A 72,089-nucleotide genomic window follows, 5' to 3' on the forward strand; every position below is an offset into this window, starting at 1 on the left:
GGTGACAGGCGAGTGTTGCACAATCATGGGGCCCTCTGTGGCTGCACAGGTTGCATGGCTGTGAAGCTATCTCTGACCCTCATGCTGTTTCCTGGAGGAAGAGCAGAGGGGCAGCCCGTATCCCCTACCCATACAGGTACAGCCTGTACTACTCTGGTGACCTCACCCCAAATGTTACATCACATTTAGAGCTGTTTTTTCCTTCCTTACTTTCCTTCTAGATTGAGACCATGGAAGACCTTTATGTGGCAAACACAATTTTTGCCCTCAATTTCTTCAAGCATCTGGCAATAACAAGCCCCACCCAGAACCTCTTCTTTTCTCCATGGAGCATCTCATCCACCATGGCCATGGTCTACCTGGGCTCCAGAGGCAACACAGAAGACCAGATGGCCAAGGTACATTTGTGGTAAAGCTCCATATCAGGGCTGTGTGATTCCCAAACTGAATTGTAGGATTGTTCTTGTTTATGCTCAGGTCATCTTGACTATAGCAAGGTCAGCAATCATCACATGCTCCTAAAGTGCTGGCCCTTACAACATGGATTCCTTAGACTCAGATGTACAAAACAGCCAAACCAGGAAAACCCTCAATTGTGGATAGCAGAAAATACATTGGCTTTTTTTAGCCTGAAAGACTGGAAATAGTGAATAGTGACAACATCTTACATTTTAATAATATAATGTGCAGACTTTTCAAAGTGAATGTTTTGCATGCATTATCTCAATTGGTTTTAAGACAAAATATCATTTTACAGAAGAGAACTCTGGCAGCGTGAGGACTCTGGCACTTCTTAACTCCTAACTCAGGCTCTCACCCATCACTCTGCCACCATGGTGTGTTTGTTCCCCATTTCTATACAGAACTCTTCTTAATGGAGTTAAGACAGTGTCATAAGAAAAAAAGATGTACCAGAGCTGTGGTTGTCACTACACTCACAGAGATGCATGGATTGTGATGAGCTCCAGAGGATCTCGTGATCCTGTCAGTCCTGCATGGTCACATCGACAATATGTGGCCTGGCATTAAGTACGGCCAGCCTTCAAAATCGAGGTCACGGGCATGGGACAGCATTGGGAGGGATTTCTGGATCAAAGCTGCTGCCTTTTTTCCTTGGTGAATGGACACAGACCCAGTCAGGGGACCCTTTCCACCACACCTGAGGCCTTAAAAGTCTGCTGAACTCTGTTGCTCACTGTAATCTTCCTAGGGATTCACTCAGCACATTTAAAAGTCACGTGATCCTGTTCTTACCTTGGTCAGTGACTTGGACGTGGTATCATATCATTAAAGTTCCTTTGCATTAATATACACACACAAACATTAAAATTGAATGCTCTGAGTACAAGCAGGCATTATGCTTTCAGTCACAACATAATACCACTGGCTGGTGTCTGGTTTCCCATAAGAACTGTACCTGAGTATACGAGGGGTCTTCAAGAAGTTCATGGAAGGCTTTGTATTATCTTTTAATTCTATTTTTCCATGAACTTTTTTAGTACCTTGTATATACTTCCTTCCCAGGGACATGATGACCCATGTAAGGTGGACCTCCTCTGAAGTTTGATGTTTCACAAAGAGAGCATTGGCCGATCTCACTGCAAAAAGACAAGGGATTAGATAGATCACTCTCTGTTTGTGGCAGTTTAGACATCAAGACTTACAACAAAACTCAATTGCTCAACTCACTGATACCAGCAGCATTTTGCAACACTCCTTCCCCTTTACTTTCTTACCTTGAAAAAACAAGGATAGAAAACTGCCTTGAAAACTTCAGAAAACATCTGGGTCTTAATACGTTAAGAGTAAAGAAATCAGAAGCAATGTATTTTGGGGCAAATGCTAAATGAAGTACTCTGGGATGTTAAAGTAAAAAAACCTTAATTTTGATACTAAGAAAAACTAACTTATTGGTCACTCTGGACACAAGACAGCTTTTCTGTGTCTAGAAAGTGCTTTAAGCACCTGGAACTATGCAGGGATTATATACAATCTATTTTCTCTCTGCTGCGTGTGCAGCTTTTAGCATTCAAAAGCCAGTTTGATTGCTTCCCAAGTAAGAAAAAAAGTTCCTTGGCTTAGAGGAAGAAGCACAGGCTTGGGGGACAGATTCACCTGTGTTTGAGTCATGGCTTTGCCACCTACTACCTGTGTGAGTGTGGGCATTGAAAGCCCTCTGAGTCTGTTCTTTCATCTATAAAATGAAAATGACAACAGCAAGACAGTTGTGAAAATTAGAGATAATAGGTAAAGCACCTAGTGGCATTCATTTTAATAATAACTAATACTTATTAGTGCCTTAGCCCAGGCACCTTTCTAAGAACTTTTTTTGAATTTCCTCACATAATACAAAACCCTGTGATGGAGGTGCTGTGATTACTGTACTCATCCTGCGGTTGAGGAGATGAGGATAAGAGGCCACCTAGCTGGGGGTTGGTGTAGCTGGTAGAGGTAGTACAGTTGTACTGAAAGAAAAGGATAAAGAGGCATAAACTCCTAGAGAGCACAGGTCTATATGAGATTAGTGTGCCAGCGCGAAATGTTTTGCCTGCTCTTATGTTCAGGGTGAGGCCACAGACCTGTGCAGGCGCAGCTGCCTCTTTGGACAGTGTGCCTGCTCTGCTATTTTCTCCATGGGCTCAGAGTGGACCAGGGTCACCTCTCATCCCCCCTCCTGCAAGGACATCTCCCCAAGTGACTTTTGAAGTGATTTGGGAAAGCTTTAGTGTAGCTAAGTGAACCCTGATGTAAAGGTCACTTTCCTAGGAAGGGAGGAAAACCAGAGAATCTGTTACAGGAAATACTCTTCCCTTGTGTGGGGCAGAGTGGGACAACTTCTTTTCAGTGTTTGGCAGGACTTAGGATGCGTGACTGGAGGAGCAGAGGAAGGCCCCACAAACCCTAACACCTCTTCCTCTAGTCCAGAAATTCACCAACTGGCTGGACGAGGCTGCCTTTCCTTCATTAGCAGAGCCCCGACTGTCCACCCACTTACCAGATCGGCTCTTCTGCACCATGGGCCATGCAGGGATGTTGGGGTCCAGTGGGTCCCAAGGATGTTGGGGATAGGGGGTTTGGTTGGTAGCAGGGTCAGCCTGTGGTGCTGAGACTGGCAGGGCCAGGCTGGGCGGGTGACAGTATTGTGGGGAGGGAATCTGAGGAAGCTTGATAGGGGCCAGCTTTCCTGTGTTATCTGAAATGACCCCCATACATACAAAGAGATTCATATTGTCATCTGACTGATCCCTGTAATTTGTCCTCCCACAGACGTTAATTCCTCTCTCTGTGTGAATGTGGTATGTGTTAATATTTTATATGATACCTGTTAATACTGAGTGACCCATTTTTATGCTTGAACTGACTTTGGCTTGTTTTTGACAGATTGGAAGTGTATTTTTTATATAAGGCCACTGAGAAGAGAGAGATACATGTTTCTGAGTTAACCTTGTTACTTTCTTCAAAATACCAGCATTTTTTTCAAGACAATTTATGGCTTGGATGATAATGTAGATAATTTAGGGAAGAAGTTATAAATCATCTCATAGTAACAAATTGTTTTTCAAAATGTCCAGTATATGTATGAATTAGTATAAAGTACCCCATGCTGCTTCTTGTAAGGGAAATTTAGGTTGGCTGACACTCTCATATTACAAAAAAGAGTATCTGTGCTTGTTCCCCATACACAAAGGCAGGGATCCAGACATAGGACCCCTTAGAGATAGCTGGTAGCTATTGGTTTTCAAAGTTAAGTAATTCAGCAGGAAAGTGTAACCGTCTCTCTAATTCTGATTTTAGGTGTTTCAGTTTGACAAAGTTGAAGTCAATGAAGTCACCTCAGTGACCCCAGACAACTTCACCGGTTGCCAATTCATGCAGCAGATCCAGAAGGGTACTTATCCTGATGCTATTTTGCAGGTATCTGACTCATTCATTCATATTTCTTTTGTATCTTATTTCAGGAATCTTCTTGTCTTACGGTCACAGTGTTAGACTGAGAAGAAACCTCATACAACTTCTCCCATTCACAGAAAGAAAACTAAGACTCAGAGTCATTAAGTAAATATCCTAAAGTCACACCGATAACAAAGGGCAGAGCCAGGGCAGAATCCAGACTTCATGACTTTAGGCCAAGCTATTTCTAAATTCTATCATGCCCCTCTGCCATTAGTTGGGTATGTGTAATTTATTCTAAAACCATGGTAGAGACTCCTAGAATACACATGGATGGATGAGAATTTTCAAAGTAGAGAGGATAGGGAGTGACAAATAATTGAGGAATAGGGAAGGTCAGGCCCAATGACTGCATGAGAGGCCACTGACTCTCAGATATCTCTCCCCCATCTATGTACCTATCTATCTATCCATCCGTCCATCCATTATCTATCTCATGTAGTAATACTTTTTTTCAATATTCCATTTCCTTAAATATCAACTTTTCAGCTAACTTATAGAAACTAGGTATAGATGTGCTCCTATTAGTAACCACCTTCTGTAATCATGCTGATGAGTTAGATTATAGGGAGATATTTCCCATAACTTCTTCCTGGGCACCCTGATGCTCCATGTACCCATCACCCAGGGAACTATGGGCTGAGGAGGTGGAGAGAGTCCCCATAATATGGAGATTCTGCCCGGTCTTCTGCAACACCCGGCAGTCCATCTGGAGGGCTCTGTCCTCTCCCCAGCCAGCCTATTGTTGTGACTGAGCCCAAAGTCTGTCACAGAGCTTATACATTTCAGGTTGTGGGTTAGAAATAGCATTCACTTTTGTGGTTTTCTAAAACCCAGATTTTTCACTGCATAGGGTACCCCATAAAATGAGTACCTATGGAAGCTATGTAAACTTTGTTAGATTATTACTAAGGTAACATTTCCCCCCAGTTTTATTGAGGTGTAATTGACAAATGATAATTGTATTTATTCGAAGTGTACAACGTGGTGATTTGAGAGCCCTGTACATTGTTGAATGATTAGCACAATGAAATTAATTAACACATCCACCACCACAATTAGTTACCACCTGTGTGTGTGTGGTGGTGGGGGGGGCGGTGAGGGCACTTAAAATACACTCTCTTTGTTAATTTTGTGTAAACAATACAGTATTATTAACTATAATCACCGTGCTGTACATTATATCTCCAGAATTTATTCATTTTATAAATATAAAAGTTCCTTAGAAACATAGAAGTTTGGGAAACTGAAAAACAGCCTAACTTTCTTCTATGTTGTTGGTTACTTCCTGGTTAAGTCCAATGCATAGACATAGCAAAATCTGAAGCAAATTAAAATTTATCTTATTAGTTTTAATGTACCACATCCTTATCGAAATTGCTTCCTCTAAGATTCCTCTAAAGTACCAGAAAAAAGTATGCATTAATATAGCATTTTATGGTTGTATTGAGAAAACATTATCATTGCTTAAGAAATATCTCCTTTAGTAGTCCTGTGTTATATACAGACAATTGCTTCTTTCTGTTTAAGGCACAAGCTGCAGATAAAATCCATTCATCCTTCCGCTCTCTCAGCTCTGCAATCAATGCATCCACAGGGGACTTTATATTGGAAAGTGCCAATAAGCTGTTTGGAGAGAAGTCTGTGGGATTCAAGGAAGTAAGTGAAATCTGTCATTGAAATGGCTGGGCCCCAAACCAGCAATTAGGTCACTTTCAAAGCAGTTCTCTACAGTTCATACAAGCAGGGTCAGAATTCCACATCTGGCCTCATATTGAAGCTGTCCCTTCTACTCTCTCTGTCTGTTGGGTTGTCCTTTTCCTGTTCCAAATGCTCCACTTGCAGAGTAATAAATCAGGAGAGGAACATAACTGCTTTCCAGAGCCATGCTTTCACGGGCCAAACCTCTTTCCTCTTATGCAGTGTCTACAAAGCAAAGAGTGTAAGAGGGCAGATAGACTTGGGGCTGGAGTGTGCAGAAGGGGGTCAATGTAGAACTTGTAATCTGCACTATTTCCTCTTTCAGCACCCCCCATCCCACTTAACCAAGCCCACCCCTAACAGCCACCTTCCCGCCATGGCCAACCTTCACCCCCACCCTTGCCCCAGGCCTCCCAAGTTTGATGGGGAAGCCCGTAATTTACAATTACACCATGGCTTGTTCTGTATATATTCTACGTAACCTTTGGCATTTTCTTGCTTTCAAGGAATACATGAAACTCTCTAAGAAATATTACTCTACAGAACCCCAGGCAGTAGACTTCCTAGAATGTGCAGAAGAAGCCAGAAAAAAGATTAATTCCTGGGTTAATACTCAAACCAAAGGTAAAAGCATGAAAATATTTTCTTTTCTTCTTTCCACTTAGAAACATCTAATGTATTTTTTAAAAACCATCCTTGAACTTAGCCCTCACCCCCTTAAAATTTGTCCGGTGTTAGTTACTTTGGTTAATGTAAATTTATTTCTGTTTGGCTGAGTGGTGTTTTAAGTAAGAAAAAATAATTGAGGCCTACTAATGGAAGACATATGTTAAGTACTTAAATATTATGATTTTGGACATTACCTTAGAACAGAACATGAGAGGAAGCAGAGGTTTTCGAACATAGGAAGTATATTTGAAATATATTTGTGTACTTTTCGTCCACAGTGAACAAAAACAAAGGCTTGACCCTGAGCTGACTAACTGGTGTGAGCTATAAAGAATCCTGGCAATGGAGGAGGGAAAGATCATAAAGTTACTTTAACTCTTTCTTCTCATTCACTATGCAGAGCCAATCCATTGTCAAATTCTTTTGGTCCCTGCTTCATCTCTCTTTGATTATCTAAGCCACCTCTATGATTTAAACTTGTGCTTTAATTCTTTCATGGGCTTCTACCTCCCTTTGTATTTTTACAATGACTCAAAGTTAAATCATTCATTCATTGTTATTGAATTCATTCATTCAGTCAACAAATATTTATCCACTGCATCTTATACACTGTGCTTGGAGATGAAGACAGAAATGGTAAACCCTGCCACCAGAGAACTTACAGTCTAGGAAGGCATTCAATCAAATTGGTGATTACTATAGAGTAATAGTATTTGTATGGAGAAGTACAGGGTGTTGTGAGAGAGCAGCACATAGTAGAAGCGGCTGACTGGAATAAGAAATGTTTCAGTGTGATTGAGAGGGTGTGCAGTGGCCAGGCAAAAGGCATGGTGACTGGGGAGAGTCCCAGACACAGCATACAGCATGTGCCAAGGCCAGAGTTGAGAGACCTTGACCCTTCGAGGAAATGAATGAATAGTCTGGTCTGGTATAGAGTGCTAAGGGAACAGGTGAAACTAAAGAGGTAGAGTAACACACTTATGCCATGCCCACGCTAAAAAAATTTCTGTAACCTCCTGCTGTCCTCAGGAGAAGGTCTCATTCTTTACCTTGACATTTGATTTCTCAGAAATCTAACAGACCGTGCTTGTCTTCTGCTGACTTCCTTAGCTTCCTCCCCGCCCCCACAGCATGTTCATTGATCCTTCCAAACTTTCTTTATATGGCTCCCTTAACTACAGGGTTCAATTTAAATGGCAAACAAAGCCCTACATCTTCCTGAAAGTGTTTCCCAACCACTTCCTGATCTTTCCTTTTTCTCAACCCCCTTATTGCTTTCTTAGCTTCATAACTCATGTTAACGTGTACCATACACAGCCTTGAACTGTTATAGAGCTGATTTTAGTTAAGTTTGCTTTGCCTTCCCACCCAGAGTATAATCATTTGAGGGTAGGGCCAGTGTGTCAGACTTCTCTTGTGTCCCCACAAAAATTAGTACAGTCCTTTGTTGACAATGGAAATCCTTCATTCTTCTGAATTTCCAGGTAACATTACAGGCCTTAAATAAATAACTGTTGAATAATAACATATAAATGGATTTCTAAGAGGAAAAAAGTAGAGATTATCATGGAAGCAGAATTGTTTAGCCATTTCACGGATTTATGAGCTGTTAGGATTGGAAATGTCATTGGAGAGTACCTATTCAAACTTACCACTTTGTGGGCGGTGGACTCGATGCCCTGAGGGGTTAGGCTAAGACGCCAAGGCCAGTTAGTGGTAAGGCCGTGCTCACCTCTTCTTCAGATCTCTAGTCTAATTCTTCAAATGGGTGGTTAAAGATTTGACAACTGAATGCAAACAATGAATTTTCATTTAACTCCTATATTAAAACATTGTTTCAAGAATAGTTTGGTGTCTTGATTTCTTAGCTACCACAATGGAAAACACACATGAATTAAGTTCTGTGGAATTTTAAAAATCTTTTATATTTATCTGAAGATCATTAATTTCCTTTAGTTCTTCATTTCCATTGTAGATTTTTAAATTACTGTTCTAAAATATTGAGAAACCACTGACACAAAGGAAGCAGGGAAGGTGAAGATTAACAGAAGTGAAAGTAAAAATGGACAGCAGAATTAAAGAAATGTGGAAGTTTTGCTTTCTTTAAAGAACAGCAAGACTTGTTTTGCTCTTTAAACATTGTGTTCGATGGTTGTAAATCAGTGTATTGCCAAAATGCCAAGCAGCCACTTGAGACCACTGTTTTATCAACTTTCATAATAATTTGAGAGAATTTTCCATTTTATCACATTATGATCAAATACTAGTTTTGCCTATGCATCACAAAGTTAGATACAATATTAGTAGACCCCAATACTAATCAAGAATTTTAGTTGCTTAGGGAATATATTGAATAAACATATTAAATGTATATATTGAAGCTGAGACCACAGTGATTTTTTTAATTAGAGACCAATATCTGTTAGCAATACTTGAAGGTGGTGTACTGTGAAGACAGAACACTTACTCACTCACCAGTGCTGTAACCTTCAGGAGAATGCTAACTTCTCTCACTATGGTGTTCTGTTGTGTAAAATGACATTAATAATACCCATCTAATAGCACAGTTGTGAGGATTAAATAATATATTTTAGAGGCTGGAATACTGCAGACAGGTACTCGCTGTAAATGAACTGTTTCTTAAATCAAAAATTTTTTTAAATGACCACATTCAGATGTCATCATTTCTGAGAATCTTCTCTGGCTCACTCCTTTACTCCCTTTCTCTGGTTTTTCATAGTGCATTACATTATTTAGCTTAATTGCAGAACTTATCACACATTGTTTCACAACTGATTTTGAATGCCTCTTCCTGTCTCCTAGGCTCATTCAGGATAATTCTTTCTTTCTCATCCCTGGTATCTGCACCTCACCTAGTTTAGGTCTAGCACAGCTTAAAAAAAAAAAAGTTTTTGAATGAATCAAATCAGATCCATAGACTGTCTAGACAAGATCTAGAAGGACTAAGTGAAATACTGTAAAAAGGCACTATTATGTTCCTTAAGAGACTTTCACTGACTTCTGAACTGAATAACTCTCATACATACAACTGCAAAACTTTGAGAAAAAATTTTAGAAAAGTGAAAATCTTTCCAAATTTGGTAGTAATTCTAAATTTCGAATGCATTATTTCCTCATTTTCTCTTGGATTTTGCAAACCTGAGAAATTTGTTTCAATTTTACTTATATTTTAAATAAATGTAGAGAAAAACTTCAGCTTGAAGATCAACATCTCTGCAGAGTTTGACAAACGTGGACACTGAGTTTGATGGCTATCTGAAAGATTCAAGAAATCATTTAACATCACAGTTCTTGATCACAAAACCTAAACATATGCTATTTTTTTTGTAGGCAAAATCTCAAACCTGTTACCTGAAGGTTCTGTAGATGGGGAGACCAGGATGGTCCTGGTGAATGCTGTCTACTTCAAGGGAAAGTGGAAAACTCCATTTGAAAAGAAACTGAATGGGCTTTATCCTTTCCGTGTGAACTTGGTATGACACAACAATATGCATTTTTCTAGCATTTATTTTAAGGCCTTAGACAAGACAAAGACAGAAAAATTAGGGACCATGCATTCATTCTCCTACATGACTTGCTAGTTACCAGTTATGCATTCTGGGCAGTTGATTGACTCTTTCTAGCTACTGAATATCATTCAGTGATTTCCTAAGAGGCAGTTATGAGTAGAGAAGAATGGCCCATAATAGGTACTGAAAAGTGTTTTAGTATTATTATCATCATTATTATTGTTGTCTATCTTAACTAAATAATGGATATAAACTTGAAAAATCTAATGAGATCAGTGTACCTACTCTAAGGGTATATAAATAATTTATCTTGTTGATTTTTAAAAACACATTGCTCCCACACTAAAGCAGAACACATTCTCTTTTATGCCTAATAGTAAATCTCTTAATGTCTTACAATTGACTTTCATCGTTTACTTTTTAATACTTGTAGACTAAGCGGACACCTGTACAGATGATGTACTTGCATGGAAGTCTGAACATTGGATACATAGAAGACCTAAAGGCTCAGATTCTAGAACTCCCTTATGCTGGAGATGTCAGCATGTTCCTGTTGCTTCCAGATGAAATTGCTGATGGCTTGAACTCCACTGGCTTGGAGTTGGTGAGGCATTTACTTTCAGTTATTTTAAACTTCTGGGGCTAAACCCACGTTTCACGATATGAAAGTCTACACCTTAGGTAACGGTGTGCTATTTCACACAAAAATATGTGAATCAGTTCATAGTAAACGTGGCATATCTCAAAATTTCATTTAATGCCTTAAGCATGTGTCTCACATGCAGCAGATATTTGACCAATCTGTTAAAATTTTATATCATTTACAATATACTAAAGTTAAAGTCACTGATTTTTTAACATTTGACTTAGAGTATTTTTCCTTCTTTTCTAACACTCATTGTCTTTTTGTTTGATTTGTTTGTTTTGTTTTTTTGTTTTGATTTGCAGCTGGAAAGTGAAATAACCTATGACAAACTCAGCAAGTGGATCAGCCAAGATGGGATGGCTGAAGATAACGTTGAAGTCTACATCCCCCAGTTCAAATTAGAAGAGCATTATGAACTCAAATCCATTCTGAGAAGCATGGGCATGGAAGATGCCTTCAACAAGGGCCAGGCCAATTTTCTAGGAATGTCAGAGAGGAATGACCTGTTCCTTTCTGAAGTCTTCCATCAAGCCACGGTGGATGTTAACGAGGAGGGCACCGAGGCAGCTGCTGGCACCGGGGGTGTTATGACGGGGAGGACTGGTCATGGAGGTCCACAGTTTGTGGCAGATCATCCTTTCCTCTTCCTTATCATGCACAAAATATCGAAGAGTATTTTATTTTTTGGCAGATTTTCCTCACCTTAAAATTGAAAGATTCTGTTTCTGCACAGGATTTTGCAACATGAGCTGTAAGCCTCAGAACTGCTATCTCAAGTGCCAAAAATTTATTCTTTTTTTTTTTTTTTACATATTTCTGTTCTTCTGAACAACTTTTGCTACCCACTAAATATAAACAGACATAACTAGACACCTGTCAGTCATAACATGACAACTCTATTATTTGTTCTCCTAAAATGGGATGATGCCCATTTAGTTGTTCCTTATGATTAGTTTATTTTATAGCATTAACTTTTACTGTGCTATTTATTATTTTATATAATGGTGTTTTTTAAATTATTTTTCATTGTCTATTTAATGTTAACTGATAAAGTTATTGAATCAGGTGATCGGTTAACTATCCAAAGAAATGGATTTACTTATTCTTATAATGAAGGATGAGTAGGTGTCCCTCCATGTTCTTCCATAATAAATACATAGAAGAAAGCATTGAACAGCAGGAAAAAATATATGTGCATTTCTAACATTATGTATCACATATATGTCTGTAACTTATGTAAAATTGCAAATATATAACAAATAAACATGCTTCCATGCAACCATTTGTTGTCATTCCATTAAATCTGCAGATCATAAGACCTGTTATACTTTAATTCCCAGAAGTTGAGTATCATGGCTCATTTGTGGGAACTCAGAAAAAGAATAGAAGGATAAAGCAGCCAAGGGCATAACTAGCCCTCTTGCAAGAAGACAAAACATTAAGGGTGAGTGGGATCATGGACTAAATTTGTTTTCTCACAGTAGCAGAAAGCATAGCAATTCAGGAGAAAAGTCTAGGTCAGAGATCTTTGGGGAAATCAGAGTCTAAACCTCAAGGGCACCAGAATTAAACATCAAGTCCAGTGGTCCAGACAAAAAATCAAGGTCACAATCATTGAAAACAGAGTTCAGAGCAGTGGAGATGGGCTGGATACAGGGGCAGGAGGGGAAACATAAGGTGGCTCCTTTTTAGGGTGTTTGTTTCAAACAGCACTGAATACTTTTGAGCGGGACAGAGGCAGAGAAGAACACAAGTTAAGATCTGAGAACTAAGGCAAGTCATAGGTTTGGGGGTCTGAACTGGCAGCAGAATCTGACTGCAGAAGTGTGGCTGGATCCTGGAAACGTATCCCAGACACTGCACTGTCTTTGATGAAAGGCAGGAATGGCTGATTCACTACAGTGTGGGGGTTAAAAAAGATATCTTAGGATCTTGACCATGTGTATCCAAATCCCAGTTCTAACTCTTTCAAGGGGTATAATCAAAGGCCAAATATGGTGCTTCCTTTTACTTGAGTTTTTTTTTTTTTTTAGCTGGAGAAAATACTGCTTTTATCATAATGTTGCTATGATGATTAAATTAGTTCATATACATCAAGCAATTTACAAGACTGGCATATATAACATTTAATAAATACTAGTGATTATGATCATTATTATCTGTGTAAGTAATAAAACCATCTCACTGTCAGCTAGTCAAACATATGCATAGAATCCCAGAAAGTTATTCAGTTCAATTTTCAAGGCTTGAATCATGGTGTATATGAGTATTTCCTCTAAACTGACATTGTTGAAAATAGGGGTTCATGCTTCTCGCATTTTCCTACATACTTTAAGATTCATTTTCTATTCCAAAAGGTGGTAGGTGGTAACTTTATGAATCATTGTACCTTAAAATATACATACTTCACCCTCAGTATTGAGTTAGAGTACATGTGTAGAATTCTAGGTTTAAAGCATTCTTCAGCACTTTGAGGATACAATTTTATTATCATTTGGCATCCAAAGCTTTTGATAGGAAAGTTGATTTCAAGAAAATTCTCACTCCTTGAAGTTATAATAATTTTTTTTTGTTCTTGATGTTCTTTGATATTTCATTGCATGACGGGGGTTTTTAAAATTGTGTTTTAAAAAATGTATCCTGTTCATTAGCAGATTCTTTCATCTGGAAACTTACACCTTGCTTCAGTTCTGGGAAACCTTCAGACATTACTATGGACTTAACGTTTGTATCCACCCAAAATTCATATGTTGAAACTCTAATCCTCAATTTTATAGTATTTAGAGCTGGGCCTTTGGGAGGTAATTAGTGTTAGATTAGGTCATGAGAGTAGAATCCCCATAATGTGATTAGCACCCTTAAGGAGCTGAGGACACCAGAGCTTTTTCTCTCTGCCTTGTGCAGATACAACAAGAAGGCAGCCGTCTGTGAACCAGCACGAGAGACCTCACTAGAACCTAACCACACTGGCACCCTGGTCTCAGACTTCCAGTCTCCAAAACTGTGAGAAATAAAGGTTTGTTGTTTAAGTCACTCAGTCTATGGTATTTTGTTATAGCAGCCTGAACTAAGACAGCTGTTATTACCTTAACTGCCTCTGCTACATTCCATATGTTCTCTTCTTCTGGATTCCTACTAGAATAATATTGATGTGCCTGGGGCGCTTTTCTCTTTTTCTAAAATTTTTAGAAACCTAATAAACTCCTATGGTCCAAACATTAAGTGTAATAAAAAAACTAGAGCAAAAATTCTTCCTTTCACTTCTTTTCCTCATTTGTTTAGTTCCTGTTCCTCCATCCTTACTAGTAATATATGTACATATCGCTATGTATACACAGGGCAGTAATAAATAATAACAACAAACAAATTATGCTACTAATACTGCATTGTTAATCTTTGATATAATTACCTCTATCTCTTTTCCAGCTTCTCGACAGGCAGTAAAAGAATGCACAGCCATGATTTTATTGACGTAGGCAGAATATTTATACACAGGGGCTTTAATAAAGAAGTAAGTGGGAAGGGAATCTAGAGAAGGTTTGGAGGGAAAAATGAGTGAAACTTAGTCTGTGACTTTAAAGAAGATGAAACAATTTCTTGGCTGATAAAGCAGAATCTACACAGATACATTTAATGTAGCAGAAACACCAAGAGCAAAGTCTTCATGCTGTGCAGCCATGCAGCCCAAGTCACTCTCTGGTGAACTGCTGTCAGTTAAGGTAAGCAGTCCCTCCATCTGGAGCCCTCATAGGACACTTTCAGCTAATAACAGTCCTGGGGGCATCCATGGGTAATAATATCTGCTCAGTGCAAGTCAACAGGCATCAGGCAATTTCACATCACAGGTCTCATTTCCTAGTGAAATCCAGGGTAACACTCTGCTGTGGGTACCAAACCAACATTCACATATTCAACTCTGAGCCAGCTTGCAAGAAGATAATGTGTGCCCCTGATAGGAGAAAAATGGAAACTGCATGAAGAAAAATACAGCAAATATGTTATAAATAGCAAGGCTCCTCCTTTCTTTTAATTTCTTCTGGATTTTCTCTTCCGTCCTCATCCCTCTGCCCTCACCGTTCCTCCATGCACATACAAATGGAACAATTAACCTGTTGTTTTTATGTGCAACAAATAAGGAGGCATAAAGAAACATTAATAGGGAAAAACAAAAGAGAAACAGAAAATGATAAAACAGCATTCCACTAAGTAATTGTGTCTAAAACATTGAGCCAAACCGTTTGGCCCTGCTGGTGAAGAGAACTGACATCCCACTCATGGGAGTTATGCTCTGGGTTTCACATCAACACTCCAAACTAGAGCAGATGGATTTTCTGGGTGCCTCTCTCATAGGACTATGAGAGCAACTTTAACAAGTAAATCATTCAGCAACAATAGTCTCCATTTTACTGCCCATTATTATTTCACTGATTTGATGCTTTCTGTTTTCGTTTAAAAAAAACCCAAAAACAAAAAAAACGTACCGGAGAAAACTATGCTAACTGTTGTCAGTTGGCAGACTAGAAAAGGGGTTAAGCAAGGCAAGTGTGAGTTATGGTTTGTCAGAATTCAGGTCTCTACATGCAGATAGACATGGAAGATGTGGGTAGTTAAGTAATTCAGGCAAAACCTCAACTGTCTATCTCTGTGACTTTTTTTTTTTTTAAGCTTTTAGCCAAGCTAAGCCTGAAAGCATTTATAGGCTTGTGAAAGAGAATCAAAGGGTGGGGTTAAGAAAGAGGGAGGAGCTAAGAGTTTTTAAAGTTTCAAAAGTTGAAAGTTACTTAACTCTTCAGCCACAATCTCTTACCAAGGGAACACATTGCCAATTCTGCCCCAGTGGAAGAAAACAAGGTATGTAAATTTTTTTTTTGTTAAACATGTTTATTTATGTTTTTCTTATTTGTTGGAGTGCTTAGCTAAATAAGAAATGAAAAAAAGAAAAAGAAAAAAAAAAGAAAGCAGAAATAATAAATAAGGCTCCATCCCCTAAGAATTTTTTAATACAAGTCAGAGACTTAACCGTGAACTGATTCAAAGTTTGTACTGGAAAGAAGGCTAAGTAGGAGAGAGCATTCACTTCCAAACAAGTCTGAGAAATTGTTTTATCAGAAATTGTAAAACCACGAGTGAATTTTCCTCCAGTCACATTTCTGGATTTGCTACCTCTGTATCTGTCAACATAGACAGAGAGAAATAGAATATTCCCAGAATAATTGAGCCAAAACCCTTCTAACCTTTCAGAACAGTGGGCTTGGCATCATGAATTTCTATTCTAGTCATTGAAACATGGAATTAATGATTTGATGCTCTAACTGGTCCCTCCCACCCAACACCCCACTCTTCTCCTGGCCCCCATTCCAAAGGCCATTAGCTTTCTTCTCTTCCATGGAGTGATCTAAGTCCCTAACCCCCACTCACACCAGGCGCTCTTCATAAAACGTGCCAAACTCCTATCTTCCTCAGAAGGGCTTTCAGTGAATAGAGACGTGCTAGGGCTGGGGAGAGGTGTTATCTTCTGTCATGCACACTCCAGGAAGAAAGTAACATCAGCAGTATCATCAGCAAGGCAAGAGGTCTTGGATTGTCTCTCATGGGAAAGGGACAGGAATCCTTCCTGCTCCCTGCTGCTCAACATTATTTCTCTTCTGATCTTCTTTCTCCTCCTGTCAATCCTCCTTCATCACACAATCTCTCTCTCTCACCATTAAAATCTTAAAGACAGTGAAATACAATGACAAAAGCAACTGTATTCAGAGTTAAGAGAACGGGGTTGCAGTTTGGACTCTTGTTAGATAGCTGTGCATCCTTCGTCAGCTCATTCAACCTCTCTGGGCCTTAGTTTCTTAGACAAAGTGGGGGAGTTGGATTAGGGAGACGCCAAGGTTTTTTTTTTTAACTCTGATATGCTAGGATCATGTGTATCTATGATGAGACATTTTAATGGATGATGCTATCCTTTACTTACTTGCCTGCTTCTCTTCACCTTTTCCCCTAAGCTTGGTTATACATTAAACTTATATATATATATGTAAATAACCATTGTATAACTCCCGAAAACTGCAAAAGAGCAATCCGTTTTGAAAATAACAGTAATTTTCCGATCTAGACGTTTATGGTCTTCTCTGAAATTGTTCAACACTTGTATGGATGAATTATTTTTTATAAGATATCATCCCCAAATTCTATGCCCTTCAGAAAGCACTTTTCACTGTTGTTAAATATTACTAATGGCTGACTTAGTACTCCATTAAATTTCTTAAAAACAAACAAACAAAAACCCCAGAAATTGTTCCTTTTATACATTCTGGGCTATACCAGGTATATTAATGATTATATTAATGAGGGAATTAGTGATTCTGAAGATAACTGGATATTAACTTTTCACAATAAATTGGCTCTTTCCTTAGAAAATTATTTCCTTAGATAATTATTGTTTTCAGGAATTTGTTACAAGTAAATAAACTCTAGAATAACCATAAACTGCAGATAAAAGTAAGATGTTACTTTCTCCTTGCTTCATGGAGAGTATGATACAGCCACAAAGCCGAACATTTCCACGTGAATGTAATTCATGAGTTTTATAAAGTTAAAGCTTAACATACAGGCAGTAAGCAAAATGTCATTTGAATAAATATAACCTTAACGGAAGTAGAGAAGTTATTTTCAAGATAGTGTTTGATTTGTCAAGAAAAAAATACAAGCAAATTTCTAACATTTTATGAGGGTGTAAAATTACTACAAAATTATCTTTAAAAAAAAAATCAAATAATGTTAACCTGGGATTACTATCAGCTTTTGGAGTAGGTGGGAGCCATTCCTAGGCATGACTTAGAGGCTGCGAAGCCGTTTGGTTAAGTGTAAACCTATGGCTAGGAAGATTTCAACAGCATCTCTGTTAACTCCAAGTCACGGTGAAACCAAAACTTTGTCAACACATGCCTTTCCGTTGGTACAACCATTTGCCTACAGAGAACTCCTAACATTTCCAAAGCTCTCATTCTAGATTTCTCAGAGGGCCATGAAATGTCAATTCTAGACCAAAGTCTATATGACATTGTCACTAATGGTAGGTACTAAAGCCAAAGATTTGATTTACTTTTAATTATTTAACCAATTTGAAAAATTATTTTGCCATAAAATGACAGTAGACTAAACTAGCTATTTCTTTGATAGAAACCCAGTTTTAAAAGACTTTTAAATTAAAATATCAGGGTAATTAGAGGTAAAAATTTAGAAGTTGAATAGAATATCAAAAAAGATGAGGAAACCTGAGTTCTCTAGTACAAGAAGACCAGTTTCCCTATGAGCATTTCCCACTTAAATGTACATGATTACAAGTTCATGTTGAGTGAAATAAGCAAAGCACAGAGGGATAAATATTGCATGTGCTCACTCACATGTGGGAGCTAAGAGAGAAAGGAAGGAAGGAAAGACCACTGTAGTGCCCTGGTCTTACAGAGGGAGGGAACACTCCTAGGGCTACAAAGCAGAGTGGGGGGGAAAGGGGGAGGGGGAGGGAGGTTGGGGGATAATTGGGTGGGGGACACAGGGTACAAAAGTAATTTCTGGAAATGGGTAAGCTCCCAGTAGGAATCTGACCCTCATATTATGGGCACGAGGGGTGACAATTAGCTTTGTATCTCATGAATATTCATAAAAAAATTGAGGGCTAGAGCCCAAACAATAAACATCATAAAGAAGTAATAAACAAGTGTTTATAAGTATCCATTTTGTGCAAAGTCCTGAGCTAGGTTCTGTTAGATGTACAACGCAGTATAAAAAGAAAATTTTGCTCTCAAGGAGCTTATCCTGGAGTTGGAAATACTAGATATAAACATATAAAAACAAAACTAGTGGTGTGATAAATGTCAGGTGAGTGGAAAAAACTATGTTTTAGAATGCAGCTACTAACTGACCAGAATCCATCTGTTCTCTGATGCACATTAGCACTAAAATTTGAGGCAATTTTCTTAAATTATCTGGAATTTAGTGCTCTGATATATAAAATAATAATGCTGGACTAGAATTTTGCTCAAGTCCATTCAGCTCTTATAAATATATATATACACACACATGGATATGCATACATATATGGATAGATACTTTTATGAAAGTAAAATAAATGGAAAAGATTATTAACATGTTCTCTATCTTTTGCTTTGTTTTTCTTAGATTTTCCCAATGGACTTTCTAGCAACATCAATCAACCAGTTTGCCCTGGAGTTTAGCAAAATGCTAGCTGAATCTGCTGAGGGTAAAAATATTTTCTTTTCTCCCTGGGGTATCTCAACTTCCTTAGCCATGGTGTATTTGGGCAGCAAAGGTCCCACTGCAGCACAGATGGCCCAGGTGAGTAGAAAAGGTTAACCATCCTCTGTTGCCTTAAAGCTATATGCCTCCTTTGTCTTTTAACTTCTGTTTTGTCCTGAAAACCTAAAAGCCCCCATTTTACAGCAATAGCCTCCAAAACAAAAGACACACTTAAAAAAAATTCTAGACCATAAAATTAAGCCTGGTAAAGGGAATTAATTTGAAAACTGCTGCTAGAAAAATGATTTAAGAACCTATGTTCTCTAGCAAAGTAAAATGGAGAAATGGTGAGGTAATCAATTTTGGTTCAACACCAGAAACAATTCTGTTTTGATAATAAAAATATTTCAAGAGTAATGGATCAAACTTTAAGTAGCAGAATTATTCAGCATCTTTTTAATATCAGAAGGATTTTCTTGAGGACACAAACAAGAAAAAATAAAAGAATTCTGTTTTTCATGCTATGTTTCACTGTTTCTTTCTTCAATCCCTGGTTGTCTAGATGAATCTAAAAAGCCTGCTAAGGCCTTAAAATGGCAAAACACTAATATTGTGTAAAGAACTATTAATTTGTTGTAAGCATCTTCAAAGAACTGTATGTGTAAAAACACACACACACACATATATATATCGCCATAGATAGCAAAATACATAACAAAATAGCCATATATGTGTACTTAAAAATACACCTATATATAAATAACATATATAAATACGTATACATATATGCACCTATATGTATATATAAATGTGTGTTTTCAAAATAAAAATAAAATCAGTAAAGTGTAAATTTAGCTCTAAATCATGCAACAATTGAAAGGCTGAGCGACTACATTTCAAGGGGGTGCTCTCTTTGCTCAGCATGGAAAAGGGCACAGCCCATAATTCTGAATGATGCAGGAAAAATATACATTCTGTCAGTTTGTGGCTAGGATATCACCTTTATTCTTGTAGTTCACACGATATTGTGTGGTTTAATAACAATAACAAGGACAAAGGTCTAGGTTCACAACTAGTTAATGATTGATTAATTCATTAAAAAGACTTAACCATTAAAGTGCTAGCCATAATCTTAAGTGGATTACAATTTGGGTTTCCATTTCATATAAATATATTGCTGGATGTTGCTTGTCCTTGTTTTACCTATTAACAGCTTCGGTTGCAAGTGAGCTTAACGAACCGGCTATGCACCCATTTTTGTAGGGCATGTGGTCTTTGTTCTGTTATCATGGGTCAGCGAACGCCTTGATAAAATATAGCTTAATCCTTATTGTGAGTGGGGTCTAGGATGTTGGGTATGGAATCATCATTTTCTCTTCCACTGTGGTACAATTCAGGGGAAACAGGGATGTCCATGTCCTTCCTGTTAACTTTCAGATGAGAAGTTGGAGTGAACACAAACATTACGTCTATACACGTCAAGGGGTGGTAGACAATGAGAACTACAGCACCTAACAGAAAAAAAACAACCAAAATTCCTAAATTTTCCTGACAATTGTGGCAGTGGTGGCTTTTGTTTACATTGTCTATGTGATGGTCTCAGTTGAACATCTAGCCTTCTTTTTAGGCACAGATAAAAGTGAAATATGGAAAATAAGAGAATTTTACCTCTGGGTATTCCCGACATTGTCCTATATTTTCTATAAGAATATATTAAAATAAAGAGATTAGCAACTTAAATTAGGCTTTAAAAAATTATTTAAAAGCAGCTCTTGGCTTATTCTATTAGTTTAATGAACACATCATTGAAGTCAAATCAAAGCCATCTTGTTTAATTAATTATATGTTCTGCAGTTATAGGAATGACTGACTTGTGTATTTACAGATGTGTATTTCATGTGATTACTTCTCTGCAGAGTGTATTCACTTGCCTTTGTATTCAATTTACAGGTGCTTCAATTTAACAGAGACCAGGATGTCAAATCTCATCCTGAAAGTGAAAAGAAAAAGGAAGGGGTATATTTTATCTCTTAATATCCACTTAATGATTAAGGAGAAAACATTTTTAGCACATGTGCTTTTGTGATTAATTTAAACAACTTTTATTCGGTAACTTTTCTTAGAAACATATATTAAAATTATAGAAATGTTTTTGAGAATACAAAATATCTACACTTTTTGGAAAAGTACTATTCTTTCCCTTTATCTCTACCCCCTTTCTATCCCTCCCAAAACTTCTCTGCTTTAAAACTTGTTCTTGCCAACTTTTGTAAACTAAGTGCAAAGAAAACTGTTATTAACATTAAAATTTTTGCATTGATAACATTAAAGAAAATATTTTTGTCTACCTTAGAATCATTTTCAGTTTTTGTTTGCAGTACACCAAATAATTGTATTTATAACGCTCAGATATATGTAGCTGTTGTTCAACATTTTATTTTCTTTTAAAGGAGTTCAACTTGGGCAAGGTTGAAGAAATACATTCTGATTTCCAAACTCTTATCTCAGAAATCCTCAAGCCCAGCAATGCCTACATACTCAAAACAGCCAACCGGATATATGTGGAGAAAACGTATCCATTTCACAATGTGAGTGCAAATGTCTTATTTTAAGCTAATGGGAAAGAAAGAGCTACATGAGACCAATCAGTACACTCTTTGTGCATTTCTCTAGTGATTCCAGGGACAATCTTAATATGGTCAGTACTTCCCAGCAAATGTTTAGACCAACCAGTAAGTGTCTAGTTGTAGAAGAAACTAATAATGTGTCTCAAACCAGATCTAGGGATCAAATCTTTATGTCCAGAATAAAGGGGTACCCACAGGAAAGACTCGTGAAAACACATAAAAACGTGATCCATATAATACCTGGGCAAAAACATTTGTTTCATAAGAAACAGAGAGCAAAATACATAGAGTAATTAAATAGGGTTAAGTCTGAAGTAGCAGAGCACGGTGTTGTTCGTAGGACTCTGGCTAGAGACTGAGTACTGACCGTGGGAGGAGAGAGGTGGGCAGTTTTCACATCAGGACTTCAGAGACTTTGGGAACATGGCACATGAAATAGTATCAACTTCTCTCCTTCATTAATGGTTAAACCCACCAGTGCAGACCATGGCGACTTTGTCCTGTTAAGACTCAAGTGCTGCTCAGAGTGCTACACCCTGAACCAGGTCAATCATACAGGTTTGTCCATCACATCCTTTGGCACATATCAAAAGAGCACAGGAGGGCCCAGGTGTCTGGTAAGCAAAGAGTAAGAAAATTAGATAGGGCAGAAGGATAGCAATAAGATAAAATAAAGCTACCTTGGGATTTCAAGCAGTGCTATCTCTGCCATAAGCAGTGAATTCTGGGGAGTTCAGGACTTGGGCTTTGCTTTTAGTGAAGATATAAAACCAACCAATGGAGTCTTCCAGGAGGTTTTATTACTGAGAATCTCATGGACTTCTGCTTGATTCAGAAGTAGGAGAGATGATTGCGCTTAGAGGGCACTTGGAAATGAGAGGGGCACACACATTTTTTTTTACATGCCCACAGGTCCTGAGTTAAGATGGAGAGTGGTGCCTCATGAATGTCTGAGTTTTCTTTTTACTATATTATAAATTCCACACAACTTAGACTTCATAATCTTCAAACCACTTTCTGGAAGCAGAATTAACTCACCGCTTTTTACTGCCTACAAGCCCTCCATAAAGTAAGCAAACTAAAGAATACCACACAGTCCTAAAGAATAAGTTATATCCCCCCCACCATCCCAAGGCAGGTGCCCCCATAACAGCCACCTCAGTGACAGCCCAGTTATGGTGACTGTCTTGGGGATGATCATCTAAGGGCTGGAAGGAGGGGGCGTAGCTTTTTCCCTCTGAATGCCTGATGAAACCTTTGACTATACTTAGAAATCAGTTTTCATGGCACAGTGTAGTTTTCCTCAGGGTCCGTTCGCAGGTTCTTGGGTGTTTACAGTCCACAGAGGGCAGCTGCCAGGCCCGCGGGCCTCACTTTGGTTCCATCCCTGCTATAGGTAGCCAAGAACAACTTCCAACACCTCCTGGCCACTAAGATAACTCCTATGATTTGTGGAGTCCTCATTTGTGAATTTGTGGAGTCCTTCTCATTCGAGCCTCATTTACAGGCATGAATAAAAATGGAAAAGAGGAGAATGTGAAAACCCCAGAACTGTGGGAGGCAGGCCTTCCTTCTATACCTGGAGCTTTCCATGGCTTGTTGGTGCCCTGCTCAGTTTGAAGAGAGGAGTGTTTAGTTTTTGACCAAAGCTGGGCATGAGGAAAGAGAGAAGGGAGTTTGCAATTGTCCGTCTACCTGGATCTTTTGATAATCTACATAAACTTGATTTCTTGATTTTGGACAAACTCTACAAAAGGAGATTTTACCTATTTCTTTCAGAAATACTTAGAAGATATAAAAACATATTTTGGTGCAGACCCACAGTCTGTTAACTTTTTGGAAGCTTCTGACCATATCAGAAAGGAGATCAACAGTTGGGTTGAAAGCCAGACTGAGGGTAAGTTTTCACCAAGGACTTGGAAGAGTGCTCTCTCCCAGCATCGTTTTATTTATTTGAGTATGTGTCATGTGCAAGAATGTGTATTTCTTAAATAGAAGTGCAGACACATTCTAAATATTTATAACATTTATTTCTATTCATGCCCATAATTTTTAGATTCACAATAAATTTTATCTAAAACATGCAAGTCAAGCCACCACTTTACTAAGAAGACAAGAAAATTATCACATTCCACTAATTCCAAAGAGAAGTCCAGGGATAAAAAGCAAGAAAATGAGAAAGGAAACTTGGAATACTGCTGCATATGTGGGTTTTAATTAATATCATAAATGTGGCATTACGTGTACTCTATGGTCTTTGTTACTTTTCAAAATAAGGTCTATATGTGTTATAATATAAGCTAAGCTCCTGTAAAAAAGAGATCCCAAATACAGTGGCTTAATAATAAGATAAAAGTTTTCCTCACATAATAGCCCAAAGGTAGATAAGTATCCTAGGACAGATGGAACATTGTGTTGCACAAAACCATTCAGAGACCAGGTCGCCACCCTCAATACAGGGTGGCTTCCATCTCTAGGTCCAAGATTGTTTCTGCAATTGTCAGTTTTACTGTCAGCAGAAGATGGGGAAAAGACAATCCAGGGAATGCTGCCTTGACTTTAAGGGGATTCCCCGGAAGGTTCACACATCAATTCCACTCACATCCCACTGACCCAAACTTAGTCATATGGCACACTTACTGCGAGAGTGGCCAACTTAACCTGATTCACCTAGAACTTTCCTGGTTTTAGCATCAAAAGGCTTCTCAGCTCCAAGCAACCCAGAATGATTGGTCACCCCTACTTGCTATAAGAAAAGGCTGGAAAATGTAATTCTTTCAGCTAGGTAGCCACATGTTCACCTAAAATTTGAGGGTTCTGTTTCCAAAAGGAAATAGTAGAAATATTCTCAGAGGAAATTTGGAAATCTACTATTATTATCCTTTTTTTAGAAATAAGGAAACGAGGCTTTAGAGAAATTAAACTATCCAAGATCATGCAGTTTAAAGTCCTCAAGTGATTCTAAATTGCAGTTAAGGTTAAGAGCCATTGTTATAAATGGAATTGTTCCATTAGTCTCACTGATGTCCCTCACCCCCAACAAGCTTCATGAATGCATGATCCTTGAGCTTCTAACATCCTGGGCAACACTCCAACCTCCCCAGAAGTTGACTTTGGTGCTTTTTTTTTTTTTTTTTTTTTTTTTTTTTTTTTTTTTTTGCAGTAGTTTCCTGTGTTGGTCTTTAGGGATTCTTCAAATTTTCCAGTCCCTTAATGGCATCTTGGTTTACAGCACTGTTTCATATATACAATTTTTAAAAAAGATTTGTTCTAGAACTAATTAAGTAACTTTGGAACAAGCATCTTGACTATAAACTCTAAGGCTAAAACAACATATGTAACAGTACTTTGACAATGTATTCTAAGGCTGAGAAAACTATATGCACATATTGTACACTACTTATTAAATTTGCTTTTCATAGGAAAATGTTTTAGCAAATCTGAACCTACTTTGTCTGCATTCTAGGATTGAGGAAATAAGTAAATATATTGGGAATAATGAAAGCCAGATTTCTTGTGGATAGACAAAGGAATTACAAAGAAGGAAAAGAAAAAGTCTGGAAAGAACCCTGTGTTCATTCTAGAAACAACCTCTTGTTGTCTACGAATCAAAAGTGTCAATATGACTTCTTACTCTTTAATATATACATGGAGGAAGATAATTAGATATGGAAATAGATAGGGATATGTACATAATACATACATCTCCTAGCTCTGTATGTTGAGAGGACCTAGAAGCAATGAATCCTCAGTAGTAATCAGTGCATCTAACACCCAGATCTTGATTTCTAAATGCCATCTTTCAAAAAAAGAAAACAGGTCTTCCAGACAAAATACTAATTCCAGTGCTGGGACTGGGAAAGTAAATGATAAGGGCATCTTGTGGTGCCAGAAGGTGAGGAAATACTCAAAATATTTGTGAATATATCAGAAGAACACAGGAGCCAATAAAGGATCCTGTGACAAAATCCTGAACAATTCAAACAACAAAATAATGATAATAATGAATCATAACCCACAGAGCAAAACAAAGACCCATGACTCTATATTAACAATAATAAATAATTGAATACCTAAATAAATAAAAAAAATGGGAAAACTCTTCCTCATGGTGAAATTCCAGTTAATAAATATAGAAAGAATGATAGAAATAGAAAATCAGGCATTTGTAATAGTAATCATAGTAATAATTGTTTTAGGCAAGAATTATAAATAGTTTCTAAAATTAGTGGGCAAATGTTTGATGAGAAACAGAATATTTATATGGTTACAAAGGACACTTATTAATTAAGAAGGAGAAAAAAAGGAGTAATTTTACACTGGAGAAATCAAATGATCAATATCACCAGTAATGGGAAATATGGAAATCATGTACCTCCTGATGTGATTCATTGAGAAGGACACAGAGTGATCTTCTCAAGTCACTCTGTGTGCTTCTGTGCTTGTGTTAGTTTCCCAGGGCTGCCATCACAAATCACCACAAACTGGGCATTTTAAAACAACAGAAATATTTTCTCTCATAGTTCTGGAGGATAGGTGTCAAAATAAAGCTGTTAGCAGGCCATGCTCTCTCTGGTGACGTTAGGGAAGGAATCCTCCCAGCTTCTAGTGGTTGCTGTCAATCCTTGGCTTGTAGATGCGTCACTCCGATCTTTGACTCTGCTGGCACATGACCTTCTTTCTTATGTCTGTGTCTCTTCTGTGTCTCTGTGTTCTCACATGCCATTCTCCTTATGGTGTGTCTGTGTTCAAATTTCCCTCTTCTTACAAGGACACTAGTCATTGGATTAGGGATTACCTTAATCCAATATGACATCATCTTAATTTGATTACATCTGCAAAGACTCTATTTCCAAATAAGTTCACGTTAGCAGGTACTGGGAGTTAGAATTTGAACATGTCTTTCTGGAAGACAAAACTTAACCCACCACAGTAACATTCTCACAAAATGCATAATCTAAATATTATTTTGAGTTAACATCAGACAAACCCAAATAGAGAATTCAGGGACATTCTACAAAACAAATGGCAAGTCTTTTTCAAAAGTGTCAACCACTGGAGTGCATTGACACAAGGAGAGTCACCAGCATAGATAAAGAAAAGAAGAGGATGTCTCTCTCCACAAAGCCCATTTCAAAATTACGGAGGAAGCATCTGCTCTATGATAATATTGGGGGACCTGATCACACCTCTCAGCATTGGACAGATCATCTAGGCAACAAATCAACATAGTAACCATTATTCTTTCCGGAGAGAAGAAATCTAGGGCAATTAGAGGGGGAGGGAGCGGGGATGGGGAGAGACTGGACAGGGGGCATAAAGAATAATTATGATTTGTAGCAATATATATGCTAGTAATATTGATTTGATCAACATATCTCAATGTTGAACCCTCAAAATATGTATAATCAATTTTGATTCAATAAATAAAATAAATTTTTAAAAAAGTGTCAAGGGCATGAAAGACAATGAATGAATGATGAAATATCCAAGATTAAAGGGACTAAATAGAAATTACAACTAAATGCAATGGTATTGGAACAATTGGTGAAATTTGAATAGGGCCCGTTCATAGTATTCTGTCAATGTTAACTTCCTAGTTTGGATCACTGGCAGATGAAGGATGTTATCATTTAACAATATTTTATAGTCATCATTTGTAAAAATGTGGCATATGGCCAGGATGCAACTATACCATTTTGTAATGGCTTATTGTTAGATCATAAGAAAATAATTTATTTTCGTGTGATAGTGTGACTCAACACCTAGAACTTTCTAATTAGTTTAAATTGTTTTTAAGTTGATTCTCCTTGCTTTCTCTATCATCTGCGAATAATAACTTTGTCTCTTCCTTTTATATAATGACAGCTCACTTAGTTTTCTTGTTTTATTATATTAATTAGCATTTTGAGAAAAATGTTAAGTAATCTTCCTTAAAACAGACCATGAACACCACTAATACTTCTTTGTTAGCATAATTATGGAAGTTTGTTGGAGAAAAATATTCTTTTTTCTATTGAAGAAGTACTCTATTATTTCAGTTTACAAAAATGTAATTTTAAACTTAGAAATGGATGTTAAAATAGATCCAAGATATTTTTTGTCTCCATCAAGATGATATGATTTTTTTTCTTTCACTCATTGAAGCAATTGTCACAATCCCTTAGGGCTGTTAGAACAAAATGCCTTAGATTGGGTAATTTATACATAGTAGAAATTTATTGGTCACAGTTCTTGAATCTGGGAATTCCAAAATCAAGTTGCCAGCAGATTCAACATCTGGTGAGAACTTGCTCTTTACTTCCAAGATAGTGCCTTCTTGTTGTGTCCTCACGTGGTGAGAGGGTCATGCAGAATCTCTCAATCCCTATTAAAAGGGCACTAATCCCACTCATGAGGGAAATGCCATTATAACCTAATCATTTCACAAAGGATTCACCTCTTAAAACTATCACATTGAATATTAGGTTCCAACCAATGAATTTTTGAGGGATATAAATATTCAGACCATAGCAGCAATGCATTATATTAATAGATTTCATAGATTTATTATTTATTTGAAGGTTTAAAATAATTCACCTGTCTAAATGTCTGGGGTTGATTCTTTTTTCACAGGAGGTAGTCACTTGACAGTTTTTAAATTTCAATCATGTTTGATATTTTTTTCAGGTTTCCTACAAATTCTTGAGTTTCTATTAATATTTACCTGGAAAATTATCCGTATCATTTTCAAAATTAAGTGTTGCAGGCTTTGTCTTATAAGTTTTACATTTCTTTTTTCCATGTCTGTATTGTGGAAGTTTGAAAGATCAGCCCTTTATTTCAAGTAGTCTGTCTTTCAGGGTAAAGCTGTGTTGGCTGGGAGGTTTTTCTTAATTCAATTTTATCTACCTCAGTTATCAAACATGTTACCTTTACAACAAACCTCTAATTCCTGATTTGATATATTTTAATAAGTTTTTCAAGGTATTTTGGTGGGGAGTTTGGAGGGAATGTATCGGGGATGCCAGTCAAATATCAGTTTAAAGAGTGACTAGAAACAATCTGATATAAGCAATTGAACAGAGCAGTATTTTGGAGGATGGGAAACTTAGTACAATCTTTCAGATAGATGTTAATTAGAGCAGCTTACAGTTTGGAGCTACAAACAGAAGTAAAACAGAAGAAAGCATTTCAGTCCCTTCAAAATAGGTGTACAAATTTACTCATATTAGAGGGAAGTTTTTATAATTAAAATATAAATTGATACTTAATGTGAAAAAATGCTTATTGACATTCAGCATATTATTTCTCTAGTGTTTTCCTCTTTACTCATAGCTATTCTGAACAGAATATACTCATCCATAAGTTGTTCAGTTTCTGAAAAATCTGAAACCAGAACTTCAGAACTTTAAAAAAAAAACAAAACTTTTTATGGTTCCAGAATAATGGGATTCAGATTGTCTTTAATTAAAAATTACATATTTCTACTAGCCATTTGAAACTTGTCCTTTTGCTCTTGTAGGTAAGATCCCTAATCTCCTACCTAATGATTCTGTGGATTCTATGACCAGGATGGTTCTGGTGAATGCTCTTTACTTTAAAGGAATCTGGGAACATCAATTCTTAGTGCAAAATACCACAGAAAAGCCTTTCAGAATAAACAAGGTAGGAACCTGTTAAAGATCAGTTTGGATTTTCACATGGCATTGTAAATGGGATTCTATTTTAAATTCACTCTACTTTGTGATTATATATGCCTGTAAACAAAGGCTCTTACTAGGGGAGGCATGGTTGGGCTAAAAGCCCCCTGGAAATTCCACGTTCATTGTTTTTTCTTCAAATATAGACTACTCACACATTTTATCACTCAGTCCTTGCTACAACTATGTGAGTTGATTAGAGTAGTTTTTATATTGATTTTCGTGATGGGAAGTGCAGTGTAGCTGAGTGACTGGGGGCATTTGTGAGTTAGAAGCAGTCCAGAACCAGAGTATAAGACTCCTCACTGCAAGTTCTCTTCATATTCTTCTAAACAAATACTATCTTCTGCCAAATTCTTATTTTTCTGAAAATAGAAGCAATACAAAAGCTAAATCTCACTTTATTTTTTTTTTAATTTTAATTTTTTTTTATTGGAACATAGCTGACTATACATGTCTGTGGGGTATGGCATTGAATATCAATACCTGTGTGCAGTATGTGATGTTCAAATCAGGATAATTAGTATATTCAACATTATACAGTGTAATTGGTTTTCATGGCCCTTTACCAGTTCCTTCTTTGCCCCCTTCCCCTCTTCCTTTCTCACTTCTAGTTCTGTTCTCTTCTTTTGAAAGTTCAATGTATTACTATGATTGTTGTATCCTTCTTTTTTTATTTTTTTGTTTTTTATTTTAGCTTCCACTTATAAGTGAGGACATGTAATATTTCTCTTTCTGTGCCTGTCTTATTTCACATAACATAATTTTCTCTAAGTTCATCCATGTTGCTGCAAGTGGCAGTATTTCATTCTTTTTTATGGCAGAGTAGTATTCCATTGTGTAAATATACCACGTTTTCCTTATCCAGTCATCAGACAATTGGAAGCACAAGCCAGAACAATTAGGAAAGAGAAAGAAATAAAGGACATTCAGATTGGAAAAGATAAAGTCAAACTGTCCCTGTTTGCAGGTGATGTGTCCCTGTTTGCAGGTGACATGACAAAGCCTAAACACTTTACAAAAAAACTCTTAGAGTTGATGAATGATTTCAGTAAAGTTTCAGGATACAAAATCAACGTGCAAAAATCAGTAGCACATTTATACTACAACAACAAACTAGCAGAAAAAGAAATCAAGAAAGCTAGCTCATATACAAAAGTCATCAAAAAAATAAAATACCTAGGAATACAGTGAACCAAGGAGATAAAAGATCCCTACAATGAGAACTATAAATCACTGGTGAAAGAAATGGTAAAGGACACAAAAAAGATGGAAAGACATTCCATGCTCTTGGATTAGAAGAATTAACATTGTGAAAATGTGCATAGAACCCAAAGCCACCTACAGATTAAATGAGATCCCCATCAAAATACCAATGACATTATTCACAGAAATAGAAAAAACAATCCTAACATCCATATGGAACAACTAAAGACCCTGAATAGCCAAAGCAATCCTGAGCAAAATAAATAAATAAAATAAACTGGAGGCATAACACTACTTAACTTCAAATTATACTACAAAGCTATAGTAACCCAAACAGTATGGTTCTGACATAAAAACAGACACACGGACCAATGGAACAGAATAGAGAACTCAGAAATCAACCCACATACTTACAACCAACTTATCTTTAACAAAGGCACCATGAACATACACTGGAGAAAAGACTACTTCTTCAATAACTGGTGATGGGAAACTGGGTAGGTATATGTAGAAGAATGAAACTAGACTTGTACCTCTCATCATATACCTAAATCAACTCAAAATAGATTAAAGAGTTAAATATATATCCTGAAACTATAAAACTCCTAAAATAAAACATAGGAGAAACACTTCAGGAAGTAGGATTGGGCAAAGACTTTTAAACCCACTTAGTTTATTAAGGTTTCTCTATCAGGACACAAAGGTTTCTCTATCAGGACACAACATACTTGTTCCTGTAACAAGTAACAGAAACTCACTACAGCAAAAAGGAAGACTAATATGCAGTTAAAGATATAGCTCATAGCTTACAAGGGCTGTGATATAGCTGAGTCTTGGGACCCAAGTGAAAAAAACCCCTCAAATTTGTCAGGAAATTTTCTCTATCTTTTCAACTCTGTTTCTCCCATCATTTTTCTCTCAGGCTGAAATCCAACTTGCTCTGCTTCCCTGGCCACAATGGCAAAACCTGACTACCCATACACCTCCATTCTAGATAAAGATCAGAATGATAAATCCCATTCCAAATTACTAGGAAAGAAACTGGCTGGCCAAGGTTTGTTATAGTAGTTGAGCCCAGTGGTGGGTCATATTGCACAAACAGCGCTGCTGAGGACCTGTTGCTATAGTTGTGTGGTTGCGTGCAATGGGCATTTCTCAGTCAGTGGGGTGAGAATGGGGAAGGAATTGAACACGTAATCCAACAGGCAAATGAGACATGAGCTGGACAGTTACCAGGATTACTACATTCACCAGGAATTTTCAGTTGCAAGTGACAGAAAAAGATTCCAAACTAGCTCCAGCAAAATGTGAATTATATGAGGGTGCTTCAAAAAGTTTATGGAAAAATACAATTAAAAGATAATATGAATCTTTCCATGAGCTTTTTTTTTTTTTTTTTTTTTTTTTTAATCTTTTTGTGACCGGCCGCACCGCGGGCTCACCGGCCATCCTTATATGGGATCCGAACCCACGGTGGGAGCACTGCTGCGCTCCCAGCGCCGCACTCTCCCAAGTGCGCCACGGGGTTGGCCCTTTCCATGAGCTTTTTGAAGTACCCTCATATTAACATTAGCTTATGTAACTAAAAGGAACCGGAAAGTCTAGGAGTGGGATCTCTAGAGTCTCAAAACATCATCTCTCTCTCTCTCTCCCCCCCCTTCTCTGATTGTTTACTTCATCTTCTAATACCGAAGATGGAATTTATCTACATGATCAGAAATGTGATCACCCCATATTCAGTCTTCTAGCTTACAACCACGGTATACAGAGAAAGTCTTTGCTGTCACCTCTAACAGAATGAACCCCAGGAAGAGTCTGGTTGGTGCTGTTCATGTGCTCACCCCAGAAATAATCCTGCAGTACTCCAAATCAACAGCCCTGGTCATAAGGCCACAATCTTAGCATAAGAGTGGGGCTTTGTGATTGACGCTCAACCCCACATAGAATGGATAAATAAGTCCAAAACATCTGAATTGCAGGACATTTTGTTTTGTTTTTGTTTGGCAATTGGCTTAATTTAAAAAAACTTTTTTTTAAAAGAGAAGTTCTAAGTTTACAGAAAAATCATGCAGAAAGTGCAGAGTCCCCATATATCTCCAATTCAACACATACACAGTTTCCCCTGTTACTAACATCTTGTGTTAGTGTGCTTCATTTATTATCACTGATGAGCTAATACTGATACATTATTATTAACTAAAATCCACAGTTTATTATGTTCAGGTTCACTCTTTGTGTTGAAGAGTTCTATGGGTTTTGACAAATACATAATGCCATGTATTCACCATTGCAGTATCATTCAGAACGGTTTCACTGCCCTAGAAATGCACTGTGCTCCACCTATTCATACGTCACTCTAAATCCCTAGCAACCACTGATCTTTTTATTGTCTCCACAGTTGCGGCTTTTCTAGGATATCATATAGTTGGAATCATACAGTATGTAGCCTTTCGGAATGGCTTCTTTCACTTAGCAATGTACACTTAAGGTTCATTCTTTCATGGCTCGGTAGATCTTTTTGTTTTATTGCTGAATAATATTTCATGACATGGATGTACCACAATTTGTTTGTCCATCCATCTACTGAAGCACTTTTTGGTTCCTTTCAGTTTTGGGCAATCATGAATAAAGCTTCTATAAACACTGTGTACAAGTTCTTGTGTGAACACAAGTTTTAACACATTTGGGTAAATAAATACCTAGGAGCACAATTGCTGGATTGCATGATAAGACTATATTTAGCTTGAAATGAAACTGCCAAACTGTCTTCCAAAGTGGCTGCACCAATTTGCATTCCCACTGGCAACAAATGTCAGTTTCTGTTGCTCCACATCCTTGTCAGCATTTGATGTTGTCAGTGTTTTGAATTTTAGCCACTCTCATAAGTATGTTTAATTTGCAATCCCCTGACAACAAATGATTGAACATATTTCATATGCTGTATGTCTTTCTTGATGAGGTGTCTGTTCAGAGATTTTAGCATTTTAAAAATTGAATTGTTTGTCTTATTGTGGCTGAGTTTTAAGAATTCTTTGCATATTTTGAATACCATTCCTTTATCAGATATATGTTTTTCAAATATTTCCTACTCTATTACTTGTCTTTTAATTCTCTTAACAAATTGTAGTTTTTATAATACTAAAATAGTTTCTCAAATGTTTGCATGTGAAATAACCTTACTTAATTTCTGCACTATTGGTATTTACATAGTTTGCATAAGACTATACTGTATGTTCTTTTCACTGTTTGGTACAATCCACTTTGCTATGATTTATAGAGGTTGCCACAATAGTGTTAGAAACAGAAACTCTCATATCCCCTATTGTTCATATTGTACAATAGAATACATGTTTCCAGAAAACAAGGTTAGGATAACTTTATTTAGCATTTAGCAGAGAATCACCAATGTCCCAGGCAACTGGGAATCAATGATGATAAAGAAATAAGGATTTGGTGGAACACCTCTTCAATGACTTTGTACTTTTTATTTATTTATTTATTTATTTATTTTTAAATTTTATTTTGTCGATATACATTGTGGTTGATTATTGTTGCCCCTTACCAAAACCTCCCTCCCTCCTCCCTTTCCTCCCTCCCACCCAGCAATGTCCCTTCTGTTTGCTTGTCGTATCAACTTCAAGTAATTGTAGTTGTTATATCTTCTCCCCCCTCCCCCGGTTTTTTTTTTGTGTGTGTGTGTGTGTGTGTGTGTGTGTGTGAATTTATATATTAATTTTTAGCTTCCACCAATAAGTGAGAACATGTGGTATTTCTCTTTCTGTGCCTGACTCGTTTCACTTAATATAATTCTCTCAAGGTCCATCCATGTTGTTGCAAATGGCAGTATTTCATTCGTTTTTATAGCTGAGTAGTATTCCATTGTGTAGATATACCACATTTTCTGTATGCACTCATCCGATGATGGACATTTGGGCTGGTTCCAACTCTTGGCTATTGTAAAGAGTGCTGCGATGAACATTGGGGAACAGGTATACCTTCGACTTGATGATTTCCATTCCTCTGGGTATATTCCCAGCAGTGGGATAGCTGGGTCATATGGCAGATCTATCTGCAATTGTTTGAGGAAACTCCATACCAATTTCCAAAGAGGCTGCACCATTTTGCAGTCCCACCAACAATGTATGAGAGTTCCTTTTTCTCTGCAACCTCGCCAGCATTTATCATTCAGAGTCTTTTGGATTTTAGCCATCCTAACTGGGGTTAGATGGTATCTCAGTGTGGTTTTGATTTGCATTTCCCAGATGCTGAGTGATGTTGAGCATTTTTTCATATGTCTGTTGGCCATTTGTATATCTTCCTTAGAGAAATGCCTACTTAGCTCTTTTGCCCATTTTTTAATTGGGTTGCTTGTTTTCTTCTTGTAAAGTTGTTTGAGTTCCTTATATATTCTGGATATTAATCCTTTGTCAGATATATATTTTGCAAATATTTTCTCCCACTCTGTTGGTTGTCTTTTAATTCTGTTAATTATTTCTTTTGCTGTGCAGAAGCTTTTTAGTTTGATATAATCCCATTTGTTTATTTTTCCTTTGGTTGCCCATGCTTTTGGGGTCGTATTCATGAAGTCTGTGTCCAGTCCTACTTCCTGAAGTGTTTCTCCTACGTTTTCTTTAAGAAGTTTTATTGTTTCAGGGTGTATATTTAAATCCTTAATCCATTTTGAGTTGATTTTAGTATATGGTGAGATGTATGGGTCTAGTTTCATTCCCTTGCATATGGATATCCAGTTATCCCAGCACCTTTTGCTGAAGAGGCCGTCCCTTCCCCAGTGAATAAGCTTGGTGCCTTTGTCAAAGATCAGATGGAAGTAAGTGTGTGGGTTGATTTCTGGATTCTCTATTCCATTCCATTGATCAGTGTGTCTGTTTTTATGCCAGTACCATACTGTTTTGGTTATTATAGTTTTGTAGTATAGCTTAAAGTCAGGTAGTGTTATGCCTCCAGCTTTATTTTTTTTTGCTCAGCATTGCTTTGGCTGTGCGTTGTCTTTTATTATTCCATATAAATGTCTGGATAGTTCTTTCCATTTCTGAGAAAAATGTCTTTGTAATTTTGATGGGGATTGCATTGAATTGACTTTGTACTTTTTATAGACTACAAGCAAACCCGTGCAAATGATGTCTATGAAAGAAAAACTTGAAGTTTTTCATATAGAAAAGCCTCAAGCCATGGGCCTTGAACTCTGCTATGAGAGCGGTGACCTCAGCCTGCTTATACTACTGCCAGAAGACATTGGTGGACTGGAAGAGGTAAATATGTCAGCCTGATATGAAGATGGTCCCATGTTTAGCCTTTATGTTTTAGCAGGAAAACATGAGGACATGGTTTTCCAGTTCTTTAGTTCCTATACAGGAAGGTAACCAATATACCTTGAGCTCTACCAATTAAACTTTCTCAAACCCTGTAAAGTTGATATTACTATTCCTCAGAAAAGGTAAGTAATCTATAGACATCTCTAGCCTGGAGTGGTCACACAAACAGCCACATCTACAATAGGTATGGATACTCTGTCAGTCACAAAGCTGTGTGAATTGATCATAACAATCTTTAAGTCAGTCTAGGTCTTCTCCCTCTGATAGGACCTAGGAAATTTAAAATTAATTTTTAAGTCACCTGCATTAATACACACACACATGCACACACACACTAACACACACTAAGCTCTCTTCCAAAACCTTTAAAAAACATTTTTATCAAGTAAATGACTTTCAGGAGAAAAAGTTTGTATCAGTACCATATTCAAGTATTTAAGCCATTTATCAGTCAGATATATATTAAGTCTGACATAACTTTGGTGAGACCATGTTTCTGAGCAATTTGCCTAAACTAAAAATCAGCTTTTCGTGCAATAGGTGGCCTGTCTTTCTTTGCACAATGCTTAATTTTTTATATGTCAGACTCTTAATACCTGTAAATTTCCATAGTCCTACTGGTATGTAGAAAAGATTTCCAAATTGTATCACAAAATTTGTGAAACCTAAGAGTAGGGAAAAAATAAGGCCAGTGTGAACGAATAATCATCAGAGGTATGCCCTTCTAAGATAAGGCCTTCTTCCAAGGAGTCCAGGTTCCTGTGCTGAATATATTGTCACATTATTAATATATATCATTTACAAGTGTGCCATTGACAGCCAATTCTTGGATCTAGAAAACTCTTGAAGTAGCAAAAGCATGTGCTTTGAAACAAATGTGTCATTAAAAAAATTAAACTTATATACATATACATATATACACACATATTTATTATTTAAAACTTTTTAAATATAAAGAGGAGAAAGAACACCCTCAAATTCACTATGAAAAATCATTATATTTAAGATGAAGAAGTTTCTTTTCTTTCCTTTTTTTGCCATAGTCTATAGTTATTAATTTTATATTGTGATTGTATAGACATTTTAATTTATCCTGGACTTTATTTTCAAAGAACTGTCCTCTATGTTGATAAGACTAATTTTCTGGTCCCTGGCATACAACTTGCACTAGAGTATATGCTTTTCTGTGGACTTCTAAATGTATATTTATATTAAAAAATTTGAATGTATAGTTCATGTCTTGCATAATGTCACAAAAGTACTTCCATTTTGAATCAAAATCTAATTCTTCTATATCCTGAGAGCTATTAATCTGCAAAACAGAGATTCTAAAGGTCAACAGTGTGAAGGATCTCAGTACACAACCAAAGGATTTCACATGTGGTGTTTTGTTGCCCTAGGTAATGGGAGTGATCATAATTCATCTATGTAATTCTTAGGGGTCTCACTCAACCACTATTTCTCACTCCACTCTGCAATTACTCTTTCTTCCTTGGTCCCAAACCTGCAGCTGGAAAAGGCCATCACCTATGAGAACCTGAGTGAGTGGACCAGTGCAGACATGATGGAGTTGTGCAATGTGCAGCTGCATCTCCCCAAGTTCAAGCTGGATGAGAGTTATGATCTCAAGTCAACCCTGATCAGAATGGGGATGAGTGATGCTTTTAGCCAGAGCAGAGCTGATTTATCCGGAATGTCTTCGGAGAGAAACCTATATCTGTCCAATGTTTTCCACAAGGCTTTTGTGGAAATAAATGAAGAAGGCACAGAGGCCACAGCTAGCACTGGGGTTGAGGTGGATTTTCGAATTAGACTCCGCTCCATTGAATTCAATGCAGATCACCCATTCCTCTTCCTCATCAGGCACAACAAAACCAACAGCATTCTTTTTTATGGAAGATTCTGCTCCCCCTAACCCTTCATCTCTCTCATCAAACAAGACCATTTGACAGCATGAAAAACGCACTATAAGATGGAAAGGCACAATTATCCCCCAAATAAGTTTGTAATCTGGACCCTTTCACATTTGAAATTAGTAAATAAATCTTGAAATAATTCATCCTGGTAATCCTGTCATATCTGTATTGCTAGAGAGAATGACAATTTTTATTTTTTTTTTTACCACAGACAGAAACAACATTTTGTTTGAATGTGAATTTTATTTACATTGCAGAAATACTGTTATTTAATTGAATGCCTCACAATTCTTGAGCTACTTGACTGCTGTATTATCATTGTCACTTATCATGTTTCACATACATTATTTAGTGTAGAAAAATCTTTATAAGGGTGATATAATATTGATAAATAAGATGTTTCTCAAGAATATCATTTTGATGGTTCACAAATTACCACTGTAAAATAGATCATCCTTTTGTGCTGTCTATTTAAAAATTACTTATATTGTCATTGATGGAAATATATCTGTAGTTTAATTAACAGCAATGTGCCAATGTTGGTGCCTTAGTTTTGACAAATATACCATGATAATGTAAGATGCTAGCATTAGGGGAAACTGTGTCAGGGTCATATGGGAATTCTCTGTATTATCTTTGCTACTTTTCTGTAAATCCCAAATTATTTTAAATAAGAACTTTATTAAAAATAATTATTATATGTAAAAGTTTAGCCACAATAACATCCCTCCTTTAAAAAAAATCTTACGAGCTACAACAGCAAATTTTTCATTTATACAAGTACGTATTCTGTTACTTTAAGAAGCTATGTTTTTATAATTTTTTTATACCCTATTATACCCTAACACGTAATTAATTGCTTACTGGTGGTCAACTGTTATTCTACTTTTAGAGACCAATTTTATCATTCTAGGCTTTTTTTTTTTCCATACTCATTTAATAAAATGAAAGATTGGATCTGACAGGGACAGTGTATAAATTAGCACAAGAAAATCTCTTTTCTGAATCAAATCTTAGCTCTGAATTAAGGGATAAAAACAATGATCTATGCCTCAGCACCAAAGATAGAAAACTGTAATAGATATGACCTCATATCATATCTTTATGAAATATTTTGCTTCTATTTATAATATTCCAAAGTAAGTGGCAATGAAAGAAATCCCTTGTGTTTGTGTTTTAGTAAATTAATGTTATGTGTAACTGTGAACTCAAAAAATGAGTAGGTAACAAGTTAATCACAAGCTTGGAAATCAAGCCAGAATAAAGACAGACCAGTATAACCTTGTCCCAAAGTCTGACAATCAACAAATATTGAACATAACATATTTCAAACAAATAAGAAAGGGAAAAGACTTCAGATCTTTTCTTCAGATCAGTAAGGTTTACTCAGGTAGTCATTCCTTTAAGAACTGTTCATAGAGAACCTTCTGAACAAAAACAGACACCCTGGTTCCCTGGTCTCCTGGAGTCATGGAGCTTACAAACTAATGAGGGAAGATTCAAAATGAGAGTTGATGCAAAGAATGATTGCAAAATAAATCGTAATCATCTTGGTGATGTGTGTGTGTGTGTGTGTGTGTGTGTGTGTGTTTGTGTGTGTGTGCATCAGGCTTTTTAAATAAAGAGGCTTTACATGGGGACTTTGCTGATGTCACATGTTCTCCCCACTCAGTGCAAATCTACAAAGCCTGTCTTTTTAGAAGGGTCACAGACTTTAGGAACAGCAGATAATAATCATCTGTTAGCCTCATTTCTTCCCACGTGAAAATAAAACTATTTTATGGCAATGTTAGAAAGGGGATTTCAGTTTCTGTAGGGGATTATTTATTTATTTATTATTTACTTATTTATTTATTTATTTATCTATCTATCTATCTTGAAGGAGTCCTCTTACAAATAGTATAATTCCACCTACATAAAATATAGATATTTCCATATATACTCATTTTAATGTTCTCAAAGTTGTCTAGTGGAGAAAGGAGTGTATTTTACTCCTTACTTTCTATAACTCTGCATTGCTTGGTTTTGCTACAAGGACATGTATTGCTTTTGCAACATTTCTATAATAATGTATGAGAATTTTCCTTTGGGTTGAGCTTGGAATGGAATTGGAGAGGTGCATTTGCAGAATTAAAGACAATGTGGAAGCATCCTATTGCAAGATGGCAAACTAAGCTTATGTGATGTCTTCCCATCCAAATCCCTAGAAATAACAGAAAAAAATTAAAACATAAATAAACCCTTAATCCCACTGGAAAACAAGAAGAAAACCTTTGGTAGACCAGAAAAACTCTTGGTGAGGACTAAAAACCAGAAAGCTGGAATCAGCTCAAAGAAAGACACCACTGATCAAAACATCCACAAGGAAGTGCTGTAAAAGTTGGGAAGAGCTCCAGGAAAGACTTGGACCGGCCCCTGGATCAGGGATACAAGAACACAGGTATAGGAGCTGGACCCTCTGCAGCCCAACACAAGGTGATTAATTAGGGATCACAGAAGAGGGAGACAGAACACCAGCCCTTGACCGTGAGCACCGCCTCCTTCAAAGTGAATAGCAAAACTTTGTTAAATTTATTTGGACTAATTTGAGATTGGTGTCCTAAAACAAGTGATAAGTAAAACTCTCATTTTTTAGTTTAGGTTTTCCAGTAAATCCAAAACAATTTCCTAACTTTCTAGTATTTTACTAGCTGTTTCTGATTGTCATTATTCAGGAGGCAAATGACATGTTAAACTCTGTCCTTACAACACCATCCTCCTTCCAGTTCACCTCCACTTCTAGAAAGCGCTGCTCTCTTGTTCTGCACAGCTGAGTTTCTTGAAAAAGTAGTATAATATGGCTGTCTCCATACCTCCTTTTTATGCCTCAATCCAATTGTTTGGCTTTCATCCCACTTACTCTCAGTAAAATAACTAATGATGTGAGATCGAGAAGTGGCCTCTCTCTTTATCCCTAACACTCCTTTTCCTCTCAGCATCAGCTGCTGGTGACCTCCTTCTCCTCTGTCCAGTTTCTTCTTTGTCTTCTCCTTTGTAGTCCTTTTAAGTCATTTTTAAAATGTTGACATCACCTTTCATCAGACAGATTTCTTCTTGATATATAAGCTCTGCTGGACCAATGTGTGTCTCCCGAAGCTTTACTTAGCACCTATGTACCATCCCTCAGACTTTATTTGTAACTGTCTTCTGGATATCTTTACCTAAATGTTTCCCAAGAACCTGAAACCTCTTTGGCTCAAACCAATTTGTTTTTGACTCTCAAACCTGATACTCCTTTTCCTATATTCTCTCTCTTTTTCAGCTAATAAGTGCCATCATGCATCCAAATATGTGAGTTAAAAAAATATAAGTCATGGAACTCTGCATTTTTCCTTGTCCCCTCTCCAAAAATTTGCTTGGTCATTAGATCCTATGATTTCTGCCTTCTAATTAGCTTTTGGCATTACCATTTCCACAGCCTGGGCTTAGGCCCAAATTACCTGTGTTCTGGTCTCCTCCTGAATCCAATCTATCCTAAGCATTAACACTTGAGCAATAAGGAAAGAAAAACACACTCACAGACACACACACACAGACACACAGACACACAGACACACACACACACACACACACACACACACACACACACACACACACACACACACACACACACACACACACACAGAGAGAGACAAATAAATCATGCTATCATTCTACTCCTCTGGTCTAAATCCTGTGATGATTGCTCATTGCTCAAAGGATAAAATACAAATTCCTTAGAATGGCATAAAGTTTCTTTCCCAGTGCAGCCTTAACCTACCCATTGAATTCAACCCCATTCAGCGTCATCGTGGGCCACTCCCCAGTACACACCTTCCACTCCACCCTCGTCGTACACCCATCTTTTGCTCACGACAAGCCTCCGCACAACCACATCTTTGCACACACACTCCCTCGGCCTGTGATACCCTTTCTCCACACTCTACCTGTAAAATCACTCTTCCAAGACCCAGCTCAACTGAGACTACCACGAATCCTTTCCGACTCCCACAGAGCTGCTCCTTCCATCCTTCTGTTCTCATCGCTCCGTGTCCATGCTCTGTGAGAGATGCCTCCACTATATTGCAAATACAATCTGTCCTTCCTGTTCATCTGAGCTACTAGAGTAGGGAAGGACCGTGTTTTATTCAGTTTTGTTTTTCAACATCCCTATGGCCTGGGATAGTGCTCAGTACAATAAAAGTCTAATGAATCAAGTTGTGGGGAACTAGTAACTAGTTTTGTATGGTTTTCCAGCCCTGTTATCTAGTGAGGGAGGGATTTCAAGGGTATATGTAAATTTGATGTGGGAAGGGTTTAGAAAATATGCAAGCATCTAAATGTGAAAAGTGGTCTGTGGCTTTTAAAAAAAAATTAAAATAGCTTTTTCTCATTTTAAAAAATGGCACATAGAAAACTAAGTAAAGCAGGAGAGCATAGTCTAGTTGTATCTCTGAGTCTTTTCCCCTCGTGAATAAATTATTCTGAGTGTTAAGTGTGAGAATGAGAGAGGTAAATTACGCTATTTTCCTGAAAATTCCTGTAAGGGGAAGAAAAAAAAAATGTTGGATCTATACTGAAGGGCTGTGGGTTTACTTCAATTCTAGGCTTATAACTTCAGTTTCGGAAAGGGAAGCTGCTAGGGATAAGGAATCTTCTCCAGCACTTGGTTCCTACCCCTCCAGAAGCACAGATGGGTGCTGGTGAGCACCAAAGACATATGTTCCAGCCTTGGTGACAAACCCTCCACCAAAATATTTGAGAATATAAGTCAGGTTCTTTGCCCTAGCCCCAGAATACACGGGAAAGAAGCCTGGGTCTTTGCAATAAGTTCAGGATTGCAGTGTGAGAGCTAGAGGGACTGTCTTCACAAGTATAGAAAGAAGGCAGCTGGGGCTTAGAGATTAGGGCCCTAGCCAAACAGTCCTTGAAGAAATCTAGAGAAGTCTAGGGTCCACATTCTAGCTATGCATGCATGGCTGGCGAGGAGCAGAGAACAGCCTGTCAGCAGCTGTATTAGTCCATTTCTGTCGCTTACAACAAAATACATGGAACTGGGTATTTTATAAAGAAAATGAAATTTATTGCTTATGGTTTCAGATGCTATGAAGTGCAAAGTCCAGGGAACACTTATGGTGAGGGTCTTTCTTTGGTGGTGACTTCAGGGACATCAGGGTATCACACTGTGAAAATGGCAGAGCAGAGAGAGAGAGAGAGAGAGAGAGAGAGAGTCTCTCCTCTCTCTTTTTTTACAGCCCCCAGAACCACAACCCTGACCACCATTTTTCATCCACTCACTATGGCATGGTCCTACAATCTAATGACCTCTTCAACGCTCTACCTTTCAATTACCATAATAGTATTTCCCACCCTCTTAACAGTCACAGTGAGGGCCAAGTTTCTAATACATTAAACTGAGGGGACACAATTCAAGGTTCAGTGAGTTTTGGGGGGACATATTTCAACCCAGTACAGCAGTCCTAAATATTGTTTCTGGAGGTTTTCTGTGATAGAAAAAATTGAGACCTCAATCTTCCAGATACTTTTCTCCTGGGAAAGAGGGTCACCACCTCCCAGAGGAAGGGAATGTAAGTCCTTTATTTGCTCACTGTTTACAGTCTTGCCAGATCTCTGCTTCTTACATTTTGACCACTTTTGGATTGTCTTACTCTAAATTCGCCTTTTTGACCCATACAGTTTTCTTAAGTGAGTCACTATGAGTGTCTGTTACCATTTCTTTGGAACAAATGTTAAGATATTAGATGTGAAGAGTTAGAAAGTATTATAACATTACTAATTGGGTATTGAGGTCATTCAATCATGTTTCTCTTGTTCACTGGAAACATTGCAATGTTAACTACCTATAAGGAATTCCAAATAGGTGTAGGTGGTTGCCTGGGAATTTGTTTTATGTTCCCTCTTGGAGGGCAGGTGCTGTAGCTCTACACCAATCTCAAAGTTTTGCACTATATGTGTGTGGCTAATATTTGCTTAACTAAGTTGTGTTAAGCAATTGATCTAATTATGGATGGTTTAATCCACTTGGGTTCATTTTTTATTTATTTAAGGTCACAGTTTACTATATAGACACTTAGCCTTACTTAGCTCAATTCACATTATCGGGTTGTAAAAAAGTGTAGCTAAGTCTATTCAAATATCCCTCTATCACTGACATGAAGGTAGAAAAGGTAGAAATGCTCTTCAAGTTTTGTGAGTCAAAGATCCATGCAATTCTGAAAAAATTGCATGGAGAATAATAGTATTATATAACACAAATATCTCAGAAAAATGTTCACAGTTATTGTGAAAAACAGCCTTTCTTCTCCTTTTGTATTAGAGCTGAAATGTCAGCAAAGCAGAACACACTTATTGAGATTAATTTTTGATTTCTGTTCTTAAATCTGATTATGGGTGAGTTAGAATTCTATGTTCAGAATGTCAAAAACAGTTTTTGCAAAATAAGCTGGACACGGCTGCAACATTCTTTTTGAATATGTTTTTGTCAATCTATTACTTCCAACAATTTAAAGGGGACTTATTTTTAAAAATAAAACAGAGAAAAACAAAATGTTTGCTTGTACCAATCCCAAATTTATAAGTAAAATTAGTTGTCTTTAGAATCTCTGAAAGTTAATTCTAGGTGTCAACTTGGTTAGATGATGAAATGCTGAGAAACCTGGTAAAGCTATCTTTTTAGGTGTGTCCACGAGGGTGTTGCCAGCAGAGATTAATATGAGAGTCTGTGTGGACTGGGTGGGAAAGACCTACCCTCAGTGTGGGTGGGAACCATCCAACCTGCTGGGGGTCCTGAGAGAACAACAGACAGAGGAAAAAGGTGAATCTCTCCCTCTATACACTGGAGCTGTGATACACTCTTCTCTCCTGTCCGTGGACATCAGAGCTCCAGACCCTTCAGCTTTCGGGTTCTAGGACTTCCACCAAAGACACCAACAGCTTCCCTGGTTTTGAGGCCTTCAGACTTGGACTGAGCCATGCTACCGGCATCCAGTTTACAGACAGCCTATCATCAGAATTTTCTTCACAATTCTGTGAGCTAATTCTCCTAATAAATCCCTCTCATATATTTATAACATAACCTATTGACTCTGTCTCTCTGGAGAACCCTGACTAATACAGTATCCATTACCAAGATCCCTGGTACATCTTTGTTTACAATTTATTGATTATAAATTCAGACTGCTTTTAAATACCTAAGGGGCTCTTCCTATTTGTATTTTACATGGAACATTGAAGTCATTTATAACTGAAACTGAACCAGTTATCTATCCATGGAAATTTGAGAAAGAAAATGCCATATTACTGTAGAATGCAAGCCCTCTGACTGCTAAGGCTTGTTCATTTTAAATATCTGTTCTGCAATGTACTTCTGTGCTCACTGAAGTCATAATTTACAGTTTTATAGAAAGACACATAAACTTGGGGTAGGGGTGGGGGGTTATTATAACTTCCTAATGGAAAACTCCCCACAGCGTAGGGTCTGTGTTCCCTCCAGATGTGTGCTCTCCAATATGGTAGCCACTAGCCATCTATGACTTTATAAATTTTAATTAATTAAAATTAAATACAATTTTAAAAATTCAGGTCATCTCTTGCACTGTCCATATTTTGAGTGCTTAATAGCCACATTTGGCCAGTGGCTACCATATTGGACAGGATGGTTGTAGAATGTTAACATCAGAGCAGAAAGTACTTTTGGACAACACTGCTCTAGATCTTAAAATTTTCAACTCTCTTCTAGGTTGACAAAGAAGTTTCTTATGAGAAATTCATAGAATGGACAAGCCCAGACAAGATGTTTATAGAAGAAGTGAAAGTTTTCCTTCCTAGATTTAAACTAGAGGAAAGTTACAACATGGAGGATGTCCTTTGCAGTTTGGGCATGGTTGATGCCTTTGAACAGGGCAGGGAAGACTTTTCCAGAATGTCATCTAAGAGAGAGCTGTTTTTGTCCAAGGTTATGCACAAGTCCTCTGTGGAGGTCAGCAAGGAAGGTACAGGAGCAGCAGCTGCTACCACTGTTAACATAGTTCTCCAGTGCTTGAGAATCACCACCCGGTTCTGTGCAGATAATCCTTTTATTTATCCAGCACAGCAAAACCAATGGTATACTCTTCTGTGGCCGATTCTCCTCTCCGTGAGAATATAACACACATTAGGTATAATCCTTCTCCTTTCTTTTTCTGACCTACTTTTCCTCTGACACTTCACAAGGTGCCTGAAACCCAGTGTCACTTTATCAGTGCAGTGGTAACAGTTCAGACATTAGGGGCCCAAATTTGAAATTCCTTGCTCAGAACCCTTGTGTATATGTGTGCATGTTAAATGTTTTCTTGGGTCTGAAATTGACATTCTCCGAGGGCGTCATGGTCAGTTACGGAGTGGTCACATTGGCCACTTTACAAAACCCCTCTGCTTGGAACAAGGTGTCGGTCCCACTTCCCCCACTCCCACACACAAGCTTCTCAGCTATCAGAGCTAATTCCTATGTCTTCTCTTTGTGCATAGTGCAGCCCTGACAGTCTACTGTGCATTTCTTCTCCCAGGCAAAAGAGATAGCCGTCACTTCTTTTTTCTTTGCTCAATAGCAATGGCATCATGATCCATTTTAAATGAGAGAACAGAAAGTGAAATGGAGAGCTGGGAGGAGGTTTGGGGTGCAGGTCTCAGAAATCCTCAGAAGAGACATCAATTCCCAAGCTTTTGGCCAGGTCTTCATAAGCCAGCACAGAGGCTGGTAGAGCAGAGTCCAATTTCTCTCATGTGTTTCTGCTTTTACTGTAGTTTGCATTGGTAGGGATTTGTGGGTCACATACCTATTCAGATGTACAACCCTGAAAATATAAAATCACTATCAGGAGGCAGAGATGATTAGATATGTTCTGTTCACAGCTTCATGATAAATATATGTCTTTCTGTTTATTTCAAATATTTTAAAAAAAATACAGCTAAATTTTCTGTAGCCGTTTGTGTTACTTCCTTGCAATTCAACTGCTGTGTTCAGTGACAGGGGAACAAATTGATTAGTTAGATTGAAGAGGAAAAGCTGTGCTGTTCCACAGGAGACAATGCTGACCTCCTTGCAGTTGGTAGGAGCCGGGCCCCTCTGACTTAACAGACACTACTCCTATTTTCATTCCACAGCTGATCCACCTCTCCCTTTGCACCCAAGCCAACAACTTAGTTGCAGAGAGACAATGAGACTGGGGAGTAAAAGGACACGTTGACATTACATGTGAGCAGAGGAGAGGACAGAGGGTCTGTCACTCTCATCCTGCTCCCTCCTCTGCTGAGCACCTAGACTTGGGCGGGAGACTCAAGGGTGGAGAAAAATTAGTTGGTGTGATTCTTCCACTGCAGAGGGAGCCTCTGAGTGCTACAACCAGTGGAATTGGCTGGAACCCTGCTCCTCAGGGAAAGGCATCCCCCTTTTCACGGCCTTGCAGATAGTCCAGTTAAGTTCAGGGTAGGAGTTCAGGGAAGGAGAGTATAAGTGGAGAAGCATTTAAACATCAAAGGGTTAAGGTGTCTTTCTCCCCTTTCCCTGGGATAGGTCATTCAGACCATATCAATAGTTAATTATTTAAATGAATGGTAATGGTCTTATGTGTTACAGACTTATAATACAATAGGATCTTAGCCATCTAAGTCATTACACACAGAAAATAACCATATGTATACTGCTCTAAGAGACTCTTGTCAAATTAGCTGTTAGTCAAATTGCCTTTGAAGAGTTATTGCTCAATATTTAATTACTGTATTATAAGGTCTGAAATTCCATATGCTGTCTTGATATCTTTGAACTTCTCAGGGCCCCAAAGGCCTAACCATGCAGCCTCTGCTCTGATCAGATGTGTGCCCCCCTCTGCTCCACTGAGCAGGAAAGTCTCCTTACCTAGATAGCTCCTCTATCTGCCAGGCCAGGTGTGCTCCACCTGGTGCTCCACCTGGCTCACTTCCCTGCCAGCCTGCAAAATTACTCAAACAAGCCTATCACATCATCCCAGAGGACCCAGGGGTCATCTCTTCCTCTTGTTACTATGAAGCCTGCCTTCCATAGCCTCTGCAGGTTTACTCTATCCCTCAGTGCAATCCCTGTGTGGCATGTGGTATCCTCCTTTCCTGGGCTGTGAGAATATATGTGATTAATAACCTGCTGCCAATCTCATCTGTCCAGTGTCTCCTGTAACGTGCTCAGTTATCCCCTACTATTTAGGGTGGGGAATCTCTTCTTCACCAACAAGGTGAATAGGAGATGAGCAAAACAATTACATTTTAGTCAAAGGTACAGTCATCCAAATAATGCTTCCACATCTTTTATGATTAAAAAACATTTCCATTATGCTATGCAGTGTTTCTTATAAACATAAATAAATTCCGCCTAGGATTTAATTCCAGGAAAGAGTTCATCTCACCCATTCACAAATGTTTAGTGAACACTTGCTTTGCATTAGGTACTTTACATAGATTATTTAATCCCCAGCAATAATAAACCTATGAGGAAACTGAGGCTACAAGTTCTGGTAGCTAGCAAGGGTGTAGAACCTGGATCCAATGTCAGGTGTGATAATGCCAAAGACTGAATTCTGTCTAATGAGCTGAGCTTCTACCTCCACTCCTGCCAGAAGGACAGCTGGCAGCACTGTGCAGGATGAAGAGCAGGGAACGGAAACATGACTACCTCTAACATGAAGTCTCATTTCTTGGCTATGTTCTCCCATCTGAAAAGTGGGACTTGGAAACTTCCAGCACTAAGAACACATGATATTGGACCTGTGGATGAGGGTCTTAGGATATGGAGCTAAACTCAGGTGCAGCTGGGCTCTACAAACTTGGCAACAGTTGCCGTCCCCCAGCAGGAGTCCCAGATGGGGCCCAGAGAGCCTTTCCTCTTCCCAAGCCTGAATAAGAGAGAACTCTGAGGCAGCTGTTGCATTACTGTTTTCAGAGGAAGGGCTGCTGGACCACAGGTGCAAAGAAGGTGGCAAAAGCTGTGAAAGCTTGGAGACTTGGAGGACAGGGGCTATGGCAGCAGGAGGTGACCTGTGAGGACCTGATGTCTCTCTGCATGTGAAAGGTGGCCCAACCTGCAGTTTCTGGGTTGAAGGGGATGGAGGGTGGAAGGCTGGAGGGGGGCTTCCGGTCCACTGGGCTTGCTGCACAAGCTGACCCTGATCTCACGGGTCACAGCATGGGCCATGCATAACCAACTGGCACCCCATGTGGCTGTTGGGGAAAGCAGCATCAAATACCTCTTCTCCCACCAACAGTAGAGTCCAGGAAGAGTTAGCATTCTCTAGCTGCTTGTGATCAAGCATACAGTGTTTTATCAGTGAGTTCCTTACAGATTGTCCTGGAGAGGCTTCTGGAAAGGGTCAGGAAGAGAGACAGACTCACCGGTTGTCTTTCAGATTTAACCACAGGTCCAACTGAGAACTCTCTTTACCACTGTGTCAGCTATCAGTTTACTGTCTCTCAGCTCTATGTCTACCTTGGTTGACATACTCTGTGATACTGGATCTGGACCTTATAAAAAGCTCTACTTGACTAGCTGGCACAATGTCAGGCTTTGCCAATACAGAGAGCTGGGGAGACACTGAAAGTGATAGCAGAAGGCACTTCCCTTCCAGATTCTGGTCCTCCCATGATGTAGGTATCCAGCAGCCCACATGGGCATCTATAGCCACATTCTCAGGCCATGCTTCCTCTACACAATGGTAACTTCCGCAGTTGTTCAAGATGCAACCTCTGGCAACTATATCCCTACCAGGCAACTTGCTTCTACAGGCCAGCTCCAGCCTGCTCACACCTTCCAGCAGCAGCTTCTGCAAACTAACTTTGACCCCCTGGCAAGTTTCATTGCCACTGGTAGGCTGCATGTTTCTGTAGCAGCCACACCATCAAAGAGGTCTGAATCTCACCCTTTGGCATTAGGCTTTTTTTGTCTTCGTGGGACGCTATAACAAAATACCATAGACTGGGTGGCTGAACAGACATTTATTTTTCTCAGTTTGGAGTCTTGGAAAATCAAGTTGCCAATAGATTTTGTTTCTGGTGAGGGCTTTCTTCCTGGCTTGCTGATGGCTGCCTTTTTGCTGTATTCTCACATGGCAGAAAGAGCAATCTCTCTCTCTTTCTCTTATTATAATACCACCAATCCCATCATGAGGACCCCACCTTTGTGACCTCATCTAACCTTAATTACCTTCCACAGGACCTGTCTCCAAATACCATCACATTGGGGGTAAGGACTTCAACATAAGAATTTTGTGGGGACACAATTCAGTCCATAGCATATTCCTCTCCTAAGTCTCTAGTTCTTTCATTGTCTACTCACCCCTAGCCATCAGGTAGCAATTTCTCTTTTGCACCTGCTGATTCTGCTCCCATTAGAGTCTTTTAAGAAACTTTTTTATTAGTTAATAATTCTTTATATTAATTTTCCCCTGTTCAAATAACTGAGGTGGTTTCTGTCTCCTGAATGAACCCTGACTGAGATGACAGCATAGGCATCTAACACACTATCAGAAAAGACTGGCAGAAGCTTAATGTACAAAGTGCCGGTCTATCAAACCCATCCTGCCTTCAGCTGATGCAGCTATTAGTAAAATATCCTTCATTAAAAATTAAAAATATTAGATAAATACTAAACCAGACAGGACATTAGGATGACTGGTACAAACTGGCACTGTCCTAGGCAAACCAGGGTGTATGGCCACCCTACTGATAAGGCATATTCTGAGGATATCAGGGATTCTATTTCCAGTTTAACTTTCCTATCTCTAGTGCATCCAATCAAAGCATCCCTAAAAGGAAAAGAAATATTTAGAAGCTAAAGAGATCTCCCTAATTGTCATCAAATTCTTTATTACTTAATACTTCCAGAAAATACTCCTGAAGTTAATGGAGAGAGTGACAATGCACTAATGACACACTAACGGCAGGTAGTATCATATCATAAGTTCCTTGAAATACAAAACCTGACATATTAATTAATGTAATGCCCTTCAAATTCTGATCCATTGGGTTCTATATATTCCTGGGTCAGCAAGTGCTCTATAACATTTCTTTTTCATTGCTCAGCTTTGATTTGGCAATAATCTAGACATTTTAATGTTAAGCATATTTTGGATGATGTAGATCTCTACTTTAAAACTCAGTACTCTGTTTGAATTTAGTATTGTGTTGGTACTAGGCAGTACTAATTTGCGTGGAGAATGTTAATGAAAGGACAGAAGTGGATTCTATACAAATGATTCATTAACTCAGACTGGCCAAATAATATTCAAGAAGGTTTGTAATTGTTCGAGTAGATAGAAGTGGTGGGAGAACTCAACCGAGAATGTATTTGAATAAATTGAATGTACACAATAGTATAGGCATGCTGAACTCAAAAGTATTGGCACTAAAGCAGAACAATTTTCAAATTAAAAATAGCAGTTTAGTTTCAGCAAAACAGCATCACAGATCACATGCAAGGAGATTCCATTTAGCCATTTAGCGTAACTTCCCCTAGAGTGAAAACTCCATTCCTTAAATGCTCTCAACAATTAGACAATACGTTGATTGACACTTCATTGTGATTAAACTCCTCTTCCAACACTGACTATGTGGAACACTCATTAGTTGTCTTGTGACAATATTATTACTGCTGGGTGTGGCAGAAAAAAGCAGTGCTCTGGGAATGAAGCCATACAGACCACAGTCTCACTTATTCCATTAATTTTCCGTGAGACTGAACAAATCACACAAACTACCTCCACTTCACTGTCCTCCTTTGTAACATACAGGGAGCAGAGTCAACAATAAGGTGTTTTGTAACTCTTCCATTTCATGAGGTTATCGCTGTTTCCCTGGGATGCATTAACAGAAAAACAAATGTGTTTTTTTTTAGCTCACACCTTCTCAAAACCATGAAAGCCTGCTGGGAATCTCACGGGGAAAGTGGGAAGTGTGTGCAACGGGGAAAGTGGGAAGTGTTGCAGAGCATGCATAAAGTGGGCATTGCTGGAGAACGTGGTGTTACTGAGTGTAAACATTTTGGAAGCCCCATGAGACTCTCAAGTATTTGCTCTGGAGTATTTGTTCATTTAACAACATAAAGAGCAGAGATCTCAAGCCCCTCCAGGAATCTCCAACTATGCCTGGATTTTACTCCCCTTTTGGGCAAGTGCAAGTCTAACTTGGAGACTCTTGTAGTCCAGGCTAAGAGTAGGCTATGAGTGGCCTTTCCTGATGGCCAAAAAGCCAGGAGCCAAGGGGAATCTGGAAAACTAGGTCAAGGTTGAATCAGGAGTTGAGAATCAAAAGATACTCCCAGGTATGGTTGAAGAGATGTGAAAAATTAGGGATGAGACAAGAAGACAGAAGGTGAAGCTGAGAATAGTTTCTGAGACTCTGAATGGTATTGTCTGGAGCCTTCTTATTAGGTTCCTGTGGCCTCACTGGTAGGCTACGGGGAAGACTTTATGAGTGGCGGCCTCTGAAATAGGCTGTAGTTACTTTGAGAGATGAGTTTCCTTTTAGGGCTCACCGTTTAAATTGCCCTGACTCAAAAAACGAATACAATTAATCCTTATTAATACAGACTGCTCTGTTTTCCTTGCTCACCTAGGAAAACAGAGAAGTTCCAAATTTCATTGCATTATTTCAACAATTAATTTCATTCATTCTTGGATTTATCTTTTACTCTTCCCACTCCCTCATTCCTTCACGGCCCAAGAAGTTATGTCCATTCTTTCTCCTAGAAATTTCTCAAAGTCATGCCCCACTCTGCAACCCCCTGCTTCTGCCTCACTTCAGCTTTTCTCATCTCTCACCCGTGTTGTGTTCACAGAACATCTCACCTGTGTGACAGCAACCTCTTACAATATACCTTTCACAATACAGTGAGAGGGATCTTTGTCAATATTCATAATGTTTCTCCCCAGCTTAAAATACTTTGGTGATTCCCCATAGTCCACAAGAGAAAGAAGAAACCCACCAACAGAGTCCACGTGGCCCTTCATGACCCGGCTCTGCAGATACATCCGAGGCTGTCCTGTGGTGCCTCCCTCCCAGCTCTGTGCTACTGCACCCTGAATTAGTCATGGTTCCCCAATATCATGGTGCCATCTCATGCCTCTGCACGCTCAGGCACTGTTTTCCTACCTGAGATACTTGTATTTACAACCCAAACCATCAGAGACCAAGTTGTATCTTTGGTAAAGGACTTAAACAACCAGGCATCTGCTAGAAATATTATGAGGGAAAACAAAGCATTTATCATATTCTTAACCTGTTTGCTGGTCAAGAGGTGGATGGAGTAAGTGGGGACCAATGTCTGGATCTACTTCTGACCAACAAGGAGAAACTGATGCCTAACAGGGAAGTGACCTTCGGATTTCCAACTGGCAGAGAAGGAAGGTCTGGGTACAGTCTAAATGTGAGTCACCAACCACTAGAGAAAGGGGTTTCAAAACGTGGAGAGAAGATGGGGATGAAACCTACACCAAGACTGTTGAGAATAGTTATTTGGAAATAGTTACATTTATGATAGTCAATGATTCTTAACCTTCACTCCACACTGGAATCATCTAGAGAGCTTTGTAAAATACTGCTGCCTGGTTTCCTCCCCCAAGAGATCCTGATTTAACTGGCTTGGGGTACAAACTGGGCATGAAAATTTTAAAAGCAGAAGCACCAAACATGACTTGGAGAGGGCAGGGAAAGCTCCTTGTAGGAGACAGTATTTGAGCTGAATTTTGAAAAACAAGCTAGTATACTAGGAGCCCACATATGTAGAGGATATGGAGGGACTACAAATAATTTGCCATGGCTCTAAAGAAAAGAACCAAGACTCTAAAAGGTTTAAACTCCTTGTTCGATAGTTTGCAATTTATCTCTTGGGATAAGAGGATGCTATGAAGGATTTTAAACTGAACTGCAACATAAGCAGAATTGGAATGTTTGTTTGGACTTCATAGTAGAGCTTGGATAAGGGTGGCATGGATCAAGAGAAAAACTGTACGTAGGTAAATCAATTGTTTAGGAGAGAAATAAGAACAGCCTCACGTGATGGGGATGAGAAAAGTGTGGATGGGAGGAACATGAAGACAATAGAAATGACAGGACTATCAATCATTTAGTTAAAACTGGGGACTCATACACATTTCTGAGAGATGTCCAGTAGTACACAGGTAACGTCTACAGTTCAAGAGACAGGTTAGAGATTTGGATAAAATCAGTAAAAAGTTGAAACTTGAACCTATAGCTGAGGTCATCAATGTCATACTATAGTGTGAAAAGAAGAGGGCTTAGAATGGAAGAAAAGGAATCTGGAGACGAAGCAAAGGAGCCAGGAAAGAGGGTGCTCTGGAGAACCTGGAAAGGCCAAAGACAAAATGGCTAAAGGTGGCCAACAAATAAAATGAAATGAGATAAGGCCTGTGATATATCTTTTGACCATGGCAATTAGAAGGTGATTGGTGACCTTATCAGGAATCGTGTCAGAGAATGCTGGGGAGGAAGTCAAACTTCGGAGGAATGAAGAGTGAATCAGGTGAGAAAAAGACAACAGTTGATGTAAACATTTTTTTTTTTTTAAACTTGACTGTGAATGGAAGGATGAAAAAGCAACATGGTAGTTATAAAGTACAAAAAGTAAAGAAAGTGTGGTTTTAAAAAAAAATATGGGAAAGATTAAGCCTATTTATGAGATAAGAATAATTGAACAGAGTGAAGCAATTAGAGGTACAGGGGCAAAGGTAACTAATGGAGCCACGTCTTGGGAAGAAGGAGGTCTACTTCTTCCCTTAAAACAGAGGGGTAGAGATATGGTAGGTGCAGTGAAAGGGACAGTTGGCCACTACTCCACAGTGTGAGTAAAGAGGAATCCCTAGAGTTATATACATTTCAGACTGAGACCTTTCCTTCACCACCACCTGCCTAGAGACTGTGAGAACCAATTCCTTATGCTCTTTATCCTTTTCACATCCAGTCAAAGATGTGTCTGGGCCGAGGTTCCTGTAAGATTTTCTGGAGTAAGAACACTGAAAAGTTGAGGTCTAATATGAACCAGAGGTGGCAAAGATTGCTCTTCAAAATTGTTTCGTGTTGTTCTAAACCCAAGTGTCTGTGTCTATCACTGATTCCTACTTAGCCTTTCCAGTTCCTCTCTGGAAGCAGAACAGCGCAGACTTCGGAATGGCGGATACTTGGTTTTGAACTGCAACTTGGCTCTCTGAACTTCTGCACAGGCACTGAGAAGCAGCATTTCATAACAAATATAGTTGAGAGTAGCACCTTCATGTGCTTGCTTTCAGCATGGTAATGTAAGGAATGCCTATTACTGGATGGTATTACCATGATTTTAATTGACAACCACAATCTAGAACTTAAATAGTGGAACTTTTATAATACTTTGTCATAAGCAGCATGGCAGCCATCAATATCTTTTGAAAAACAATGAGGTTTGCTTATTATTTCATAGGAGAGTACAGAGGAGTTAGCTACATGTTTGCATGCATATATATATATATATATATATATATATACGCATATATATATATATATATATATACACGTATATATATATATTTTTCTTTTTAAAAAGTCTAGTAGTCTCCCAAATGTGCTGACCTTTTCTGTGATAAGTGGTTGTAAGTAGTAGAATACATAGCAAGTATTTTAGAAAAAAATGCAATCGATTGCCTTCCAGGTAAAGGTGCATCTTATCTACTAATGAGAAATTAACTGCTTTTTGAAAGAGTGTGGAGTGATCATTTTGAGAACACCTGTTTGGGTTTTTTTCCATAAGTACACGATTTTATTGTTGAAAAAAGAAGTTAAAACTCTCACACAGGGACACTTAAAATACCTGGAAATGTAAATTTTTAACCTGCATAAAATTCCTCTAAAAAGAATAGGTTTGGTGGGTTTCAAACTGTTAAAAATATAAAAAGTACATTTAAAAAAAAATGGTTTGCAAGAACAACTGGTTTTCAAGAGGATAAACAGATTCTTATTAGTTAGATTTCAACAAAAAATCTTTGCATTAGAACATGGAGGTAAGTACAACCAATGCTGCTTTTATTTTACTTAAATCAACTCATTTCCTGAGAAGCCTTTTTTTCCATGACAGCTGTCAATCCAAATTTGGAAATAAACTCAAAACCAAGTCTTTAAATTACTGTATTTGAAACCCTTCAACTAAGATTAAAAACAAACATTTTAACTCACATTGCTTTCAATAAATTTTTAGTTTTTGTGAGCACAAAAATGAGTGTATTTCTGAGAAAAAGGTTTTTCTTGCTCATTGTTTTAAAGTTCTGTATAGGTGTTTTATAACGTTCATAATATATTAGTATTTGGCACATAATCACATATAAATTCATAAGATCCATTGGGGATCCATGTCAACAACTGTGTTGGTGGGTGTCCAGCCAGTTTGGAAGCCGCTGACTTTAGCAACTTTAATCTCTGGTTTTCCTTTTAAATCTTCAGTCAAGTCCCTACTTGGAAACTGCTCTTGCATACACACAGCAAACACGAATACTGCACATACTAACCCAGGGAAAAAACCAGTCTCCTACTGGGCAAGCCTTCCACAACCACGCTCCAAGGACCAGGCACTAGCCCCCCATCTCTCTCATGCCACCAAGCCACCTGCAGAGGTCCCCGGCCTCAGGCTAGGGCAGGAGGATGCCGTGCGAGGCTCAGGCCCCTCCCAGGGTCCAGCCCTGGGTATTCGGAGTCAGAGATTGCAAGGCGTGTGCAATATGACTGCTCTGAGTCACCTTCCGGGAGCCTTGCCCGTGAACAAGGCGGACGCGAAGTATCCACAAAGCAGGAATAGCAGTAGCAGCAGCAACGGCGGCGGCGGCAGGAAACTCCCAGGTACCGGGCTGGGGAGGCACTCGGGCCCCAGGTTCCCACGGCGAATCCCTCTTCCCTAGAGCTTCGGTGGAGTGCGAGAGAGAGGAAGGGGTGCGAGGAGGGCCAGGGGCGGGAACGACAGGGAGGAAAAGGAGGAGAGAAACTAGGGGAAGGTGGCGGGAGGGAATCGGGAGGGAGGGCTGCGGGGTCGCCCCGGCCCCAGTTGCTCATGACCCCGCCCCGTCCCCCGCGCTGCCCGGGCCCCTCCGGCGTGTGCAGCCGCGGGCGGGGGCTGGGAGCGGAGCAGGAGGCGGCGCGCAGACCCACCGGCGCCGGAGTTGCACGCCCGTTTTCCCGGCCACGCCCTGCGCACGCCGCCCCGCGATTGGCTGGCTGCGGGGGCGTGGCCGCGGACCCGCCCACGGCTTGCGCGCTCAGCAGGGCTGGGCGCAGGGAGAGGTAGGGGAGGAGCCGCGGCTGCAGACGGAGGGCGCGGCGCGCCTCGCTGGAATCCCTAGAATCCCTGTCGAGGCTTGACGAGCTGCAGGGAGGTGCTGGGTCGGGTTACCCCAGCGCAGACGCCCGTCTCCTCCGCCACACAGCTTATCGCCTGTAACGCCCTCCTTCCTCCTTCCCTTCCTCCCTCCCTCCCTTCCTTCCTGTATCCTCCATCTTTTCTTCTTCATTGGCTGCTTCTCCCTAAGCTTGAACAAACCAACCAACCAACCCTTCTTCACCGGCCTCCCCCTGCTGCCGCATCCGCAGTAGTTATTTCAGTCGTTTCCATCAACCCCGCACTTCCCAGATACTCCTGGGAGGAATAGGCCCTCTAGCTCCTGCCCCGCTCCTGTGCTGAGGTGGAACAACCCCAGCCAGGGCTGCCCTCCTGCTCCCCTCCTCCAGCGTCCCTGCTGCACGCTGTGTGTAGACGACGCTGTCTTCCCCAGGTCCCACAGATGGCACCCTCCAGTTCTCTCTGCACAATATATCCCTGGTTGCTGGGTTGCAGTCCTTTTTTACCTTCCTTGTACTACCTGCAAATACTGAAATTCCCCAGAATTAGGTAAATTTTTTCTCTTGTTCCTCCACTATATGCCGAGTAATTTCATCCATTCACATGGAATCTCCTGAGTTCAGGTTGCTGGTGGCCCAATCTCTGGCTCTAGAACTTGTGCTCATCTCTACCTACATTTATGAAGGGCCCTTGGCTGTCTTTGTTACAGGTTCAGTCGGTATGGGAGGTTCCACACATTTCAAATGGAATGTATCACCTTCCCCATTCCAAGCCAGCTCCTCATAGAAACTTCCTTTGGTTCATGACCCACCCTATGTATGAATTTAGCTAGAAGCCTCAGGATGATCCCTGGCCCCTCCTACTCTCTGTCCCTGCTGGAGCAGTCACTCTGCCTGGCAAGTCCGTCTCCCACTTCTCTGGCAGACCTTTCCTCTGCAATCAGCAGTCACTGGTCCATGGCAGTGGTCCACCAGCAGGCTCCCCAGCCTCTTTCCACCCCAAATGGTGAGCCACGTCATTTTTTTAAAACCCCAACCTACTCATAGAAGATATTTGTTAAAAACCATGTATTGCCTTACAGACCATGGCTCAAGTTCAAACTCCTAAACCTGGCATAATGGCCTATCCTCTCTCAATACCACATCTCTCACAGACCCACTCCCCTAGGCCCCACACAAACCGTGTCCTTCCTGCAATATTTTTTACACCTCCCGATCCCTTGGCCTAAAATTCACCTTTTCACTGCCTGCAGAACACCTGTCCAGACTTTTACAGCCAGCTTCTCTGGAAAATCTTCCCAAGATTCTATAGAGTTTGTTCTGCTTTTTTGTGGGCTTTCTCAGAACATATCTGGCTTGAAACCAGGCATTTCTGTATGTCTGTCTCCCCTAGGGTGTGAGCTCCTGGTCAGAAATTGTGGCATTTATTTTTCATTTTCTTCTCTCAAAACATGTAAGGAAAGTTCTACATAGATGCTTTTGAATACATTCACTTGTGGATGTATATATGGGGAGGGGGGAGTGGAGCAGGGAGTTCATAGGCATTCCAAGTCCCAGGAAGGAGAATGATGTCACATAACTTAGAAGCAGATTCTGTCACTTTATCTGTGAAGTCTATGGACAGTATTTAATGTCACTGTCCTTGTTTGTTCATCTTTAAAAGGAATATAGTTTAATGCCAATTCATTTTATTGACTAGAAGTCAAAACTTTCCATTACTGTGTTTTGATGACACAATCTAATTGTGGTGTTGGCACCTAAAGTATTCTTTTGTATTATATGAAAATTAATTACTTTTTAGACTTACTGAACAAGGTTCATTTGGTTTAATGTTCCAACCCTTTCAAAATCTTTAATGTACAAATGAATTGGAGCACCAGGAAAACAGGGCGAAGGAGTCTTTCTGTCACCTGTTTCCCACCTCTGCCTTACTGTGGCAGGAGCAGGGCACGCCCTGGAGGTGCATTCGTTTGAGTGACTGTGTTTGTGTTATTGTAATGCAAGAGGTGTTGATGGGAAATACCATGCATCTGATGTTGAAAAGGAATGGAGGTGCGGAAATAAGAAGAAAGAGGAAAGATGGAAGAAACCAGAAGTAGGAGTTTGTATTTAAAAGTGGTTAAAATGTAAAGTTGAGATTGATGCAGTAGGGCAATTCATTACTTTGCCTGTTCAAATGGGAGGATAGAACACACACACACGCACATGCGCGCGCACACACACACACACACACACACACACACACACACACACCCCAACCTAAGTTCATGCCTGTCTCACCCTAAGACCATACCTGTTATGCTAAGTAAGATAGGATCAAATACAAATTTGTATTTTTCTCTGTCATACCTCTCCTTCTTTAGGTTTCTTTGGTGCCACCTTCTGGTGGGCCCAGTTGTGCAAGTTTGAATTTCCTTCCTGGCTCCTAATTTCTGAAATGTCCTCAAGTGTAAAGTGAGTGTGTGGAACCAGAGGTGGCCTAGAGGCAGGCTGGACTTTGCTCTGCAGGGGACTTGCCCCTGGCAGACACATCGGCTTCCAACATCTGCAGCCCTCAGCATAAACTCTTCAGAGGCTTTATGATGTGAGCACAGTGAGAAGAACTTCAACGTGTGTTCTATAATAAATGACCCATTAAGTATAGAGTGCTGTTGTGCAAACTATGCCACTATTATATGTTATTGGTTGGCATTTTAAAGTATTTATTTCAAACTTTAAAAGATTTTCACTGGGTTAGGCTGTTGTTCTGTATTTAGAATATTGCCTTTACACTTTTTAAAAAACAAATAACTTAAAAAAATCAGAAAAACACCCCGTTTAAAAAATATCTTAGGAGGAAGCTTTAAACAAAACATTTAACAACGAAGGTGCTCTTGTGGACATAGTTCTTCCTCCCCGTCTCCCAGGCCCACCTGTTCCGCTCCCCTTTTTATGGCCCTGATAGACCCAGAAGACCACCCAATCCTCCCCTAATGGAATACATTTTCAGAACAGCTGTATCAGGCATGTTGTAATCCACTGGGAAACTGGAAGAAGAAAGATCATATGAGAATCCATTTGTTTATGGAAATGAAAAAATGCAAAATGATTCTTACCTATGGGCAGAGCTTCTAATACTTTTTGTTTTATTTATTTGCTAATTTTTCAAACTTCAACATATTTTTCTTGACTAGCTTTAAGATTTTTGAGTTAGAATATAAATGCATATAAAAAAGAAAGGGTAGCACAATAGAAAAAAATAGCTTGTAATGTCATGGGATTATGGGCAATGATTTGTCCTTTTACTTCCTAAAATGTCCTCAATTGTAAGAGCAAAGAGACCCAGGAAAACTATAATGAATTGATAAACTTTAATATTTTATGGAATAATAGCCCAGGTTTCTACAAGTTTTAATAGAAAAATTGATTTATGCAGGAATTATAATAAGTTGTAATAACTTTCTACCACTTATAGCAAAGTGCCTCCTGAGGTTAGGCACTTATTGTGCAGACACTGGGAGACAGGGGTGCTATCTTCCTTAATGATCACATTTCAAAGGGATGGCCCTCAGGTTCTTGAGAAAGATAGTCCTGGGGTATAAAACCAGCAAGAGTCCTTTTTTTTAAAAAATCTTTTTATTTTATTGTAAGCCGACAATTTTTAATTGTATGTATTTATGGGGTATACAATGATGTTATAATTTATGAATACAATGTGGAATAATTAAATCAAGCTAATTAACATATTCATCACCTCAAGTACTTTTTGTGGTGAGAACATTTAAAATTTACTCTCAATGATTTTGAAATGTACAAAACACTATTATTAACTATATTCACCATGCTGTGCAGCAGAACTCAAAAAACAAACAAAAAAACACTTATTCCTCCGTCTAACTGAAATTTTGTTCCTTTGACCATTACTTTCCCATTCCCCATCCCCAGCCTCTGTAAACACTGGTCTACTCTCTGCTTTTATGAGTTCCATTGTTTTAGATTCCACATATAAGTGAGAACATGAGGTGTTTGTTTGTCTTTCTGTGCCTGCCTTATTTCACTTAACATAATGATCTCCAGTGCGATCCATGCTGTTGCAAATAACAGAATTCCTTCTTTTTTATGGCTGAATAGTATTCCATTGTGTATATATACCACATTTTCTTTATCCATTTGTCTGTTGAAGGACTCTTAAGTTAATTCCATACTTTGGCTATTATGAATAATGCTGCAATGAACATGGGAGTTCAGTTATCTCCTTGACAAAATGATTTCAAGTCTTTTACATAAATACCCAGAAGTAGGATTGTTAGATCATATGATAGTTCTATTTTAATTTTTTGAGGAACCTTCATACTATTTTTCCTAATCGCTGTACCAATTTACATTTCCACCAACAGTGTACAAGATTTCCCTTTTCTCCACAGGCAAAAGGATTTTTAAAAGACTTGCAGCTCCAAGTGGCAGATAGAGAATTTACAATGAACAAGTTTTCTAAAGTAAATGCTTTAAGAAAAGGGAGGTCAGGGCCTAGAGTCAGGAAGAGGCTTGTTTATTTATTTAGTCACATTTAGTTTGACTAAAGTTCATTAAATCTTAGGGGAACGTTAAGGCTGTCTTGGCCAGTATGGATACCAAATAAATGCATTTAATTCAAGGTGTTTTCCTGATGACTTGAGAATTAGGCTTAGTATTTTATATCCATGCCCATGGGCTCCTTTGCAGCTTCCTGGCAAACATAGTTCCAGCACCTCTTGTGTACAATGGTGTATCTTTCTGGAGTCACCCTGATTCAAAGTGAATTTTTTTGTCTTCCAAGTAGCCCATATTTTAGGTCAGACTAACCCAAACAAACCCTCCAGATTTGGTGAAATCTATCCATCCATTTTCACATAAGGCCAGAAATGCAGTTTTTATTTACAAAGAATTATTTATAATCCTTAGAACATTTTTTATAAATTATGTTAGAGACACCAAACTGAAAGAGAACTAGTACAATAGAGAGATTTTTTGTAATGGGTAAGAATTCTGGCTCTGGAATCAAACTGTGGGTTCCAGTCATTAATGACTACCTGAGAGATCCTGGAATGAGCTCAGTCTTCTCATCCCTAAAGTGGGGTAAAAACTACTGACCTTGATGTGTAGTTTTTGTTGGGGTTAAATGAGATGATCCACGGGAAGTGCTGAGAATGGTGCCTTGCTGAGAGTAGAACCAGTCACGGGCAATGGGATTGGCTGTTTTGAGAATCAACCATTGTTTTTGTTTCCTATTGATGTTGTCTCACCTTGCCAAAAAATTTAGTTGCTGAAAACAACACAACTTGATAATCTTACAATTCTGGAGATCTTAAGTCCAAAACAGAACAGCATTTTGGTGCGTTTTTTTCTGAAGAATCTAGGGGAGAATGTGTTTCCTCATCTTTTCCAGCTTCCAGAGGCAGCCACATTCCTTGGTCAGAGGCCCCACATCACCGTGACCTCTGCTTCTGCTGTCACAGCTTCTTCTCCATCTCTGACCCTCCTGCTTCCCTCTAACAAGGACCCTTGTGATTCCGTTAGACCCACCCAGGTGATCCAAGATAATTGTCAGCTCTCAAACTCCTTAATTTAATCACATTTGCAAAGTCCCCATTGCCAGGTAAGATAAGGTAGTTACCGAGTTTCAGAGATTAGGAGTGGTTGTCTTTGGGGATGCAGTCATTCCACCTACCACACCCGGTGTCCACTGATGGGCGGGGTTCTAATGACTTCACGACCATAGGAGGGCATGGTTAATGTGCTTCTGTATTGTGCCTCTGATCCAGACCTTCCCTGATGGATGATCTTTGTGAAGCAAATGGCACTTTTGCCATCAGCTTATTAAAAATATTGAGTGAAAAGGACAAGTCAAGAAACGTGTGTTTTTCTCCCCTGAGCATCTCCTCTGCCCTGGCCATGGTCTTTATGGGGGCAAAAGGAAACACCGCTGCCCAGATGTCCCAGGTACGTGCACCTGTTGCAAAGGAAGGACACCAAACAGCATGTTTTCTTTGCGCTTCCACAGAGCTGGCCTTTCTATGCTTTCACACCAGCGGGTGAAACCCAGTGTGGTTGGCAGGTGGGAGTAGGGGCACTGTGGCAGTGGAGAAAGGTGCATTGTATAGGACAGGTCACCTCCTCTAGTGTTTATGGGGGATATCAAGTCATCAAGTTATTTTCTCTAGATAAAATCATCAATACATTCAGGCATAATTGCATCTTTGATAAGTAAGATAAATTTTAACTCTGCTGCACAAAACAGAAAAATTCAACCTTGTTAAATTTTAACCTTTTGCTAACATTATATTTAAAGAGAAATGCAGCTGTGTAAATGGACTTTTGGTTAAATGGGTTATTTTTAGTGTATGATTATACACAAGTGGTAGAAGAATGCAATACAAGTGTGGACCTATATCTTCTGGAGTTATTGAGAGGGAATGCATAATCTGATTGATCTAGAATGGTTATGTATAACCTTATTTACATATGAGATAGTGGGTAATACTTCAAGGACATTTCTTCAACCATCTGGTGAAAGTGTCCCAGAAAATTGCCATATGGACATTATTTTGCCACTAATGTCAGGAATATATGGACGATGCCCTAAAGTGCATTGAGGGACCCCAGTGGAGATCCTCTGTGGTTGTTTCTTTGCACTCACTAAGCACATTCTTAGTGGGGTTCTTGTGGGGGTTAGGGAGTGGAGATTTTGTCTTCCTGGGGACCCTTGGCTGGAGAGTTTTAGTACTCCTAATGGAGAGGTGCTGCCAGCATCTAGTGGGTAGAAGCCAGGGATGCTGCTAAACATCCTACAGTGCACAGGACAGCCCCACAACAAAGAATTATCCAGCCCAAAATGTCAATAGTGTCAAGGTTGAGAAACACTGTGCTAGACATTTAAACCAAACTTCTCTTAAGATAGGATCCTGTGTGATGTTCAGTAAAGAGATTTGTTTGGAGATAGGTATTTGGGGGAGTTTAACAACAACATTCAAAGTCGCTGTTGTTTTATTGCCAGGCACTTTGTTTGAATGACTACAGAGATATTCACCAAGGTTTCCAGTCACTTCTTGCTGAGGTGAACAAAACTGGAACTCAATACTTGCTTAGAACTGCCAACAGACTCTTTGGAGAAAAAACGTGCGAATTCCTTTCAGTAAGTAGTACTCACATATAAATGAAAAAGAAATTGAAAATAAGATAGAAACTACAGAAGAGCAGAGAATAAAGGGTAACTCTACTGCCTTAAAAATGTGCTTAGGAGTACACTTCTGCAATTACAGTTTTGAATTTAAGGATTGCTTCTGAATTGTGTCTGTTTAAAATAGTTTCTGATACATCCCTGCCTGGTGTCAAGGTCAATGCATCCATCCTCCTGCACCCAGAGCCACCTTTCCCTCTTGATTCCCTGTTCCTGAGTGACCACATCATCCAAAGTGCTATACAGAGCTCCTCCCTAATCCCACCTTGGAATGGTTCCTGCTGAGACACATACACACATGCACACACATGTTTACACACTCACACTTTAATGCATGCTCATTTGCCCTCACACCGTGATCCAGGCTTATTGCGCACTACTTCTGGAGAACCTTCCTTGCTCAATATTCTCGCGGCTGACCATAATGACCCAGATCAACAAATGCTGTTTCCTTCTTTGTCCACCTGTAGATCTGTATGATTTCCTGACAACCTTGTTCCACTATGGAGCCTGTCAGTCATTCAACAGATATGTTTCAGACATCGGTTGGTGCTGGTGATACAAAAATGAGTAAAAGAGAGTTAGACTGTCTAGTGGGGAAACAGAAAATCAAAGTCAATGCAGCGTGTTTGGCAGGGATGTTCCTGGGTTGTTTTGTGTATGGATGGTGACAGCCATAACATCTCATAAGCATCTCTGTGTGTGGGCTGTCTCTCCCATCAGGCTGTGGGCCATCTCATGTCAGAAGTCATGGCTTCACCCTGGTGTCAAGCTCCTAGCTCAGTGCCAGGCACAGAGTAGGTGGTCCATACATTTTTGTCAATTGTATGAGTGCATCTTAAAGTGCAGTATGATCTGTACAAGCATTTATGGTAGGAACATGTTAAGAGGAAAAAAAAACAAATGTTTTCTCAGTTGTGGGAACCTTTGCCAAATAAGGCCAAACTCAGTATTTTGTGTTTGTAGACCTTTAAGGAATCCTGCCAGAAGTTCTATCAAGCAGAGCTGGAGGAGCTGTCCTTTGCTAAAGATACTGAAGAATGTCGGAAACACATAAATGCCTGGGTGACCGAAAGGACGGAAGGTAATGTCAGTGGACTCAGAGTTACGATGGAAAGAGGTTGAGATTGGCATTGGCCGGGTCAGGACCTGCACAGTGTTACCTCAGTGACTGGTTACCAGAGGCCTGTTTGTGTGTATTTGCTGGATTTCAGGCCAGCAACTCAATTATGTTATTTCTTTTGGGCTTATCAGATCACAAAGTAGTGATTTTAAAAAAGATACTTAAACCCGATATTAGAATCTCAGACCTCCTCCTCTCTGGACTATGCTGGAAATCCCCCCCCCCATGCCTCCTCTTTGTGGCCCTGCTTATCTTCTATCTGAGGGACCCTTGCCATGATCTGAGGCAGAATGACATTCAATTAGGTTGCAGCTTAGATGTGACAACATTTCATGTTATGCTGTTATCTTCTGTGGTGATGTGAATGGCTCACTTGTTACATCTACAGCCTTCTCTCTCCTTTTTAAGTTGGCTGCGGCTAAGCTTGCTTTCAGAGCATGAACTTTTCTGAACTTGCTCCAGAGTCTTGAGGTGCCGCTAACATGGACCTTTCAGGGTGCCCTGTCCAGACCACACTCTGTCCCATCAGAAATATTTCTGCCAGTTCTTGACTTGAGTACAGAGTAAAAGAAGGCATGCTTTTAAGCACCATAATTACCTAACAGGTAATTCAGATACTTCTAAAGAGTGGGGGAATTAAGTCACTTATTTCTTTAATGCCAACCTAGCACTCAGTGTTTCATTCATTCAGTCTTTATGGCATGTCCATTGTGTGTCAGGCAGAAGCAATCCATGACTATCCTGAAATCTAACAGTAAAGATAATTAGCATGGAAAGGAAAGAGTCTTCCCACGTTTTTATACATCATCTGTCCAGAGGTCTCTCATTCTTCAGTGGATCCAACAGTACAAAGTCATCCGAGGAACCTAGAAGTTTCTCCATACCTTGCCCTCTCCATATCCATCACCTCTCCTGCATGGCTGCTCACACTTTTCCTTCCTTTAGGATGACCACCCACATGTTTGCCCAGAATATTGGAGCTAAAGGAGACTGTGGGGATCACCTTGTCACCCCCTCAGTAGACAACTTGACTTGGGCCCTTCTATTCTATTCCCCTAATTTCTTTGCCACATTCGCCCCATTCAGGTAGCCTGTCTTTTCTAATTTAGGGACTGTGTTCCCCCATCCTTTGGAAGCCTCTCCTTATCTAAATGAGACTGGAAAATTGGCATAGAGCAGTGATCCTCAACAAGGGCTAATTTCGCCTTTCAGTTGACATTTGATAGTGGCTGAAGATATTTTTGGTTGTCACAATTAGGGGATGTGCTGCAGGCTAAATGTCCTACAATGCACAGGCAACCCCTGTAACAAAGAATTATCCAGTCTAACATGCCAATAGGGGCACAGTTGAGAAATTACAGTGCTAAGGTTGAGAGCCTTATTGTCAGAATCAAGGCTCTTGGGTTATTTTCTCAGCTCAGCCGCTTGCTACTTGTGTGAATTTTGGCAAAAAGTCAGGCAAATGCTCTGATCCTAAATTTCTACATTCATAAATCGAGAACAAAACCATAGTTGCTCTATCTACTTGTTGTCTGAGGACAAGTGGTGCACTGTGCATGAGCACACAATCCATCAGGTGGTCAGAAAGACAGGACTCCAACTGGGCTTTCAGTCAAGCCTCTGCTTTATATGTCAAGGTGGGTTTTGTAAAAGAATGCTATTTACTCCCAAGTAGCAATACACTCTTCTCATATTCTTTACAGGTAAAATATCAGAGGTGCTGGGTGCTGGGACAATTGATCCACTGACTAAGCTGGTCCTTGTGAATGCTATCTATTTCAAAGGAAAGTGGCATGAGCAATTTGACAGAAAGTACACAAGGGGAATGCCTTTTAAAACTAACCAGGTAGGGAAATATTTCTTTGATATACTACTACTTTCTTAAAGTACTAAGCTGGAAAAGATTATGAATGGAAAAAATAAATAATTTATCCCACCCTTTCTTGATTCTTAATCTATTTCTGGATGAATTGAATGCCCCTTGCCTATCTCTAATTGAAGGGAGGGTGGAGAGAAACTAAAATGATTTTTGTATTGATACTTTTGTTTTTCCAGCCTTGGTCAAATCCATCTTCAACCTCGGATCATATGATTTGGATTGGAGGAAAATTTCTTCTAAGCCTTGGAATTATGTTTTTTATTATGCAGTTACTATCTATATTTAGTAAGACATGTTTTTGTAATGTCAGTGGCAACTATGCCTATTTATTGCCTAAGTTTGAGGCTATGCAATTCTGAACACAAGAAAAAAAGTGTTAGCAGATGTTAAAGCTAACTTTAAAGATATTTTTTTAAAAAAATTATAAGGTCCCTGGGAGTCCTTCTCTATGAGTCTTCTCAAAAGAGCAAACTCAAATTTTCCAGAAATAATGTAGAGATTTATGTCCTTCTACATTCATCGGACTGTTCTCTCTCATCTGATAATGCCTGCTATGCTGGAATGATAGAACATGATATGCATATTCTATTCAATACTAAGATGTACTAATGAAGATTTTATATCTATCAATGTAAATGTGCAGAAATAATAATGTGTGAGAGTGGTTCTGCAAGTTAGACGTATCTTATTTTTAGTAAACTGCTCAGTTTTCTGTATTCTAACTTTATTTTTATGTTTTTATTAGGAGAAAAAGACAGTGCAGATGATGTTTAAGCAAGCTAAATTTAAAATGGGGTATGTAGATGAGGTGCACACGCATGTCCTGGAGCTGCCATACGCACAGGAGGAGCTGAGCATGGTTATTCTGCTTCCTGATGACAACACGGATCTCACCAAGGTAAGCCCTGGGCAATGAGTCTGCATGTCTGTGGATTTCAGTTGAGCTCATTTCAGAAGTCCATCCACCAGATGGTATTTGAGGAACTTCCAGTTTTGAATCATTACTAGTGCTGGATGAACCCTGCTGCATGTCTTTTGGTGAACATGTGTGTGCATTTCTATTGATTGTATATCTAGGAGTAGAAAAGTTTTGGTGAAGCTGAGAAGAGAGAGTTTCAAAAATACAAGAATGTATTTTTATTCTGAAGGGAAGGACTAGTAGAGGGCCCAATAATTATTGAACATAAGTCCTGGAAAAAGAGTAAAGATTATTTATCCAAAGAATGTTTATCAGACATTAATGTGCATATGAATCTTTTGGGGAACTTATTAAGATGTAGATTTTCATTTAGAGTAGTATGGCCTGAAATTCTGCATTTCTAGCAGGTAATGCTGATGGAGCTTATCCATGGACTACACTTTAATTAGCAGGGTCTACAGTACAGTTGGGGAATACACCTTAGACAGGAGGAGAGGAAAGTCTTCCTGTGACAGAAGAGGTACAGAGTCCAGGAAGTGATAAAGTAAATTTAGAAAGCAGAAGGTGCAGGAACAATGGTATGCTGTTAAACCAGCTCTCTGGGAAGTGGGGGGAGCCTTAATTTATAACTTTTACTGATTTCCATGGTGTAAATACTCCCATGGGGCTGAGTTCAGGCTACCAAGGGTTTAACAATTGATACAAACCAGCTCCAGCCTACCATGGCTCCAGTGCTGAGGGTGGGGCTGCCTGATTTCCTTGATTTCTCTATGGAATAAGAAAGCTATGAGCATAAGTCAAACATGAGATCTGTCATGGACACTCAAGAAAAAAGTAGAAGAATCAAGAAATAGAGCCAAAGTCAAAATGACTGTCACTGGAGAGAAGCACTCACCTGGGCTTTAGTTGGTAAAGGGAAGGGGAGATGCAAGTGGAAGTCCCCTCTCCCTCCTTTCTTTTCTCCTATGGATAAACAGAATGAGTGATGGGCTTTGGAGGATTTGAAACTAACTCTAGGATAGGCAGAGGGCAACCAAGGATGGCAGAGGCAACAGTCCTGCTGAATTCCCCACATCTGCTCCCCTCCCAGGAGCCACACCTCGCCTCCCTTCACTACCAGATGATACCAGATTTCCTCCTCTTTCACCCTGAAAGAGCAGCCCCATGATTTGAATGAGAATCAGAGTTCTGAGCCATGCTCTTTGTCTTTCTTTGTCATACAATCTTTCCACATCATAGCCATGTGTGTACTGCATCAATATTAAATGTAACCAATTGGTTAGAACTTTCTGAGCTGTTAAAAAATGCTTAACATTTGAAATGGATTTGGTGCCAATTGCTTTTATTAAAACTTTCTGCTTGTCTCAGGTGTGTTCTAGCACTTTCATTCCTGTATCCATAAGATAGGAAAAGATGAGAATTTGGAGGGAAATCTTGGTGTGTTTATAAGAAAAAATACCTGTAGATTGTCTTGGGCCAGAACTCAACATCCAGTTACATGTCATGGGGGGAGGGGTAATAAGCGGGTGGGTGGGCACCAGGCCATTGTCATCTAGATTTTAAGATTAAACTGTGTTATTCCAGGTGGAAAAAGTACTCACATATGACAAGTTCAGAGCCTGGACAGACCCAGAAAAGATGACGAAGAGTGAAGTTCAGGTTTTCCTTCCCAGATTTAAACTGGAGGAGAGTTATGACTTGGAGTCTTTCCTCCGAGGTTTAGGAATGATTGATGCTTTTGAGGAAGCTAAGGCTGACTTTTCTGGAATGTCAACTAAGAAGAACGTGCCCGTGTCCAAGGTCGCTCACAAGTGCTTCGTGGAGGTCAACGAAGAAGGAACAGAGGCGGCTGCAGCTACCGCAGTGGTCAGGAATGCCCGGTGCAGCCGGACAGAGCCAAGGTTTTGTGCAGACCACCCTTTTCTTTTCTTCATCAGGCACCACAAAACCAGCAGCTTCTTGTTCTGCGGCAGGTTCTCCTTTCCCTAAAGAGGTGTGGTTGCTGCACGTGCTCTCCTTTCCCTTCTGCCTACTTTGCCTTAATTAAAATTCTATCTTACCAAGTCAGTGCGGTGGTTTGAATGGGAAAATAAAATGTGCGTGCCTGGGTAGTGTGTGAATGTCTTTGCTGAGTGTTCCAGAGCCATGGAGAATAGCTGAGGCTTCAGATGTGTGAATCCTGGGGCTGAGAAGGTGACGCTTGTTCTGGAGTGTTTGGGGTACCTCTTAATAGTCTCTGCCCACACCTGCAGTCTTTGTGGGCATCTTTAGGAGCACGTCAAGGATTCACAGACAAGCCCTCCATATGCTCTTCTCTCCTGCAATGATCTCCAAGCTCTGCCCACAACCAATGCCAAGCTCATCGGGGGATGCCAGTGCTCAGGTCCCACAGCCAGAGGCGAACCCCACAGAGTAAACATGGCAGCCCCAGTGTCTCCCAAACAGTGGAGGTAGCATCTCTGCCTCGGTCAGGACCACACAGGCAGCCCTGCATGGCCCACATCCCACACAGCTGCCCGTCATACACACAGCTGCTCAGATCTTTCCACAGCCTCAGATTTAAGTCCAGAGGTTCAGCAACGACCTTCAGGACTGAGCTAGGGGGCAAATCTCAGAAACATGCCATGCCATCCTCTCCATTCTCTTTGCCTCTGAGACACACACAAAACCCCAAGGGAATCTTCACACCAAACAACTCTTGGAAACAGTGACCCGTCTGGTCAATGGTATATACTCAGACATGGCTCACGCACACCCCTTGCTTAAGGAAAGACCTCTCTACTTTATTATTTCCTGACTAAAAATGAATTTGTGTTGTGGCAGCAATTTGGAAACTAGAAAGTGTGCAAAGAAAATTTAAGTCACCAACAATTCCAACACTCAACAATCACTGCTGTTAAGAGAGATACATTCTTCCCTATTCTATGTATGCAAATATAAGCATTAGAATTTTAGCACACGTTAATCATATACTTCTGGAGCTTATTTCTACTCTTACCTGCTATAAAGCTTCCTCAAGATCTTTCCAGATCATCAATTTGATGTCCACTGTATGACTATATTTCTATAACTGAATCTATTTTTAGGTAGTTTGGGTAATTAAAATTATTTATATTATATATTATACTGTTTTGAATGTCTTAAATATTTGCTCACATCCTTAGTATTTTTTAAAAATTCCTGAAAATAGTACTGTGAGGATAAAAGTTGAGCACATTTTGAAACTTCTTCCAAATTGGTCTCCAGAAAATTATACTGGTTTACACTCCCACTTACATTACCATTTACACCAGCAGTTACACCACCACTAATTACTGCTTTTCTTCTTATTATTTTTTTAGTGAGTTGGACTGTGGTTTCTCCTGACTCTATTTTTGATTTAAAGTTAACAGTTACATCAACCATTCACATTACAGTTCTTAAAATTCACTATGCTAGAATATGTTCTCTATTACGCCACAATTATTTCAGGGACCAAATTTGTTTTTCAAAGCAGAATTGGCCAAAAATTAATCTACAGGACTGGAAAATGTGAGTTTTTATCTCATTTCCACCTCTAATTAAGAAAAATTTCACTTTATTGTACCTCAATAAATATAATTGACACAGAATAAACTTAACATGTTTAAAGTGTACAATTAAGTTTTGCCACATGTATATGCCCATGAAACAAACCATTAACACATTCAAGATAATGAACATATCATATCCCAGAATTTCCTCTTGTATCTTTGTAATTGTTCCCTCCTGCCCCTCCCTGTCCAACCCCAACCACTGACCCTTACTTCTCAGACAAACTCTGACCCACTTCCTGTTATTATAGATTAATTTGCATTTTCTATAATTTTATATACATGAAATCATCATCATCTACTCTTTTTGGTAGCACTTCAATCATTCAGTATAATTATTCTGAGATTCATTGATGTTGTATATATTAATAGTTTGTTGCTTTTTATTACCAAGTAATATTTCATTGTATGGATGTACCATAATTTGCTTATCCATTCCCCTTTTGATGAACATTTAGGTTGTTACCAAGATTTTGGCTATTGCAA

At 39.1% G+C, this 72,089-nt stretch overlaps 3 protein-coding genes across 3 annotated transcripts; all 3 read left to right on the forward strand.

The window, feature by feature from the left end:
- Positions 1 to 230: 230 nt before the first annotated feature.
- SERPINB2 (serpin family B member 2) lies at positions 231 to 11,204 on the forward strand. Its single transcript, XM_063077502.1, has 7 exons — positions 231 to 398; positions 3,796 to 3,915; positions 5,482 to 5,610; positions 6,159 to 6,276; positions 9,673 to 9,815; positions 10,285 to 10,455; positions 10,800 to 11,204. The coding sequence occupies exons 1-7, from the start codon at positions 231 to 233 to the stop codon at positions 11,202 to 11,204; spliced, it is 1,254 nt and encodes a 417-aa protein (XP_062933572.1).
- A 7,474-nt stretch (positions 11,205 to 18,678) lies between these two features.
- SERPINB10 (serpin family B member 10) lies at positions 18,679 to 37,605 on the forward strand. Its single transcript, XM_063077288.1, has 7 exons — positions 18,679 to 18,846; positions 20,698 to 20,763; positions 21,198 to 21,335; positions 23,154 to 23,271; positions 28,879 to 29,021; positions 35,377 to 35,532; positions 37,106 to 37,605. Exons 1-7 carry the CDS (start codon positions 18,679 to 18,681, stop codon positions 37,508 to 37,510), a joined length of 1,194 nt encoding a protein of 397 aa, XP_062933358.1. The 3' UTR covers positions 37,511 to 37,605.
- Positions 37,606 to 56,132: 18,527 nt separating this feature from the next.
- On the forward strand, positions 56,133 to 70,111 carry LOC134361872 (serpin B8). The gene is made up of 7 exons (XM_063077042.1): positions 56,133 to 56,423; positions 62,696 to 62,873; positions 63,928 to 64,065; positions 65,077 to 65,194; positions 66,937 to 67,079; positions 67,858 to 68,010; positions 69,616 to 70,111. The coding sequence occupies exons 2-7, from the start codon at positions 62,706 to 62,708 to the stop codon at positions 70,018 to 70,020; spliced, it is 1,125 nt and encodes a 374-aa protein (XP_062933112.1). The 5' UTR covers positions 56,133 to 56,423; positions 62,696 to 62,705; the 3' UTR covers positions 70,021 to 70,111.
- The last annotated feature ends 1,978 nt before the right edge of the window (positions 70,112 to 72,089 follow it).

This window comes from Cynocephalus volans, chromosome 13 (genome assembly GCF_027409185.1).
Source record: "Cynocephalus volans isolate mCynVol1 chromosome 13, mCynVol1.pri, whole genome shotgun sequence".
In the NCBI taxonomy this organism is placed as follows: domain Eukaryota; kingdom Metazoa; phylum Chordata; class Mammalia; order Dermoptera; family Cynocephalidae; genus Cynocephalus; species Cynocephalus volans.

Coding starts and splice junctions, on each gene's coding strand:
- SERPINB10 (XM_063077288.1), top strand. CDS start 18,679: ATGGACTTTCTAGCAACATCAATCAACCAGTTTGCCCTGGAGTTTAGC. Junction 21,336..23,153: donor AAACGTATCCATTTCACAAT/GTGAGTGCAAAT, acceptor TATTTCTTTCAG/AAATACTTAGAAGATATAAA. Junction 29,022..35,376: donor AGCCTTTCAGAATAAACAAG/GTAGGAACCTGT, acceptor TACTTTTTATAG/ACTACAAGCAAACCCGTGCA.
- SERPINB2 (XM_063077502.1), top strand. CDS start 231: ATGGAAGACCTTTATGTGGCAAACACAATTTTTGCCCTCAATTTCTTC. Junction 3,916..5,481: donor ATCCTGATGCTATTTTGCAG/GTATCTGACTCA, acceptor TTTCTGTTTAAG/GCACAAGCTGCAGATAAAAT. Junction 9,816..10,284: donor ATCCTTTCCGTGTGAACTTG/GTATGACACAAC, acceptor TAATACTTGTAG/ACTAAGCGGACACCTGTACA.
- LOC134361872 (XM_063077042.1), top strand. CDS start 62,706: ATGGATGATCTTTGTGAAGCAAATGGCACTTTTGCCATCAGCTTATTA. Junction 65,195..66,936: donor GGTGACCGAAAGGACGGAAG/GTAATGTCAGTG, acceptor TATTCTTTACAG/GTAAAATATCAGAGGTGCTG. Junction 68,011..69,615: donor ACAACACGGATCTCACCAAG/GTAAGCCCTGGG, acceptor GTGTTATTCCAG/GTGGAAAAAGTACTCACATA.